The 72,089-nt window shown below is 37.6% G+C and overlaps 5 protein-coding genes across 7 annotated transcripts; 3 read left to right on the top strand and 2 right to left on the bottom strand.

The window, feature by feature from the left end:
• Window positions 1-42,127: 42,127 nt before the first annotated feature.
• On the bottom strand, window positions 42,128-48,651 carry LOC126371202 (MMS19 nucleotide excision repair protein homolog). Of its 2 annotated transcripts, XM_050016453.1 has the most exons (7): window positions 48,384-48,651; window positions 47,772-48,155; window positions 46,597-46,946; window positions 44,987-46,444; window positions 44,161-44,427; window positions 43,292-43,459; window positions 42,128-42,794 (listed from the first exon to the last, which is right to left on the bottom strand). In XM_050016453.1, the coding sequence occupies exons 1-7, from the start codon at window positions 48,469-48,471 to the stop codon at window positions 42,591-42,593; spliced, it is 2,919 nt and encodes a 972-aa protein (XP_049872410.1). In that variant the 5' UTR covers window positions 48,472-48,651; the 3' UTR covers window positions 42,128-42,590. The 2 variants fall into 2 exon arrangements, with proteins under 2 accessions (XP_049872410.1, XP_049872411.1); XM_050016454.1 differs by lacking the exon at window positions 48,384-48,651 and having other exon boundaries at window positions 48,008-48,149.
• Window positions 48,652-48,916: 265 nt separating this feature from the next.
• Window positions 48,917-49,672, top strand: LOC126371352 (DNL-type zinc finger protein-like). The gene has a single exon (XM_050016660.1). It carries the CDS (start codon window positions 49,039-49,041, stop codon window positions 49,576-49,578), a length of 540 nt encoding a protein of 179 aa, XP_049872617.1. The 5' UTR covers window positions 48,917-49,038; the 3' UTR covers window positions 49,579-49,672.
• A 111-nt stretch (window positions 49,673-49,783) lies between these two features.
• LOC126371237 (fibroblast growth factor receptor substrate 2) lies at window positions 49,784-52,467 on the bottom strand. The gene is made up of 2 exons (XM_050016511.1): window positions 52,191-52,467; window positions 49,784-51,918 (listed from the first exon to the last, which is right to left on the bottom strand). Exons 1-2 carry the CDS (start codon window positions 52,272-52,274, stop codon window positions 50,296-50,298), a joined length of 1,707 nt encoding a protein of 568 aa, XP_049872468.1. The 5' UTR covers window positions 52,275-52,467; the 3' UTR covers window positions 49,784-50,295.
• Window positions 52,468-53,090: 623 nt separating this feature from the next.
• Window positions 53,091-54,731, top strand: LOC126371365 (U6 snRNA-associated Sm-like protein LSm1). Its single transcript, XM_050016673.1, has 4 exons — window positions 53,091-53,114; window positions 53,539-53,670; window positions 53,748-53,932; window positions 54,469-54,731. The coding sequence occupies exons 2-4, from the start codon at window positions 53,610-53,612 to the stop codon at window positions 54,640-54,642; spliced, it is 420 nt and encodes a 139-aa protein (XP_049872630.1). The 5' UTR covers window positions 53,091-53,114; window positions 53,539-53,609; the 3' UTR covers window positions 54,643-54,731.
• Window positions 54,732-57,822: 3,091 nt separating this feature from the next.
• Window positions 57,823-68,329, top strand: LOC126371207 (rho GTPase-activating protein 19). Of its 2 annotated transcripts, XM_050016461.1 has the most exons (10): window positions 57,823-58,127; window positions 58,226-58,413; window positions 58,557-58,766; window positions 60,214-60,422; window positions 60,905-61,089; window positions 61,751-61,923; window positions 63,672-63,817; window positions 65,105-65,713; window positions 66,379-66,572; window positions 67,440-68,329. In XM_050016461.1, the coding sequence occupies exons 1-10, from the start codon at window positions 58,015-58,017 to the stop codon at window positions 68,035-68,037; spliced, it is 2,625 nt and encodes an 874-aa protein (XP_049872418.1). In that variant the 5' UTR covers window positions 57,823-58,014; the 3' UTR covers window positions 68,038-68,329. The 2 variants fall into 2 exon arrangements, with proteins under 2 accessions (XP_049872418.1, XP_049872419.1); XM_050016462.1 differs by lacking the exon at window positions 65,105-65,713.
• The last annotated feature ends 3,760 nt before the right edge of the window (window positions 68,330-72,089 follow it).

Genomic DNA, 72,089 nt, shown 5'->3' with positions numbered 1-72,089 from the left:
TTGTTTATAAATAAAAGCAGTGTAGATAGCGATGTACAAATTTTCCTTCGATTAATCTTCTTTCATGGATAACAGACGTATGCATCTTTTATGGTTGTTTTTGGGTATAAATGATGACCCGTTTTATTACTTCCAGGCACAATTACATTTTCTACCATTATTATTATGATCAAAATAAAGAGAAGCAATATATATAGCAACATAATTCTATACATAACAATATCATTTTTTACCCCTAGCTGTACGACGGAACATCGCTGACATTTGTTATTTAATGAACGTCGCTAGAGGTAGGATTGACAGCCCTGAATTACTCAATAAGCTTAGAATTCGCACTAACCAGCTACGCTTTCGTCAGAGACCACTCCTAATATTGCAGCCTGCAACTACAAACTACTGTAGTAACACTTTTATAATTAGAGCATGTAATAGTTTCAACAAGGCGTCTACTGATCTTGACATTGACCTTTTCTGCACTAGCATTGCATCCGTAAAGAGATTGTTAACCCAGAGCCATTTTAATAGGTTAGGCTTATAGTGTTTGATAGAATTAGTTGAACTGTTTTACTTCAGATGTTATTGTATCTTAAACTGTACTTACACGTTTATTATTTCGTTTCTTCTATTTATTTATTAATGCTGCTGTTATCGGACTTGTCCCGTTAACAAACGGTTTACGTTTTTTAGTATGTAGTTAACTGTTTAGACTCATATATGTGGATTTTTTTTGTTGGCATGTAGCTTCTAAGAGTTGTGTATATTTTGTGTAATTCTGCTGTAAATTTCCCTAAAAATAAATAAATAAATAAATAATGTGATGCAAATATCAAGCAACAATTTTTATTCATACATATATGCTTCTGCGATTATATTATGTACTCGAGTAACGAGACAATAGGTAATTAATTATCACGTTAAAGCTGTTATACAACGCCATCTATATTGCTTTTGGTGAACGTAGCCTGGAGTATGCTCCATACCCCCTCCGGTTGATAGAGGGGAGGCCATTCTTGCACCACCAGCGGAAAATTATTCAAGATTTTGGTGGCGGCTACTTTGTTGCTCATTCTGTGTGAGGAACCCTGTACACACAGTGAGATAGGACCCTTTGAAAGAAGATAATAGACTAGCCTTTGAAGGTGGTACATTATAGCAATGGCTATTTGTTAATTTGTAATAAACCGAGTACCTTTATCTACGGATCAGAAAGCTCTTAACTCAATGACTAGTCTCAAGAAGACATTATACTCAACTTAGCTCAGCTTTCCTTGAACTTATACGGGGTGTAAGTGACATCGTAACGAATACTGAGAGGGATGATTCAGCCCATTATTCTGAGTTAATATTGAGTGGAATCATGGTTTGAATCATCCCCCTTATTATTCGTTACAATGTCACTAACCTGTATATTGTTGTAAGAATTTGCTGGGTACGCTAGTGTGAACAAATGCATATCTTTAAAAAGTCATTAAGTCATAATTCATTGCAGTCTAGAGGTATCTTCGAACCTATCATTCATTATTAATTATCCGGGAGATAATGTCCGGAATCTTGTTTATTACGTCAATATTAAATTAATGACGTGAATACCTACTTCTGTTCTTATTTGATAACAAAATGCAATTCATTGGTCATTGGTAAAACATAAACAGGGTGTTAGTGACATCATAACGAATACTGAGGGGGATGATTCAGACCATGATTCTGAGTTAATATCAAGTGGAATTCTCCGTCGCAAAATTCATGATTTTTTAATTTTTTAATTTATTTTCAATTCTATAGTTTTGCGATGGAAAATTCCACTTGATATCAACTCAGAACCATGGTTTGAATCATCCCACAAAGTTTTCGTTACGATGTCACTAACACCCTGTATTTAACCTACTTACCTCAACTTCGTCTGAAGTACATTGTCTAATGTACCTTTATTTTTCTTCATATATCTTCAGACTATATATCTTTAAGACTGATTTGTTCCGCGGCTTTGCGTGTTATCGTTGTTTTTTTTTTCTGTGGAAGTAGGGATAATCCTAAAGCCTTGGTACGTTAATTATTTATTTGCGAGGTTTCCACTTTAATAATACGATTGTTTGTGGTGATATATGAGGTAGTTGGGGAAAAAAATAGTGTAATTAAGAGGTGTGTGAGATATTATACGGTCACGAGGAAATGATACATTTAGCATAGTATTGTAGGTAAGGTTAGCAACGAGTTATTAATTTATCTTAAGTGCAGTTTTCACTAATACAGGCGACACGGATCACTACCTATCGTGTTAGTCTAACAGAAAGCTCAGTGAGGTGTGGGTACTTACTTAGTTCGTGGATGGCTATGGATGTACCTCGGACTGCGATGAATGTAGTTGTAGTGTATATGTACTTAGTATATGTATAAGTTATAAGGTATATACAGAACAATGATGCGTATGATGGTTCTATTAATAAATAGTCTTGAGATGATACATAGACCTTTTATGACGACTCTGTCAGTATCTGGCATCAGCCGCTCGCGACGCGACTAATATTACAATAAAAAGTATAATATATGTTATATGTGTAGGTACATAAAGTGCTTCTATTACCTAAATGTCCCTCGGTAATCGTCGTTTTCCAAATATGAAAGGAATGCTAATTTCCATGTTCAACAAATTTTAAATGTATCGTGATGTAGGTATCATAATTTGAATTCAGAACTAAATACTTAAGTTAATTGTTCTTTTGTTTTCTAGCGTGTCCAACACAACAACAAAGTATTTATTCAGTTCTGAATTCAAATTCTGATACATTGATAAATATGAATAAGAATAAGAATAAAATAAATTTATTGCCAGTAACAATTTGCATTTGCTATATAAACTAAGTACTTAATTATGAATATTGCGAATACGGGCAAAAGGAAATATGATACTTGATGAACATGAAAATTCGCAATCGTTTTTTTACAAGAAAAGAGATGTAACTACTGTACATAGAGTTTGTTTAATTTTCTTTTAGTCTTTCGCCGTCCAGCAGAAAATCAATTTAAAATAATATCATATATTAAAAAAAAAAGACAAAGCAAGTATTGACAGCGTATATAACTGGCGTAAGTTACAAGAACTTATGATTATGCCTGAGGGGTCGCGAATGGTATTTTTAATAAAATTCACTCCTGTCGCTTGCCAGGAATATGACAATGGGAAAATATCCCTGTTACGCTAGGCATCGCTTTTGTTTGTTCAACATAGTCGGTATGTATTCCAATATTATCTTGAAAATATATAAATGATTGAATTTATGAATAAACTTTATTATTCTCATATTCTTCTACTTCTATCGTGTGGGTTGTGAGGTGGATTACCAACCCCATCAACCCTGGTGTCGGGGTTATTATTGAGTCGCCAAAGGCCCCTGAAATAGCTCATGTAACGACTACTAACTTACATCAGTAAGTAGTAACCGGAACTAACGGCTTAACGTGCCTTCCGAAGCACGGATCATCTTACTTTTGGACACTCAGGTGATCAGCCTATAACCAAACTAGGGATCACAAAGCGATTTGCCGTGATTTGTCCCCACCTGGATTTGAACCCGGGACCTCAGGATTGCGAGCCCACTGGACCACGAAGGCCGTTGTGATCTGCCGGTAGGCGTAAAATAAAATTTGGTGAGACGAGAAGTTAAAGTGTTTTAAAGTTTATTTTTCGATTTCAATTTTCCCCTTATGAGTTTCCCTAAGCTCTAGTAAGTGCTATAAAAACAAAAATCATTTAAAAGGAACATATAACATAAGAATACAAATCAAATAGACGTACAAAATGCGGCCTTGTTGTTAAGGTAACAATTTCATTCAGGCTACCTTTGGGTGATGTGATATAATTAGTCAAATAACAATAGCTAGGCAGACAGTGCAAAATAATAGAATAGAATAGGTATACATTTAGTTAGTGCATTTTGCAAGAACACAATGGGTGGAGAACAGAATGATAGACTAAAAACAAATATAATTTCACACATTTAGCTTTTAACAGAAAGCTCGGTGAGATTTGGGTAGTGAGTTCATATAATGTAGCGATGGATATACCTTTGACTACCCCAATTGGGATATGACTATATCCCAATTGCGCGCACGCAAAATTCACTGGTCAAAGACTGGTGGCCCTCAGCGCTCCCCAATTGTCCGGCCAAGTAATGCCACTTGCGGCAAATCTACTATAAGTAACGTTCAAAAAACATGCAATATTTACGTTGGAAGTATGTTCTCTATTGAGACCTGAAATCATGGAATGAATATGACTTCATTCCAAACAATGCACAATATACAAAGCTAGGACACTCTTCTTTTATTCTGTTTAAAGTCACCGAACACGTGTATAATTTCTCCACCCCATCTCCACTCACAAAACTCACTGAAGAATATAGCAAGCAAAAAACCGTTTGAAAAAGTTTTCACAAAAAAAACAACTGAGTGATGACTCAAGAGTTTGCAATAACAATTCGTGGAAGCAATCTTGAGTTGCTAAAGTAGTGGTTCCCAACATTTTTCTACCAAGACCCATTTTGTTCAGTGCCACCAAAAGGTTTGAAATGAAAACTCCAAGTATTTGAAAATCGACTTTAATCGTTCACTTACTTTTAGTTCATTAAAAGCGAATATATTTGCAAGTACCTAATTTTCGAGTTCCACCATTGTGCAGCCATTTACACAGAAGACCAGACGCGGCAAGGGTTCATACAAACTTTTCCTTCACGCTCTGGGACCCTTATGATACTACCTCCGCCTGTATGCACTGAGCTTTAGCTCTGACGTAAAGTATTAAGTGCAGTTTTCACTGCGACAGTTGTTTCGACCTTTATAGACGGCGATACGGCTCACCACCTATCACGTGGGTCTAACAGAAAGTTCGATGAGGTGTGAGTACTTGATTTACCATACGATGGATGTACAGTCATGAGTCATGAGCAATATTATGTACCCACTTTAGAACCCTATCACACCATCATATATGACATTTAATGAGTCTTACGGTTTAATTTGTCAAAAAAGTTAATGTGACATGGATTCAAAGTGTATACATATATTAGTAATCGTGACCGTAGCTCTGACTACTCCATTGGGATATAGTCGTGACCTTGCGTTATGTGTGGCATTTAAATTAGCTACTTAAGCAAATAAATTGACAGCGCTGAGGGCTATCACCCGATACACAATTTAAGACGAGCCTGAGGGTGCCCAGGTGGGCAAAGCTCGTCCAATGGTCCGCGGACTACAGATTGGGAACCCCTGTACTAAACTGTTAACAGTAGAAGTTCCCGAATTGTGACGACGGCTGACAATTCCTAACGACTTTTAGAATCGTCTGATGCTTGACATCTATGGATTTTGTTTGGCCTAGTTCCTTAGTGGTTAAGTTTTTAATACCCGCTTTTAAGAAGGCTACAGCGGTCCTCTTAGCCACTTTGCTAAGCTAATAATACTGTTAAAAGTAAACTTGGAAAGTGGCCGCAGTGTTACGGATACTTATAAAGATATAAAAAAAATGTAAATGGAACGAGAAATAAGTAAAAGATATCGCGGGCTGTAGGTAGAAGGTGGATAGGCTTTTTGGTATACACCATCATCATCAACCAGGCCAGCCCAGTTTCTGTTTAATTTAAGCTGCAACTGAAAATCAGCGCCATAATCTAGCTACACAGCTAGGCTGTGCCATTTGCTGAGCTGCTGTCGTTTCGGCATTATTTATAATTCTATTGTTAATTACTAAATAAATATTTTCTTTCTTTCTTTATCATCAACAATCAACCCGCATCATGCTGCTGCTGGGTATATATATAAGCCTCCATTTTGCACCATCCTTTCCGGTAAAGATAAAAAGATAAAGATTTTTATTGTGTATAAATTAAGGTAAAGTCATGAGCAATATACTTAATGTACACACACACACAGACACACATACACAAACACACACACACACTATAAGAATTAAGGATTAATCTATGTATCATTTCTGTCTGCCTGTCTTCAACGACTTAAAATTAAATTTAAGCTTCTCATTTGTTTTTAAATTTAGTGTCTACAATTGTATAAATGCAAGGTACAACAACGCTGTGTCATCCGGGGGGGCCCCGATGACCTATAATACAGGTTTCCACCTAGTATAGGCATCGGCCCTCCACAAAGAGATGCTGTACTCTTAACTATAAGTCAATTGTTACTGTATTTGTCTTTTTGTGGATTCTAATAATAAACTTTACTTTAACTTTAACTTTACCCACTTTAGGACGCTGTCGCACTAACATATTTGACATTTAGTGAGACTTACAGTTCAATTTGTCAAAAAAGTTAATGTGACATGGTACCACAGTGTATACATATTAATGCTCGTGACCGTACAGTCATAAATAATAGTTGCAGCTTTAGTTGCAAATTACGTCTCACCAATTTTTCCTTTGCAGGCATATACACATCTCACACAGGCAATGAAATAACATAAAATGTACAAGTAACATAACAATATTTTTTTACGATCAACAACAATGAAAGTAAAATTAAGAATTTATTATAAGATCATGTTAGTGAAGAAATAGAGAAAACAATAAAAAACAAAAAGCTATGAAATAATAATATGTACAATGGATTTAATAAGTAGGTCTATAAAATAATAATTAATTTTCATTCAAAAATTCTTTAACGTCATAAAAACATTTTTGTGCAAGTCATGTTCTTAAGAGCGGTTCTGAATTAGTTCATATTCAATAATCATAATTGTAAATGAGAAACGATGACCTCAAGAACATGTATTGTTTTGACGTCATTGCGACTGACGTCATGTCATCAGTATGGATGTACAGTATGTGTGTCTTAAAAGCTTTAGATATTGAGTCTACAAAAATAAAGCTAAAAAATCCGTTTCAACAAAGCATCTCGTCACACAATAAAACCGACAACGAACAACAATCACTCATAAATCCATATCCCGAACAACTATCTATCTCCATTCTCGATTTCCGTTCGGATACGTTGTCGAAAGTCCAATAAAAGTGTATATTTTTCATAGAAACAGGCGTGGTAGTAATGTTGCCGGCCTCTCCATACACCGCGCGTCGGGAAATATAAATAACGGGGATACTGACCCGGGTGGGGTTGCTGTCACACCAAACTTCGCAGGCGAACAACATAACATAACTGTTGGCAACATCAAAGTCTTAATTATAAAAGAGATTGGGACCTTTCTGACCTGGTTTGCGAAATTCATCAAACACGAATGAAACTTATGCTAGTTTTTAGATAACCTTACATATTTTATAACTGTGTAATTTTCTTTTAAATAAAGTAATGGTAATGGTGAGATATTGACATAAATATGTACTATTGTTTTCACGTTTTAATACTCAATAAACTCAAAAATAACATCGGACATTGCAAGCTGATCACTCGTTTGTCCGAAAAAGTAAGATGATCATGATGACATGGTAAGCCATTGGTTTCCGAGCTACTAGCTAGCTAAAACCCTCCACCAGCCCGCGTTGGAGCAACATTGTAGACTATGCTCCATACCCTCTCCGGTTGATTGACAGGAGGTCTACTCAGCATTGGGACGTATATAGGCTATCTATATGATGATGATGTATTGATGTATTGAAAACCCGTTCACCAGCGGCAATCAGTTATACTTATTTAAATGATGCGCTCATATGCTCACAATGTGTAAGGATCTTTCCCAACAAGATTGGTTGAGAAAACAAATCTTTATTGGTAACGTAAGCTACATGACATGTCATTGGTGTCAAGTACAAGTATATTAATTAAAAAATCAATTAATATACACACACAATTTGCAGTATCACTTAAGATACGACCTGATTTTTTCTCTACTGGCCACGCACGGAAGGATCGTGATGTATAAGCTAAGAGCAATTCCTGAATACGTTTTTGAATTTATCGATAAGTAAGTAGATCTTTTATCGTCAATTGGTACAAACCCAATGTGACGTGTCACACCTTCCCGCCCAGCGAAAAGTGGCAGAAAATTTTGTATTGATAACTAACGTCATGGCTACTTCCCTCCGGTTCGCGGAGGTCCGTATTGCTTTATGTATAATATGTATAAGCTACATGCGAGCACGTGAACGTCGGAGTTGAAGCAGTCGCCGTAGCCGAAATCGACTGGATGATCATCGTGTATGTAAGTTTATAGAATCTTTATTTCTTATTTAAGACAATAGTCACTTACATAAGAAAAAGCTTATTCAATAACAAAGTGCAAACATTTTATGATGCTATACAGAAACAGAAGTACGTACCTTATCAATTATTGCTAAATTTCAACATTCTGCATTGTATAATCGGCATGTTTGACCTTAAATGATCGATCTGAGCTAATCTTTTTTATTTGAGACGGTAGGTGGTTATAAAGGTTGTGCTCCCTCAAAAGTAAACATTCGACTACCATAGTTCGTACGAGTCTTTGGGAGCACAATATAACTAGCGCGGCGTGTTACGCGTTTCATCATCATCAGCCGTACGACGCCCACTGCTGGGTATAGGCCTCCCCCAAGGATCTCCACACACGATCGGTCCTGCGCTGCCCGCATCCAGTTCCCGCTGTCGGTCCACCTTGTTGCGGGCCTACCTACTGAGCGTCGTCCGACACGTGGTCACCATTCTAGAACCTTTCCGCCCCAGCGGCCATCGATTCTCCTCGCTATGTGTCACACGTACACGTTTACTAATGTGCATGTAGTTTTATTAAAGTTCGCACAACAAATACGGTATGACGTGCGCCCAGTTGGCGACCATACGGCATACAGGCAGTCAATAGTGAATACATCCCTAAACTTTCAGTTTTACTCGTGCATAGCCGGAATTGCACCCGCTACTTATCAGGAGAGTGCAGCGTTCAATTTACGACATTTTCTTTTTTCTCTTTTAGGGGGACGTTGACAATAAATAGAACGGCCTTTGAACAAGTTTGTTTTTTCTATCGTCTGCCGAATGAACAGGTACATACTATGTTCATATTTGCACGACATATATTGCTTTGGAATGGTAAAAGCTTTTAGTATAATATGTAAAGAATAATTTTCACTTTGTATTTTAAGTACTAGGTGAGTACTCAGATGGTAGGTATTTTTATTACAGTCGTTGTTATGTTATGTGTGTGCGTTGTAAAATTAGGTAACACGTGCGTTGAATGAAATAGGCAATCATGAAAACATTTCTGAAACATTGTAGAATTTACTTGTGTGTTTTTATAGGGTAATCATCGTAAAAAGCTTTTTCTGCCTTTCGGGTCAGAGCACACAGCGCTTATCATTTGTCCTGCCAAATAGTGAGTTTAGTTATTTGAGGTACTTTCCAAAGACAGATTGTGTGCAATAATGAATAAAGAATACTCGAGATAGCATGTAAATAAATTATTCTAATCATCTCAGATAGTATATACTCGTAGCAAATACGTTCAAAAACTAAAACCGGACTACGGAGAAATCGCGCTCAAAAAAGTATGAAACAAGAAAATATTTCCCCAAAATAAGAATTTCGGAGAAATATTTTCTTGTTTGTAGGTTCTTACCTACATAAAACATAATGTACATCTAATAAGTAGACAACTTGTTTATTTTATACAGGGCGTTAGTGACAACGTAACGAAAACTTTAAGGGATGATTCAGACCATGACTCTGAGTTGATATCAACTGAAATTTCCGTCGCAAAAACATAAAATTGAAAATAGGTAATTTAAAAAACACATGAATTTTGCGACGCAATATTGCACTTGATATTAACTCAGTATCGTGGTCTGAATCGGAATCATCCACTGACACCCTGTATATCTACATAACATAAGCTCACGACTGTATCCCAATTGGGGAAGTCAGGGGTAGGTACATACATCGCAAGACGAACTAAGTACCTACACCTCACCGAGCTTTCTTTTAGACCAACGTGATAGGTGGTGGTGTGTTTAATGGTGGTAGTGAAAACTGCACTTAAGATAAATTAATAACACATTGGTGAAAGGATACCGGGGTACGAACCGGTATTGCCCGTGCTAGAACCGAGCTGGTGAACATCAAGACCACAGTGACTATTTCGTACCTACCTAGTAAGTAGATACGTTCAGAAGATAGCCGTGGTCGAATGTCGTAGAAAGCGAACTTTTAGGACAGATTGGCACCCTCTTTCCCAATAGTGGGGTTATAATGAAGTCATCAAGTCCTAATACGAACGTTTCCCTTGCCAAAAAGCAGCCAAACTTGGCGAGTTAGCAACAGTCCCCGACGAAGTAAAAATGGCTTTAATATCCCTAACATCACAAAGGAGATTAGGAGGAAGGCACTTAAGCGTTTTCATTAAAAAAAATCATGTCTCCCTCTTCTCGTCGTTCATATATTTCGTTACAACAACAAATAAGAGGCTTACGGAGCCTTTCATATTCTTTTGCTTCTTTAATGAGTAGTATGCCCACGTGTATTCGTGAAATGAGACTTGATATTCAATGTTTTTGTTTTTTTAGAACTCACCCGTGCTTTAGAAAACTTACGTAGAGAAATTTTTATCAAAAGAAAGTTTGTCTTGAGCGGGATTTGAACCCGGGACAGGATTTGAAGGGTAAAATCCTGCCCGAATCAGAATTTTCTCTTTAATATTACATGTACCTATGGAGAATTTTCACATACCACATCTCCTATCATAATGATTTTGGGTACAATTCGTGAAATGTTAGTTGGTCAAAATTTATTGTTCTTTCTCGCTAGCGTTATTCTGTTCGGGGTCCAAGGTCCTGTTTTTTACAGAATCAACTGCCTGTCTGCTCCCAAAAATCATTTATTCGCTTCAGATAGGTAGGTATAGAGCCACAATATGGTATAAGTCAGTATCACAGTATCTCCATCCTGCTAATTATTATTAGCATGGAAATATCAAAAGTTTAAAAATTCACTAATGCTATAAAAACTATTATTCTGCTGGAAATGATTTGTTTTTAGTTAAATATTATCAAAAAACTTTTAGCTTATAATATTCATAATATAAAATATATTTAAAAATGAGCTTTATATCGAGGCTTAGTGATATTGTTTATATTGACAACATAAACTAGCAGACGGCTCAATGTCAGCAAGCTTCCCGCCAATAAACTGCTGGGTAGTTAACCGCCAGCAGTCGTTTTAATTTAGTGCTTTTTTTTTGACGTGACTTGTTGTAGATTTGCCGCAGATGGCATTAACTACCTGGCCGGACAAATGGGGAGTGCTGAAGGCTCTCACCCGGTACAACGTTTAAGACAACAGGCCTGAGGGTGCCCAGTTGGGCGTTTAATTTAGTGCCGTGTTGTAGAAAAGTCGTGTAAGTGGACAGTAAGTACATTATTTTTGAAATTGTCCACAATATTTAAGACGTGATAGCCACCACACCGATACTTACCCAGCTATGCAGCCAGTCGGGTCTAATTCTTTTACGCGTGCAGAGGAGAATGAACCGCAAAAAGTTAGCAACTCCAAAGCGTTATTAAAGTTTCCCTCCGAGCCCTCGCTTAAATGTTCCAGCACTTTTGATACTTTCTTGTGTGGATGTTGATTACTGCAGTGTTTCACTGGATAGGTAGGCATCGAAATCAGAATTATTTATTCTGAAAAAAAAAAGTTCACGTGGTCCCATCAGTCGGACAAAGCAGTCGGACCACGTGTGCAGAGGGCAATTATCATAGATATTTTAAAAGTAAATTTAACATTTTTAAATCTACATTATTTCGCAAGGTGTTACCTACGGCATTAAGAAGAAGTAGATACTATGGAATTCCATTTGCTTCGATCCTGGCATATTTCTGTTGCTTTCTCCACATCAATCGTTTCATACACGCACGCCGATTCAGAGTAGATCTTACTGAACCTTTTCTAAGGACGTCTCCAATTTAGTCGATATATTAAATCTTAATACTAAATATACATCACAGAAGAATAATGTATATCAAGAATGATTCTTGCTGATGCCAGGACACAAGGTATCGTTTAAGTACTTTGTAATTTACTCTTTGGTTTGAATCGGATGTTCTCAGGCAAACTGTTTAGTATGTAGCGTAATCTTTTTTCTGTTATTTTTATCTGCACAACAGCCTCTGTGGTCTAGTGGTTAGAGCGTTAGGCTCACGATCTGGAGGGTTCGATTTCCGATGGGGACATTGTCGAAATCACTTTGTGAGACTGTCCTTTGTTTGGTAAGGACTTTTCAGGCTTAAGTCACCTGATAGTCCGAAAAAAAAAAGATGATTCCGTGCTTCGGAGGGTACGTTAAGGCGTTGGTCCCGGCTATTAGCCGTAAAAACACCTCCACCAACCCGCAGTGGAGCAGCGTGGCGGAGTATGCTCCATACCTACCCCCTCCGGTTGATTGAGGGGTGGCCTGTGCCCAGCAGTGGGACGTATACAGGGTGTTAGTGGCATCGTAACGAATACTCAGGGGGATGATTCAGGCCATGATTCTGAGTTAATATCAAGTGGAATTTTTCGTCGCAAAAGGGTATAGCGAGGTAAGGAAGACGAAATGGCCCCCATGGCCCATGACGGAATTATCATTTGTACTGGTATTGGCACTCTAAAAGAATACGAAATGTAAGGTCGTTGACCCCTGACCTTGACCTGTCTTTGAGATATTCGAGAAAGTTCGTACGCGCGCCGAGTTTTTTCAAAATTTTTTTTCCGAAAAACTATAAAAGCTAGAAGGATGGGACCAATTGCGTATAATTAGGGATACTTTGAAAAATATTCTGAATTTTTTTCAGAGTTCTGGTGAAATGACAACTGTGCAAAATAATTAAACAAAATATAAATATATTTTTTTAGTACTGTTCTATTATGTTTACCGCGCCAAAAAAAATATATAATACTCTTTGATTTATATACTTACACCACACAAAAACTGATTAAAATCAAAGAGGCGCTTCTTGAGTAATTATGAATTTACTTAGTGTGCGTACGGCTGGTAGGAACTAATTAAAGAGGTCGTTTTTAGATTAATTATTATAATTACATGTTAAACATAATTTTAATCATCATCATCACTGTTTTCATTTATTACAACATTGACTGCATCATTTGAAAATATTTTCGACAGAATTTCAGCAGGACGTAAAATGCGAGATAGATATCTCGCATGAGCTAAGTAATATAATTATTACACTTGCGGCATATGAAAATCGACTTGCGAAAATCGTATTTTGGGCAAAAGAAAACCCATTTATGCAAACCGTTTACAATTTGTACTACGAACTAGAGTTTTAAGTTTAGCATCCTGTAGCACTTTCTTCATAATAGTGGCATCATTTTCCGTACCATAAATTGGCCCAGCAAAATCAACTATAAACCCGTTCGTAGTACAGATTGTAAACAGTTTGCATAAATGGGTTTTCTTTTGCCCAAAATACGATTTTCGCAAGTCGATTTTCATATATCGCAAGTGTAATAATTATATTATTTAGCTCATGCGAGATATCTATCTCGCATTTTACGTCCTGCTGAAATTCTGTCGAAAATATTTTCAAATGATGCAGTCAATGTTGTAATAAATGAAAACAGTGATGATGATGATTAAAATTATGTTTAACATGTAATTATAATAATTAATCTAAAAACGACCTCTTTAATTAGTTCCTACCAGCCGTACGCACACTAAGTAAATTCATAATTACTCAAGAAGCGCCTCTTTGATTTTGATCAGTTTTTGTGTGGTGTAAGTATATAAATCAAAGAGTATTATATATTTTTTTTGGCGCGGTAAACATAATAGAACAGTACTAAAAAAATATATTTATATTTTGTTTAATTATTTTGCACAGTTGTCATTTCACCAGAACTCTGAAAAAAATACAGAATATTTTTCAAAGTATCCCTAATTATACGCAATTGGTCCCATCCTTCTAGCTTTTATAGTTTTTCGGAAAAAAAATTTTGAAAAAACTCGGCGCGCGTACGAACTTTCTCGAATATCTCAAAGACAGGTCAAGGTCAGGGGTCAACGACCTTACATTTCGTATTCTTTTAGAGTGCCAATACCAATACAAATGATAATTCCGTCATGGGCCATGGGGGCCATTTCGTCTTCCTTACCTCGCTATACCCTTTATATTTTTTTTTAGTTTTTTTTAATTATTTTCAATTTTATACTTTTGCGATGAAAAATTCCACTTGATATTAACTCAGAATAATCAGCTGAATCATCCCCCTCAGTATTCGTTACGATGTCACTTACACCCCACACAAGTACATACGGTAGCCATACAAGTACGTATGGGTGTTAGTGACACCGTAACGAATACTGAGGGGGATGGTTCAGACCATGATTCTGAGTTGATATCAAGTGGAATTTTCAGTCTGAATATTCCTGAATTTTTTTGTGTTTTTTTTTAATTATTTTCAATTCCATACTTTTGCGACGGAAAATTCCACTTGATATCATCTCAGAATCATGACCTCAATCACCCCTCAAAGTTTTCGTTACGATGTCACTAACACTCTGTATAGGCTATTTATGTGTTATGTTACGTTTATCTGCAAGTTTTAGTAGAAGTAAAACAATCAAGGTCACTATCTTCCATATTTTTATTGCCCAAGACAGTAACAAGTAACAACAGCATTTAGCGATCTTGCTTTATGTTCAACAAAATACAATAAAATGTCCTTGGAAAACCCTAGTTTCCATCTTTCGACATCTGACAAAGACGACAAGGACAAAGACGCCCGGAAAATTAAACGAAGTTAAGAAGTTTGATTATTTTGCGATTTCGCCCGTAAAGGCATTCGCGAGGCTGTAACCTTATTACGGGACGAGCCGTCAACACCAAGACTGGAATTAATAAGAGTGACACTTCCTTCTTCAAGAGGGAAATTGTAGCGGGCGTGAGGAGTAAACGGCCGTTTTCCTTCTTGAACTTTTACTTAATAAGGCACAGAAAAGAAAACTACACAGCGACACAAAGTTAGCTTAGCACACAGTTCGACTTAAAACGTACAAATACACATTTAACACCTATACGGTCAAAGTTCCCGAGCCCACTGGCCGGACGTAGAAGGGCGCGCGCGGGGCGCGAGGGAGGCGTAACTTGTAATAATAATATGCGTATAACTCCCGGCAAACTTCTTGAGCATCGAGTGTCGTAGTGGGGGAAAGTTCGCGCACGTACACTTTCGTGCAAAAAAAATGAACTTTTGATTATTTTCTTAACTTCATTCAAAAAAATAATTATTATATTATTTAATTATGTAAATAAAACTAAACTTATATTATTATAGTTTACTAAAACTTAAATAATATTATTATATTTAATAAAAAACTAATCGTCACGTAAGTATGATATTCCTTCCATGAGGTTGAAACCAGCAATACCAGAGCTAGTGCTAGGTTTTGGATCTGTAGACATAGACCTCGTGCTAGTAACTAATTCTTAAACTTAAAAAAATGAGCAATAACAAAAAAAATCTAATAAAAGAGCAATAACAAAAACGTGACAGTTTCACTGCACGCAAAGGGAGTCAAAGGGACGAAGACAGAGTGCGCGGGGGAAGTATCGACTGATCTACCAATAGCCGGTCGATGCGGGACTCACCCGCCCCCGCGCCCCGTACCGCACCACCAAAGAGATCTAAAATTCGGTTGTGCGCAGTCAAGGTCGATGCTCAAGAAGTTTGCCGGAACCTATACCTCGTGAGCCAACCCCCGCTCGCCCGACGTGCGCCATCTATCGCACTTATAAAATTATAGTGAGAAACGCCTAGGCGGGTTGCCGCGGTTCCTCCGTAGAGGGCGCTCATTAGGGAGGTCACACGCTACAAAATGTTTTTTAAGGTTCTGAACCTCAATAGGACAAATTCAAATTCAAAAATATCTTTATTCAGTAGGTAACATAGTTACACTTTGAATCGTCAATTTTACATAACGAACGTCTCATCCGCCTAAAACTACTGCAGCTTCTCACAACCTGTATAGCCGGGGAAAAGAAGCTACAAGAAAAACTTCGGCACAGGGCCCTAGACGTTCTTTAAAAAAATAAAAATAAACATAAAACATAAAATATTGGTATACAATTGAGTAATTTAGCTGCCTAATATCCGTTCTCAGACAGTTAGTTAATCCCATGCATTCATATCTTCTAAATAATCACTAACTTTATAATAACCTTTTTTGTAAAGTTTTTGTTTAACTACTGTCTTAAAACAGTTGAAAGGCAAATTCTGAATGTCAATGGGAATCTTATTGTAAAAACGTATACATTGCCCCTTAAAAGATTTAGTAATCTTATGTAATCGACTGACTTGTAAAGCAAGTCAAACGGAACCCTTATAGTAGTTTGTTGTCTGTCCGTCCCATAGACCTAGAATCGTGAAATTTTTGCTCACACGTTGTTCAATGAACATACATACATACATAAACTCACGCCTATTTCCCACCGGGGTAAGCAGAGACTATAGAATTCCATTTGCTTCGATCGTGACACACTTCTCTTGCTTCTTCCACATTCATCAATCGCTTCATTCACGCACACCGGTTCAGAGTAGATCGTATTAAACGCTAAGGACATCTCCAATTTGGTCAATGTAAGTCCTTCTTGGTCTTCCTCTGCCAGCCCTACCATCCACTTTCGCTTTACATACCGCTTTTGCAATTCTATTATATTGTTCAAATGAAAACGCCGATGTTTTTTTAAGTAATTCATCATCATCGTTGGCAATTGCACAGGGTCTGCTTACCTAATAGGTATAATGACTTGACAGGTCCGGATTTCTACAGAAGCGACTACCTGTCTGACCTTTCAATCCGTAGGGGAAAAAAAATAGTTAGCCCTGTTCAGAGTTGCCTTCGTTTAGGCTTCTTATTTCATGGATAACAGACATATCCATCTCTTATCTTTGTTTTTGGGTATAAATGATTATCATTGTTATTACATCCAGCCATCTTCCACCCATTATAATTCTGATCAAAATAAAGAGAAGCAATACAGGTAGCAATATAATTATATACCATATCTGATCCAAATATCAAGCAACAATTATTTTTATATGTGCCTCTGCTATTACATAATCATTTTAAATATTTAATAAAAAAACCTGAGCAATGAGAGAATATCTAATTATCATATTAACCCTTTCACGGACAAAGATCATGGGCCATTGATGGTTCATAATAGGTAATATGACACCTTGGAATCGGAACGTCATTAGAAGTTCTGTCCTTGAAAGTGTTAAATTTGTACCACCCCATCTATATTGTTTTTGGGGTACGAAGCCTGGAAATCCTTCATTATAGGTCAGGTCACATACATCCGGAAACACGTTTCTCGGGTTAGGTTTTTTTTAATATCTAAGATTAAAACAAAACAAAATGTTTGTAAAAAGACAAAAATAATAATAGACATCGCCTTTTTTATATTCGTTGGTACTTGGTACATATTAGATCCTTTAGCGTGAGGTCTGTAAGCCCCAAGACAGTTTACCCTCCGGAAACCACTGAGTAGGCCGTACTATTTCAATTCGAATATTATTAGTGATGATTCCAACGGTGAAGGAAAACTTTGTGAGGAAACCGACTTTTCATAAAATGTGCTTCGGTGGTAGGTATGACACCTAACCTGTATTGGGCTCGTTTTCTTTTCGCGAGTTGGAATGTCAGACAGGCAGTTGCTTCTGCTAAAACCGGACTTGTCAAATATTTAGGTTAGATAAGTAAATCCTGTGAAAACGGGATTACGAAAGATGAAGAATGGGTGATAAGCAGTTGGCTGACAGCAATCTATGCTTTTTGCTTATTACGCTTAGTAAGGACTCTAGCAAACAGTTTTGTACGTAACGGAGAAAGTAGCCTAGAAAGTTCTTCATTACTTTTATTTTAAACTTCCTTCGAGTTTTCCCCTAAAGACAAGTAGTAAGGGCTACGTCAAAAACAGAAGAGGGCTAATTGTGCGGCTAAAAAAGAGTACATAATACTTACATACGGGCGGAACTGTACTACCAACTACGGCGCAGAACTTCTTTTGATGTGGGGATCGCGGGGCTACGCCTTTATAAGCTGTCTCCTCTTTTTTCCATTCATAAACATATTATTCCTTTTTCAAAAGACACTGGCAACTTTAAGTTTTTGAAAAAAGAAAAGAAGCTTCAGAAAAACGAAAACGTTCTTAAAAACGCCATGCGTTATTTATTATATTTTAGTTTTAAAAAGAGATTGGATTACGTCTTGACTGGTGTAGTTTAGGTAGGTACTTACTTAGTCTACCGCTATTTTGAAATAAAAGCTTTATAAGTAGTGAAATAAAAACTTCGTAAACGACTTTTTTTAAAAAAATCGCATTGCACATGCTAGTTTTTATGCAGGTAAAAATTTGAACTCCTCGCCAGCTATGTTTAAGTCCCATGTAATAGGGGGCAAGCCTATTCCATTAACCTGGCAAAAATCCAGGAATACACGTAATGTTAATTATCCAAACATGAATTCAAACTCTTATGTAACGAAAATCGTACTTATAACCTCCGATTTTATACTTTTCCAATGCACCCTTTCTGTCAATTCAAAATTTGTCACCAAAATCCGTACGCATAATATTATTTATACTCCCTCGCCTGAATAAAACTGAGCAAATTGAAAGCGTAACCGCGCAAACAAATTGCCCGTTGCACCAAATCCTAGACATCCACCTTTATCTCAAAGATATTGGCCCCTTCTTGAGCTTCCGTAAGCTGCCTTAAGCAGAGATATCAGAGACCAGTGTAACCTGACCCGCCCTTAAATGGCCAGAGACAAGCCTACAGATGGTTACAATTTTGGCTTTTGTTTTTAGAAGGTTTGCCTACCTGCATTTTGAGTGTGGGATCATCCTTTCGTTTTCTTTAAGTGTGATTGGGGTGGTTGTGTTTATTTATTTATTGACTTGATATATCTATTCACACACGCATCTATGTACGGTATTCTTCAACTACTGAAGTAATATATAGGTACCTAACTATTAGGGCCCTGTGTCACTAAGACAGGACGGTGGCGCAACAGTGGTTGCCACAATGCTAAAGAAAAACATACAAAATGTTTAAAAGTTGTAAAAAGTAGGTAAGTACCTCACTTGGTGTCTTGTTGGTGGCACAGCCGTCACCACCATGACGGCACCATGGTACACCACCAGGACACCAGTCCTAGAGATATGTCCTTTACACTTCTAGTGTTCCGAATGAGATAGAGAAAACAATACGTTTTACAAAAAAACGTGCAAAAATACATTTACATTGTTTATTTGTAACTTGTAATACTCGACTTCTGTAAGGCGTCCAAAAAGTGTCTTTGGACTTTGAAATTGTTTTGATTTGGACCACTGACATCCTATAAGCAAATAGACTCACATTCACTAAGAACCGTGTTTTAAATACGTAAACATTAAGTTATGTAGATAGTGTAAGTTTGTTCCCTCAAATGAAGATGTTATGACTGATCAAATAAAGTGCAATATCGGTTGTACAGTGTCGTTACACGCTGTAGCTTAAAACAAGATGCGCCACAGACACTTGTTTATAAAAATTGGTTGTCTATTTGTTGTACGAGGTCTATGATTTGGACATAGCATTCGGTGTACAACATGTGTTAGTTAACGAGCATTAAATTGTACACATGTACACTTTAGTACCACGTCACATTAACTTTTCTGCCAAACGCAACTCTTTGTCTTACTAGGTAAATGTCAAATATGTTAGTGCGATAGGATTCTAAAATGTGTACATTGTTGCTCATGACTGTATCTACCATTAAATGTATAATATATCACTATAGATAACTACATATCTGACGAATACGAAAAACAAAAGAAAATGCGTTTTCCTTGCATTTACTGAAACTGTTTCGTGCGACTCGAGAAAGAACTCGAAAGAAAACATACAATAAGAAAAAGAACTTGTAAATCCTGGACGTGAGACAAACTACACTTACCTCTCCAACGTGTTATACCAACATTATCTCCTCTACAAAACATCCTAATTTTCTTCCCCACAGTAACTTCAAAAAGGAAGAGAGGTCTTTCTTATTTGGTCGGTTAGCATCTTTGCATCCCCTTCCTACCCAAACGCACACCCACACATAAAACATTAATTGTTTGTCGGCAGCAAGCACATTATATTTGTATTTGTGGATCAAAGACATGTCAGATGGGCTTACCTAGGGGTAGAATATTATTGTATTATCTTTTCCTTTATTTTTTTATTTTTAGGGTTCCGAAGCTCAAGAGGAAAAACGGAAACGTTAAGCCGTTGGTCCCAGTTCTTACTTCTTTTTCTTATTGTGTGGGTTGTGAAGTGGAATACCAACCTCATCAATCTGGTGTCAGGGTTATTACTAAGCCGCCAAAGGCCCCTGAAATGGCTCATGTAACGACTACATCAGTAAGTAGTAACCGGGACCAACGGCTTAACGTGCCTAACTACTAACTGATACGTGGCTTCACTACTTACTGATGTAAGCAAGTAATCGTTATATGAGTCATGTCAGGGGCCGTCGTCGGCTTAATAATATCCCCGACACCAGGGTTGATGAGGTTGGTAATTCACCTCACAACCCACATGACAGAAGAAGAAGACGGAAACATTATAGAATCACTTTGCTGTCCGTCCGTCAAGACCGTTTTTCTCGGGAACGCGTGGAAGTATCAAGTTGATATTAACATCTAATTACGTACTTATGTCTACGCTTTCTAATAGCTGTAAAAAATAAGCTCCGAAATCAACGCAGTGCATAGATTTTCATACGTTTCGTAGGAACTAATCGTAACATTATTTATTTTTTAATTAATATGGGTTTGCTCTTGATTTCATTCTTCCACGAGGAGAAGAAGAAATCGACGGTGGAACGAGCTTACCCAGAATGACACTGGCTCACACACGCGATGGAACGCAGCAAGCTACATGGCGCCGGACTTTAGTGAGAGGGTGGTCGCAAGCCAGGCGGTCCCTTACGGGCCCTACCACTCTGCAGATGGGATCAATCAGCCGTCATCACTGACTGGGAAGTCAGGTAATGCCGTTGGCCAGGGTGGACCACTACGAGGTAGATCCCCTTTCCATTCAACAATAAAACACCAGATAATATTTTCCATTTGTCAGAGAATAAATTTAAAGCTCACGTGAAGCTTACTTTATGTAAAAAAGCTTATTATAAGATTAATGATTACCTAAATGATAAAAATATCTGGTATTGAATGTGTTCCTCTAGTTATTAAATAACTTGTAATGTTCCCTCATTGATTTAAAAGATGTGTTGCTGTTGCAGTTTCTTGTCATTTCTTCTCCTCAGCCATAACACCTTGCGAAATGACGTAAATTCAAAAATGTTACATTGACCTTCAACAAGTTATCCATGATAATTACGTTGAATAAATGATTCTGATTTCAGATTCGCAACCAATTTTTATTATTTATTTATTTATTATTTATTTATTTATCATAGATACAATAAATTTAATGCTACATTTTAAATAGTAATACCTACCTACTTACTTAATTCTTGATTTTTATAATTGTAAAAGGGTAAATAACTTAGCCACTATTAGGTGGAGACTTGTAATTAGCCTTTAGTTATTGTCTGGTTATTATGTTAGCAAATGTATATGGCCGTAAGTCTTCCTCAAAATAAATAAATAAATAAATAAATAAATAGTTAACATCGGAAAACCCTAAAAGGGTTTGTCCCGACATTAATCCCACATATTATTATACTAGTACATCTTATACTAAAGACAAGTGCAATCAATGTACGGATGTATGAAGACTATAGTTTTACAACGGCAAAGTTAAAGCCTCAGAGCCCATTATACGCGAGTCAGAGTCGCACTTGACTAGTTTTTTCTTCCTTTGAAGCTAAATGCACTCTATCCGCTCGCACGCTATTTCTCTTTTAAAGTTAATCTCTATAAATGTTTAAAGAGAAAAGTTTGTTCTGACCGGGATATGGTAATGGCGAACGCTCATCTGTGTTCTCCATTCGAAGTGCAGTTAATTCTTTTATCGTTAATCTTTTAAAATGCTTTCTGAAACACGTAACTTTAATTTTATTGGATGTAAATGCAAATGGTACACTACAAAACGTTAGGAACTTCACGCTTATTCTCTCAGCTTAAGATCTACTTTGGATTAGTGCGTCGATGGTGTTTATGGTAAAAGCTATTGGTATTTGGATTATTTATAGTCATATATTTGTGCCGCATGTGCATCCGGAACGATGGGCAAAGATCATCACGCACTGGGTACCACAGGACGGACACCGTAGACGTGGTAGACCCCGGAAACGATGGCGCGATGATCTCGACGGTTATCGAAAAGACTGGATAGAGCTCGCACAGAACCGGGATACTTGGAAAAATATGGGGGAGGCCTTTGCTCAGCAGTGGGATCATATAGGCTAATAATAATAATAATAGTCATATATTTATATAACTGTACTACATGTATATGTCGTGGCCAGATCGTAAAATTGATAATTTCGTGATGTGCCCATATCGTTGAAACGTCAACGTTTAATGATAATATATATTAATCAACGTTTAACCATATCGTCCATGTTAAGTGGTGTAATAAAAATGCGAATAGTCGATTAATTTCTTAAGTTCAAAATTATGTACCTATTCGATACGATATGGAAAATCAAACAATAACATTGATTCATCGATTATAATATCAATCAAGTTGTAAATGTGGATAATGTTACTAATTTTACGATATGATTGCCAACGTTTGGCCATATCATGAAGTAATCATGCATTTAGTTGCTCATATCGTTAAACGTTATGTGTTCATTGATCTGGCCAAACTACATCATGATGTGGCCAAGGAATGATATTCTATGTCATCACATATGACCATTTCATGAAATGATGGAGCACATCATGAAATGATCAATTCTATGTGGCCACGACATATACATAAGATTATGCCTTCCTCCTCTCTCATTAAAGACTTCATGCATGCTCGCCGGTTTAGAGTACTCTTGACCTAGCCTTTCTTTAAAACATCCTGGATCTGACCGCGGTATGTGGCTAATAGTAGCAGTGGTTAATAACCATCAATCCGCACTGGGCCCGCGTGATAGTTTAACGTCCGATCTCCCTATCCATCCATAGGGAAGGCCCGTGCCCCAGCAGTGGGGACGTTAATGGCCTGATGATGATGATGACGTTATAATTTTACTACTATGAAAGGCTAGCTCGCCGGTGTATTAAAAGTGTTTGCTGACAACAACTGTTCAGAACCTCCGCAATACAGGGTTTCCTTAGCCGGGGTCCGCCAGTAATGTACTTATATAATGTTTGTTTGTTAAATAAAAATAAATAAATAAACATTTATTCTCCACCCGCGTGGTTCAGCACTTGCACACAGTTACGCGATTCAACTCCGACACTGTCACTTCGCATTTAAAGCGACACTTGAACACTAAAGAACACTGCACTAATAAATCATTAAGGAACTGCAAAACCATTAAAAGAGCACCTAAACAGCTGAGTCTTTAAATTCAATCTTGCACGACAAAGCTTCTTAACTGAGTTACGCTTGCAACCACCAATAGCATAGCGTACTCAAACGTGGCTGTCTTTGACTTTGTTCCATCTTTATTCATTCGCTTATAAAACTTTTATTGGGCATTCAAACTATGCAAATGTTAGCTGAAGAAGCGGCCGCAGTCGCGGCCAAGTTTCAGCGAAGCGCGCGGGGTTGCAGGCCCGGAGTTCGGGGGAGATTCATTTTATCATAGGCTTATGCTTGGCTTTTTAGGCCAGGGTTGATGGGGTTGGTAATTCACCTCACAATCCACACGATAGAAGAAGATAGGCTTAACTATACAAGTTTATTTCTAAAGAACACTGTTCATAAAGAACCCATAAAGTTAATGTTAATCGTTCAACTTTAAATAGTAAAAAATCGGTATAATTCGGTATCGGTATGTATTATTTATGAATTTTAATAAAGAAGAACGTAATAATAAGTCCGACACTTAATCACGTCACAGTGTGCATTTTCATACAAATTCCATATTAATTTCGTGTTTTGACGTTTAGTAAAACGTAACTGATTTGATTAGTTGGAATCTAGCCTATTGTATTTTATATTCCATGTTCCCGAACTTAAAAGAAACAGTCCAAGGGTCCACGAACACTGAATCCGACACTGACTTCCTGAAGCAAATGCAAGTGGGATGCACATTTGTAGGAACAGGCTTGCATATTGCGGCGAGCTGGTTGCATACTAATGTGGTGTGTTTTGTTGCATTGATAGGGGGTATCTGAACACATGGAAGATAATGCAGACAGTGCGATATGATCCTACTTACACTGGCGTCGGTTCGTAGAGGGTAGTTCCTACTCTGTATTTACATATCTACCAAAGGGGATATAATTCACTTGATGTCTAAGAGAGATGGGATATGAGTGTTATGTTTGAACCAAGTCTATATGTCCTTACATACAGGTTGTTACTGACATCGTAACGAATACTGAGGGGGATGATACAGGCCATGATTCTGAGTTAATATGAAGTGAAATATTCCGTCGCAAAATTCTTGTATTTTTTGTTTGTTTTTTTATTATTTTCAATTCTATACTTTTGCGATGGATAATTCCAATTGATATTAACTCAAAATAATGAGCTGAATCATCCCCCTTAGTATTCGTTACGATGTTACTAACACCCTGTATTTATGTAAAAATTGTCGATAAAAAGTGTAACTATTTTACCTAATGAATAAAGATACTTTTGTGTTTGACTTTAACTCACACACGCGCGTGTAAAAACGCAAGTCGAGTATATTATATGGAGTGTCCACTGTGTGCGAATGAGTTACCCTGAGTTACTACCTATTACTTTGGCTCATTGACTTCAAACTTCCTCACTTCCATCTATATCTCCATACATTATCGGTAACGGATACTGCACATTCTGATCGACTCCACCAAACTCCACCAACTTACTCCACCAAAGATGGAGTTCCGAACCTCAGAGCAAGTTCGTACATAAATTAGCTCGATCCTATACTAGTTCCCACTCAGCGTATTTCACATGTTAAAGTTTGCTTTATAAGTACATTCGTTTTCTAACACGAAGGGTCTGTAGCACTTGTAAATAATTTGTCTGTTTGTCAGCCAAATCATGCTATCGGGATTCGAACCCTAGACCTCCAGATCGTGACCCCAACACTCAGCCACTGCAACATGGAAGCAGTTAACGTGACGCAATGAGAACGCACGTCAAAATAATACCAGACTGCTAAAACGAAATAATACTTACTCATTAAATGCACGCCCATTTACAAACACCATACTCAACATTCCGCTATCACGTTTCTGCATTTCACATATCACGTTGCATAGTTCCAAACAACAATGAAAACAACTCTGACAAAATCCTACGCTACCTGACGCCAACAAAATGGCTTTTGTTTTCTGAATAAATTCCACTTTACTTGTTCAATGTTCCAACTTGCAGTGTAAATTTCAACGTAGGTACAGATTAAATATTTCCGCCGGAAAGTTTTAAACATACTGTCACACGTTGGAGTTTTATCGAGGGTTTGTAAATACGCTGCCTTTGAGTGTTCGCTTTGATATTTTGCATGTTACGTGAAGTCTGATATTCAATGGTGGTGCATAACCATATACATACATAAATGCACGCGCGTATCCGATATCGACAAGTTTATCTTTGATTAATAACGTGGATAAATCATAAGCTTTTTTTTTTTTGACGTGACTTATTGTAGATTTGCCGCAGATGGCATTAACTACTTGGCCGGACAAAGATAAATCATAAGCAGTTAGTTCAAAGTTGAGAACGATACAAAATGAGCCTGCTGATATTCGTCCTAAGATCAACAAGATGAAGTTAATAAAGGACTTTCCAGGCTATGATCCCCAAAAAAGTAAAGATGGCGCTGTACAGAGGTGCCTTTGTTTAACCGTCTAATTTCATGGATAACAGATATAATATGGTCATTATTATTTCGTCATATGAGAAATATCAGGGGACGTTTTGGTTTTAATAGTAGTAAACCTAAGGGTCGAGGGTTGACGTTGAGAGTTTTAAGTCGGTCATTGATCCCACAACCCACACAAGATAAGAAGTCTACAAGCAAAGTCTACGCGGTCAAAGTCGCGAGCAGCGCCTAGTACAATGTAAATGTAACGTTCAGAATTTTTTGTTATGCAAAATGCTTTTGTGTAACTGCGCGGAAGTAGTTTACTAAGGAGATATTCAATTGTTTCCTTCTTGAGTTCAACTTACCTTTGCAGCAAAAATTTGACTCGACTCACCTACTTAAAGAATTCTTTGAATATTTCAAGTAACTTCTACCTTTGCTGAATTTATTCCGAACAAGATTTTGAATTCCAAGGAAATTGTTGGTGTTATGGATTGAATTTTTTATTGAATCATTAACACATAACATAACATCACACCAGTAGCCTCGCAGGGGTAGAATTCTTTACATAGTGGTGCATAGTATAGGTATACAACCACTCCACGTCTGCTATGTTTAAGTCTCATATAATAAGGGGCGAGCCTGTTGCCATCAACCAGGCACAAATGCTGGAAACCACATGATATCAATTATATTATGATTATGTGATCTAGACGTGAATTCAATCTCATAAATTCGAATTCTGTAAGTATTGACCGCCTATTATACTCTTCTATTTATCTTTTGTTTGTAATTTTATATTCCCTATACTTACATAAACATAATATTATACAGCCTATATACGTCGCTCTGCTGGGCACAGGCCTCCCCTCAATCCACCACCTGATGATCATTTCGACAAACATCCGCCTTGCTTTTTTGTAATTGTTTAGTGAAAATTTGATATGATGTTATTGTCTTTTTTTTGTGTGTGGCGCCCTTTTTATAATAAACTACTTCTATTCTATTCTATTCAATCATCCGTATGGGGTATGGAGCATACTCCTCCACGCTGCTCCAGTGCGGGGATATTCCCTATATGTGTTATAAAATATTTGCTATGTTATGTATGTAAGTATAAAAACATGTCCATGTCTTTCTGGAGGTCCACCTCCAGGCCTGGAGTCCTAAAATACAGGGTATCCTATTTCAGGCTCCACCCTCTACAAATATTACCATGTACTTTTGTAGAGGAATAAAAAAAAATACTTATTCAATTATAAAAAAAATATTTCTACCATAAAAAAACCATGATACGTAAATTATATCTTATGAGATCTCTTATTCAGAGGCTCGTTCCTAAAAATGAAAAAGAATACAGTCTTAAAGCGGTACCTATAGTCACACATACATAAGATTAAACCTATTTCCCATTGAGGAAAATACAGTCAGTTTTCATTGTCTATAATACTAAAGCCTTTAGTAATTGGTATACCAGTGTAGTAATAGAATCGGTTTGCAAGAAAACCTATTAAATAAAATGTCTAGTTCCAGTTACATGGGAACCTCGACTTAGATGGTCTATAAAACTTAATGCTGTTTTACTGTTCCTATTAAGTTACTACAGTGATCCTGTGTATTTGGCTTGGCTTGGCTTGCTTCTTAAACAGGGAGCACCGGTTCAAACAAGACTTTTACCAATGAGTTATTAATTTATGTAAATGCCGTGACCAGATCTTAGAATTGATCATTTCATGACGTGTTCGACCATTTCATGATGTGTTCGACCATTTCATGATGGGTTCGACCATTTCATGAAATGGTCATATTTCATGTAATAGCCAACCTAAGTTGACCATATCGTTGAAACGTCAACGTTTAATGATATTTCAATTCAATGTTTGGCCATATCATTAATGTTCAATAAAAACGTGAATAGACGATTAACTTCTTAGATTCAAAATTATTTACCTAATCAATACTATCGATATGGAAAATTGCACTATTGATTCATCGGGTTTTTAATATAATCGACGCCAGCGCCACTACCAGTGGATAATGTTACCAATTTTACGATATACTTAATTTCCAACGTTTGGCCATATCATGAAGTTTTCATGCACTTAGTTGCTCATGTCGTTAAACGTTTTGTGTTCATTGATCTGGCAAAACTACGTCATGATGTGACCAACGACTGCTATTCTATTTCATGAAATATGACCATTTCATGAAATGGTCGAGCACATCATGAAATGATCAATTCTAAGATCTGGCCATGACATAAACACAATTTCACTAACGCAGACCATTATAGATGGCGATATGGCTGACTACCTAACGCAATGGTCTAACAGAATCTCTACTAAAGCAAATAAACGAACTTCCTTTAAAAAACAAACAAAGTATACGAAACCTAATTCAGTTTCTTTTAAAGACATCCTGAGACATCTTAGACAAAACACAGATCATATCTCATTAGAGAGATTCTGCCCGCTCTCCCCACCCCCCTGAGGGGTCTATCGCCGACCCGAGGGGTCTTCTTTTGTTTGCTCGATGAGTGCAATTTAGTTTCCAGTGTCCGTATAATTCTTTGCATTTGCACCGATTTTGTTCCAGTAATCATTTTGGGTGTTAAAGTTTTCCGTACTTTTTGCGAGCGTTTTTCTTTCTTTTCAAAGGTAAAGGGATAATTGGCTTGAACCTGTATCTACCTCTTTGTTTTGCAATACACTGTACAATTCAGTACTGTAAAATATAGTGTAGTGTGCTTGTGTGCACTACTGTACAGTGTATTGCAAACTGACGACAGACACTGAGTTTAATTTTTGATTGTTAATACAAGCATGACACTTTTATACTTACTATTTCAAGATACTACCAACTCCCTCGAACATCTATAAAGAGAAAAAATAATGATGACCTTTACTGATATGAATACATATTTCCAATAACATCACACATGTTATTATCCACATCTTTATACAGGGTGTTAGTGAAACCGCAACAAACACTTTGGGGGATGATTCAGACCATTATTCTGAGTTGATATCAAGTGGAATTTTTCTTTCTTTGATGGGAAATCCACTTGATTTTAACTCAGAATCATGAGCTGAATCTTCCCTCAGTATTCAGTACGGTGTTACTAGCACCCTGTATACTATTAGGTACTGTATTACCGTCTTGTATTTCAGTGTATATCAATTCCTTTCACCCTAAGATTGCCTGGAAGAAATTGCTGCTTAATAACAACGCCGCCGATTGTACTTCTGCTGTCATTTTGTAATTGTTCTTTATGTAGAATACATAGGTTTGAGTTGAATGAAGATACTTAACACTTTCAAGGACAGAACGTCTAATGACGTTCCGAGTCCAAGGTGTCATGCTATCTATTATGAACCATCAATGTACCATGGTCTCTGCCCGTGAAAAGGTTAAGGAATCCCAACAGACTGTACAGCATTGTCTACAAATAACATCAAATTACCAAATTGAATATCTCCCCTTGACGAAATACCACAGAGCAACAATAGGACGGGCACACAATGGGAACAAGTCGTTAATCGCAAGAATCGTGGACTTATTGCAACGACGTGCCATAAGTTACGATGCCCTCCCCTGCCCGCAACATGTGTGCTGTGATAAAACGTTTCAGTGTTGCCAGTGAGTGAATTATCTATGTGGTCAATCCGTGCTGTCGATATTTCCGAAGTTGTTCAGAAAACCTTATTGATTTAGCTTAGCCAAGTTGCGAACGATGACAAAAAAATCTTCGTCTGAGAGATAGAGAAAATAAAGAGTTGTTAAACAAAACATCATTTCCCTAAACTATAAAACACAATGCCGTTGGTCTCGGCTATTAGCCGTAAAAACACCAACACGCGGTGGAACAGCGTGGTGGAGTATGCTCCATACCCCCTCCAGTTGATTGAGGGGAGGCCTGTGCCCAGCAGTAGGACGTATATAGGCTGTTTATGTTTGTGTTATGTATAAAACACAATAATAATATAAGAAAACAATATAATTAAACAAATAAATGTACTTTACTAAAACCAACATAAGCTCTATTTTTGTAAGTTTTTTCAATTGTTAAGTGTATTACATATTACGCAAATTAACATTATTATGCGGTATATAGGTACTTACCTAAAAAAGTAGCATGGAGAATATTACACCGACGAAAGCTTGGCTCTTAAATTAGTAATATTTATAAAAATGAAAATGTTTATTAGTATAGGCCGTCTCGAAAGACATTACCCTCCTTCTGGTTCAGTCGGGTGAAAACGGATTGACAAAATTCTTAGATTAGATTCTCTATACTATTTAGTCGCGCATAATTCAGGCTTCGCTAAGACGACTAGCATAACCTCTAATCTCTATACAATCTAGTCGCGCATAATCCAAGCTAGTAGTAGATCTTGAAATGAACGTGTTTGCCGGTGTGGTGTCATCTGCACGTGCAGCTCTTTATTAGCGCAGTTTCAACAAATACCGAGTTTGCTAGTCGACACCAGTCCACTACGCTACTATTGATACTAGAATAACAGTCATTTGTACTAAAACCTTAGAGGAGCTCGGTGGCGCAGCGGTAAACGCGCTCGGTCTGCGATTATTGAAGTTAAGCAACTTTCGCAAACACCGGTCATAGGATGGGTGACCCCAAAAAATAAGTTTTCATCTCGAGTTCCTCCTGCATTAGCAGTCGTTAATAAGCATCAATCCGCACTGGGCCCTGGGTGATGGTTTAAGGCCCGATCTCCCTATCCATCCATAGGGAAGGCCCGTGCCGCAGCAGTGGGGACGTTAATGGGCTGATGATGATGATGACGTACTAATACCGTAAAAAACATGATTTTAAAAACTAAAACCCGACTACGAGAAAAATTGCACTTCAAAAAGCATGAAACAAGATAATATTTCATAAGCTCACGACTATCCCATGGAGTCAGAGTAACATCCAAGATACTAAGTAACTACACTTCACCTAGCTTTCTGTTAGACCAACTTAATATGTAGTGAGCCGTATCGCCGACTATAATGGTCGAGCAAACTGTGTTAGTGAAAACTGCACTTAAATAAATTAATAACTCATTGGTACAAGTACGGTACTGGGGTTCGAACCGACACTCCCCAGTTTGAGAAGCTAGGTAGAACACAGGACCACAGCGACTCCTGTGAAATTAGTAAAACTTTATGTGCGGAGCTGGAGTTATTTAAATGTGTAGCGCGCCGATCTTTAAATTCCCCTCCGCCGCACACTTCACCCCCTCAGGTCGCACCCTCCAATCGCGTCGCGTCTAAATCGCCGCTACCGCAACGCGCACGCGCGCCGGCCGCGCGGCCCGCGTCCGGCACGCTGATTGGACGGCGCGAGATTCGGCTCCCCGCAAGATTCCGTGTTTGAGCGTACTTGAAATGGTTCACGCTATTCTGATATTATAATTTTCTAATTATCCGTAATTCTTAATCTTATGTGAGAGACTGTGTTAAATAATAATTTGTTGTTCCTACATAAGAATCACTAGTGTTACTGTGAAGTGTACCTCTCGTTTTGATAATAAACGCGGACCTTTCGTATCACCACCTGGACTGTTTCATTCTGCCACCCTGGAGAGACCGTGAGGAACTTCATGCACCGAACCCCGAACTCTACCGACACAGAGCACCGTGTCACAAATGAAAATTGCACTAAAAGTTAAATTTGGACTGTATTTAATAATATTATTGTTACATGTTAAAAGGTTGGAAGTAAAGAGAGTGTTAGAATCGCAATCTTGTGGTTGAATTAAAAACTTAAAAACTAGTGTTGCCACATTATTTTATGTGATGATTCGAACACTTTATACATACATAAACTCACGCCTATTTCCCGCCGGGGTATTATAATGGAATTCCATTTGCTTCGATCCTGACACACTTCTCTTGCTTCCTCCACATTCATCAATTGTTTCATACACGCACGCCGGAAAACTTTAAAACAGCCACAAAAATCAAAAGTCAGCGATAACATATTTCAATCGATTTCAAAGCGAGTTAATAATGAGTTTATCTAATAGTAACGCAAGCCGAATTGTGATGTGCAATCCTCTGCCGGTGTGGATGAGCCTTTGTTCGGATGCTTTTAATGAAGATTTCATTAAATTTAACTCCTCACATTCTTGTTCGCTGACTTTTGTTGGTCTTGTGCGGAGCTACATAAATTCACGCCGATTCTCACCTGGGTCAGAGAGACTGTGGAATTATGAATAGCGGAATAATGAAAGATATGCTAATAATAAAAAGCAGACTATATAATCTGTAACACATCTTCTTTTTTATCCCCTTTTTTCTAGGGTCCGCTTACCTAACCTGAAGATTTGACAGGTTCGGTTTTTTACAGAAGCGACTGCCTGTCTGACCTTCCAACCCGCGAAGGGAAAACCAGCCCAATACAGATTAGATCAAATACCTCCGAAAATGCATTTCTCGGGAATGTGGGTTTCCTCGCGATGTTTTTCTTCATTTATAGTAGAGCTACAAGACCTTATAATTCTACTTTAAAAAAAATATATATTATAGACTCGCGTTTGACCACAATCTCACCTGATGGTAAGTGACGATGGGGTCTAAGGTGGATCACGCTTACCTAGCAAATGTCTATTCACTCTAGCCTTGAAGGCTCTCAGATTATAACGAGTTGGAAAAACAGACGACGGCAGACAGTTCCAGTCCTTTGCTGTTCGCATCAAAAAGGAAGAGGCAAAATGTTTAGTGCGGATTGGTGGTATATCCACAACATAAGGATGAAATGCCTGCCGACGTCTAGTTTCCCGTAGATGGAATGGCGTGGGTGGAATTAACTTGTGAAGTTCCTGCGCACACTCACCGAAGTGTATTCTATAAATAACCGACAGACAAGGCTACCCTTCGTCTGAGTTCTAGACTTTGGAGACGAGTCTTCACTAACGAGTTATTGTCACTGTTCACTAGTTCTTCTATACTACTGGTAAGTACCTAGTCATATCGCTATTTAGCTTTTATATAAGTATACAGCACCACCGAACTGTCTTAAAAATACCAACAAAACGAAGAATCTACTAAAGTGGTCACCCCACACAGCGCACATACTTTGAACCTTGTTAATGCGGCATCAAAAACATGGAGCCTCAAATACCCGTCATTCCCCAGACAAAGGAGGGTCATTCTCTCATCCCTACCCCTGTGGAATGCAACAGAATCACCCGTGGCTGATGACAAACACACACTCGAGTTGGAACATGGTTTATGTTTAACATTGTTTATGTTTCAACTAGAATGATTTAATTATATATAAACATGTTTATGTTTCTGTGAAATCCTTGATAATTCTCCTCGGAGCACGCTTGACTCACATCGTAGTACGACGGGTTTGAATCCCGGCTAGGGCTCTAAATTTTGAATGCATATCTGGATCTTAGTTAATTGATATTAAATAGCCCTAGTCGGGATTCAAACTTTGTGCCCGGTTATTAGCAACAAACTCGTCCCCCATTACATAGGACTAAAACATAGTTTGGATGAAGTATATCTATAGTACTTTACACCTCTGCCTGCCTCTTCGGGGATGTTATGTTTATATTTAAGTTGCCTCATGTCATTTAAGACTACCTGTGAATCAATTTCAAAATATACATAAAAATATCATACAGGCGAATGTAAAATTGTAATTCTATTTCAATTAAATTATTTATGTTTTTATGTATATTAATCGATTTCTCCGCCAATCATGGAACGATTTTAAATTATTATTATTTTGCAAGTTAAAAAATCAATAATTGGATAATCTATTACTAGGTATATAAAATAAATATTTATATGAAAATTTATTAACTAAATTATAAAAAATTAATAAAACATTCAAAATGTACCTTACATATTATTATATTAGTGACAGTGAATTAATGCATAAATCAATATTTATTTTAATTAAGAAATGTTAAATTATACATATTCCATAAAATTTTCCATATTAGTTTTGCTACAATTTTAAGTAAGTAAATAAACGCGTACCTAATCTTAATTATGTTAGCATTTCTAAAGTAAATTGTAGAGTTATGTCAATAGATACTTCTAATTGATTTTCAAATTCATAATTAAAACTTGTTGGTTCTTAATTAGAACCTGTTGGTTGTGAACTTGGTATTCTTTTTCTTCTATCGTTGGGTTGTGAGGTGGATAACCAACCTCATCAAGCCTGGTGTCAGGAAGTCAGCCCTGACTTATTATTGAGTCTCCAAATGCCCATGGCATCGCTCAAGTGACGACTAAGTACAATTTAAGAGCCACGCTCTTGTCGGTGTAGCATTCTCCATTCTTCTCTATCAAGGTAAGTTCTTCTTGGTCTTCCCCTAACTCTCTTTCCTTGTAGGTTAGCTTCTATGATGTTTTTAATAAATTCGTCGTGTCTTATTAAGTATCCAACCATCTTTCCTCTTCTGTCCTCCATAACTCTCAATATTTGTCTGTTTTCCCTTAGTCTTACTAGCACTTCCTCATTAGTAACTCTTTAAGTCGAATTTATTCTTACACGACTAAGTACATACATCACTAAAAGAAAATTGTTTAAGGTAAATTGGTGCAAATCTAGTACTGAGTAAATTAACAACTATCGTCAAAATACTGGTATAAATATAAACTTATCAATTGAATGACTTGAAAAAAAATTGGTCAGATCAAGCGAAACCAGGGCGAGTCACTAGTACAAAGTAAACGTATATAAAATATAACATAACACTCGCGTTTATACGTCGCAGTAGTTTGTACAAAATAACACTTTAAACTTAAAACCCAGCTGTGGAATTCTGAAAATGCTACGATTTCCTTCTTCGTAGCATAGTGACGTAGCGGCGTAACGCTCGTAGTCTTCGTAGCAAACCTCTACACGTTCTTGCTTACTGCGAAGAAAATTCAACTGTATAACATTTTGTAACTTAAACCCAACTTTTCTAGGAACGCGTTTGTAAGATAAGAACTATTTTAGGTATATTTTAGCTTGCATTATTTTGATACATATTTTACATACAAAATTATAATAGTTGTAAGTAATTTCCTTTTTCAAGGAAAATCATCTTTCCTCAAGTACGAAACTATTCTATCATAAATAGGTATTTACACACATAACACTATAAGCTCACAACTTTATCCCATTTGGGGTAGTCAGAGGTACATCCATCGCAAGATGAACTAAGTACCCACACGTCACCGAGCTTTCTGTTAGACCGACGTGATAGGTTGTGCGCCGTATCGCCGTCTATAATGGTAACAGTGTTACTGACAACTGCACTTAAGATAAATTAATAACTCATTGGTTGACAAGAACAAGTCCGGTACCGGAGTTCGAACCGGCGCTTCCCTTTTGTAAAATAACCCAGTGTACCACAGTACCACAGTGTATATTATTATTACTTATAGAAACAGAATGTTTTTAACATGAGCATTGAGGTGTATAATAAGCTCCGGCAAAATATTCAAAACCGCTCTAACAAAATGGATAAGTAATTTAGGGTTCTATAGTGTAGGAGAGTTTTTAGACTATAAAGATAAATAATTGCCTATATTGTTATTAACTTATTATTAGTTATTAACCGCTGACTTTTCTTTTTTAAATTTTAATTTTGACCTGTTATAACATGACACGATATTTTGGAAATGTAAATTGTAATGTTGTTGATTTTAGAAAGTTTTATGTTTTGAGTGTATGCCAATTGTTTCAAGCTAAATTTGTATTATACTTTTTATTGTAAATTAATATTTGCACGCCTGCAAGCAGGCTGAATACACTAAGGACATACACATTACTTATTAAGACCATTGTACTGTGTTCATGCAAATAAACGATCTATCTATCTATCTATCTTTTACACTTTATTTGTTATCATACAATTCATCGTATTCATCTGAGGTCTTCGTATTAAAAGTGGCTGCAACTGGTCCTCCGATTACTTGTGGCTCTGCCCACCCCCTTGGGGATAACGAGCGTGAATTTATGTATTGCTTCTATGCTGTTCTGGAAGTAAATAAAAAACATAGAACACGTTCAGCTGCTTGTCTTCCCGGGCATGTCGTAAAAACCGACAGTATCCTCTTATATCCTCTAATATCCTCTTGTATCCTCTAACATGATGGACTAATGTTATGGGCGATAGGTCATATCCAGCTTAGGACGTCGTATCAACAGTGGTTGCAAGTTGTCTTTGATTACTTGTGGCTCTGCCTACCCCGTTGGGGATAACGAGCGTGAATTTATGTACGTGCATGGAAATAGATACATTTGCACAAGCTTAACGGTTGATATTGATAAGTTAATTAATCTAGCAACTAGCACAGTGTTTGAACTATGGTTTCGAATTATTGGAACTCAGTTAGGTATTAGTGACGGTATGACGTCACAGCAACTGGAAATGACGTCATACTTACTGCACGACTGTAAATACATTGTGAATGTGTTACGTGTTTCCAATTTATCCAAAGGACAGTGGCAAAATCAACTTTAAATGCCTTGTTTGAATTCATGTTCGGATCATAAATAATTGATATCACGTGATTTCCGGGCTATCGCCTTATTTTACTTGGGACTTAACATAACTAACAAAGAGTGGCTGTATGCACTATACACCTCTGCGTTCCCTTCGATGCTTCGATTGATGTTAGTAAAAGGCATAGTAACCTTTTTTCCAAATATAAATAAACACTAGTTTCCTAACAAGAGTTTTATTACAGTCGATGTTCCAAACAAGGTCATAGCTCACTGGCAACAGCAACACCAGTTATAAAGGTCCGTGCGCACTAACAAGCCGTTCAATGGCGGTCCGGGCGCACCGTAATAAAGAAAATCCTCTTTTCATTGTTCTTTATGCGTCTGCCGACACGCAATATCGTTAATGCTCAGTTCGTTTACTCGGTTCGTGTCTTCGATGTGTTTAAATTTGGAAATGTATCGTGAAGTTGTTGCCCTCGTTTGGCAGCACATATTGACATTTAAACACACCCGCAATCTCGATGGGGTGAGCACATAATAAACTGTGGTAAATGAAGCCACAAGTAATATAAGAAGAGATAGACCGAGGTGTATAGTAATATCCACCCATCCCTCGCCAGTTATGTTTAAGTTACAAGTAATGTGGAGGAAAAATAGAGTCTTGAAGTCTGAAGATGGATATGTTGAACCGCAGTGTTTCATATATAAAACTGTAAACTAAATAAAAAAAAATAATTAAATAAAAAAGTTTTTACATCTTGTAATTTGTAAAGCGTTACATGACAAAGAGTTTGGTAGTAAACGCCAATAGTTCTGAACTTTCCTCTTACTTTAAAGAATATTTTAAATTATTTATTTCTCGAAACCAGTAACCTGAGAAAGTGGTACAATGATAATGTGAAATTGACGGTAACGTTGCGCGTGCACCTCGCTATGTCTATTCTACACCCAGGATATTTCTATAAGTCTACAAATGAAACCACTCAAACAAAACTGGAACTGGAACCGTCAAAACCTGGTTTAGACACTGTGCCGGAATTCGAAGCAGGGATGGTTCCAATACCGGCCCCATACCGAGGTTTTCCTTGCAGCTACTTTTCCTCGGCTGTACAGGTTGTGAGAAGCTGCACTAGTTTCGACAAAAAATATACTTATTTAATTAAAAATTGACAACCATTGATTTTTGTTCAACTGATTATTTTTCTGCGTTTGAGTTTGACACTACACATTCATGTCAGTCACGCATTCTCCGGATCACGGATTTAACACGATAAAAACATGTAAGTATTATTATTATAATGTTATGTTAGCGACTGTCCTTTGTTTTCGGACATTGCAGGCTTGAATCACCTGAATGTCCGAAAAAGTAAGATGATTCCGTGCTTAGGGCATGTTTAGCTGTTGGTCCCGGCTGTTATCCTTGTAAGACAACTCTACGCAATCCCGCAGCGGAGCAGCACGATGTAGCATGCTCTGTAACCTCTGTAGCGTAACGCTCGTAGTGTTCGTAGCAACCAAGAAGAAAATTCAATTGTGAAAAAAACATTTACTTAAAATATTTTTTTGGAAATTCATTTTGTAAGTTAAACGTAACTTTTCTAGTATCGAGAAAAAATAAAAGTGGCTGCAAATTATCCTAAGATTACTTGTAGCTCTGCTCACCCCGTGTGAAGCAGCATGGTGGAATGCTCTGTAACCTCTCCGTGTGATTGAGGGGAGGTCTGTCCCCAGCAGCAGGACGTATATAGGCAGTTTATATATATTAGTGAAGAAGAATTGAGGCGCGTGCCTGTAATGTATACCTCAAATTCGTTTGGGATCATATTTTACGCCATCCAGACTAGAGTTATCTCCAGAGAGAAAAAAAAGAGAAAGAGCGAGAGATGATAAACAAACCAACTGACGCGCAGGGAGTTACTGTACCTTGTAATTTTGTTAGTTTACCCTTTGCTCGGTGACTCAGCAAAAATGAGCGCAATCCATGTAACTATAGTTCAGGTTAACCCGGTAGGGAGAGTTAACCTAACTATTCAGTGGGTTGGCAAAAGTAGGGCTCTGGGTAAATGCCTAAAGGCAGTGTGTGTGAGCTTATTATAGCTAGGTAGGTGCTTATAATTAGATAGGTAGGTAAGTATGAAAAGTTTGAACCGCATCTCGGAAAAAATTGATGATATTTTTTTGTATTGTTAGAGACCTTTTTACAAGAGACAACACATGAGTCTAAACTCCACGAGTATCATGCACTAAGTCAACCTACCTTAAAATCTATTGGAAAACTGCATTATTATTATACCCACTTAGCATTCTGTTATCCTCTCAGTCGATGTTTTTTTTTTTTAAAGAACGTCTAGGGCTCTGTGGCGAGGTTTTTCTTGCAGCTTCTTTTCCCCGGCTATACAGGTTGTGAGAAGCTGCAGCAGTTTTAGGCGGATGAGACGTTCGTTATGTAAAAATTGACGATTCGAAGTGTAACTATGTTACCAACTGAATAAAGATATTTTTGAATTTGAATTTGATGCCTATAGCCAAGGTTCGTGCCCGACCGGGGTCCCTCAGGCTTGTTGTCTTAAATTTTGTACTAGATGAGTCCCCACAGCGTTCCCCATTTCTCCGGCCAAGTAGTTAATGCCATCTTATCTACAATAAGTCACGTCAAAAAATTAACAAAAAAGATTCCAGTACCATGCATTGCTGAGGGCTCACACGTGGTACAAAATATAAGACAACAGGCCTAGGGGTCAGACCCAGTTTGGCGCACATTCGGCTCAGGGCGTCGTCTCAGAGGTTTATATTTTGAATTAATCGACTCTGGTGGAATCCCTAGGTCAATATTTAATCATCCCAATAATCTAGGTAAGTAGATACTTTTAAAACTTAAATTAGCCTAAGTCTTAATTGCCGATATAATGGTGAAATCTACAGACTAATGAGCGAATGAAAACTCGATACGATAGAAATGCGAATTCGAAGACGTTCAGCGAAGGTTGTCTGGTAATGGTGAAAGCTTCAGCCAAGTTGGACCCTCGTCCTGTTAGATAGAAAAGAATCGATTGACTTAATCTCGACTGGTACATCACTATGCTTACGTACTTTGACAGACTCATTCTTACCGCACATTGAGAATATTGCAAAATGTTATCTTTATTCTTCTTCTTCTAGTGAGATGGATTACCAACCTCAGCAACACTGGTGTCAGGGCTATTATTAAGTCGCCAAAGGCCCCTGACATGGCTCATGTAACGATTACTCACTTACATCAATAAGTAGTAACCGGGACCTACGGCTTAACGTGCCTTCCGAAGCACGGATCATCTTACTTTCGGTCAATCAGGTGATTAGCCTGTAATGTCGTAATCAAACTAGGGATCACAAAGTGATTTTTGTAATATGTCCCCACAGGGATTCGAACCCGGGACCCCCGAATCGTGAGCCCAACGATTACAGAGGCCGTTATCTTTATTGAAATATACTTAATCACTAATTGTACTGAAGTAGTTGTTATGTTTAATAGTACTTAGGTGTCAACCGTACAAGATTAGCTGCAACTGCAGTTCCGAATGCATCAAACGCTCATCATATATCTATTAGTCTGCACGTTATTACAGCACAGCTTATTGGGCGATAGTAATTAAGTACCTACATCAATCAATAGTAGATAAATTGCTTAGTTATGGCATGACCCAGACACAAAACATTTTGTTTTCCTAGCACTTACCCGCCTCCGTGGTCTAGTGGTTAGAGCGTTAGGCTCACGATCTGGAGGTCCGTGTTCGATTCCCGATGCGGACATTGTCGAAATCACTTTGTGAGACTGTCCTTTGTTTGGTAAGGACTTTTCAGGCTTGAATCACCTGATTGTCCGAAAAAGTAAGATGATTCCGTACTTTGGAGGGCACGTTGAGCCGTTGGTCCCGTCCGGCTATTAGCCGTAAAAACACCTCCGCCAACTCGCAGTGGAGCAGCGTGGTGGAGTATGCTCCATACCCCCTCCGGTTGATTGAGGGGAGGCCTGTGCCCGTCCCACTGGACGTATATAGGCTATGTATGTTATGTTATGTGTAGCACTTACCCGTGCATAGGGGAAACTCACATGGTTTCTGCGGGTTCTAATCCCGGTTCGGGCTTTAAACCACTGAATTCTACTTTGAATTTCAAATCACGTGGTTTTCTATTTTATTCGCCCGCGTTATTCATTCATTTTAAAATTAACAGTTGTCAATCATCCGTCCCTCTCATTTTCGGCGGATAAGAAAATGACAGATATAACTTAAAATAAAATTAGAAGGTGTACGCTGGAATCAGGGCCATTTACCTACTACAGCACTTAATTATAGCTGGTGAGTATTGGGTGTATATAATATTATAATTATACTTCTGCCTACCCCTTCGGGAATATAGGTGTTATGTTGTCTATGGCTATTTAGAAGTTTTTAAAATGGAATATGTGGACAATTACATAAAGATACCTACCTAAGTATTTTTTATTGGCTTGAAACCTTGGATAAGGACGTAATATACGATCCTGATGACCCGATTAGGTACTCTAGCCATAGAGGTAGCCAATCAGCTCGCGACACCAAACACTTCAGGACCCCGATACCGACCCCGCCGGCGTGGTCGACTACTTCACTTAATCAGCGCTTATCGCTAATGCCGCCTGCGGCAAATCTACAATAAGTCACGTCAAAAAAAACCTTGGATTAAGACTAAGAAGATAATAAAATGAAGATAGATTTAACGATAAAAAGGAAAACGCGTGGCTCATAAACGCTATAACACTGCAGTGTCCTCCATCCCGACCAACAGGGCCTGAAAACGGCCATTTATATCTCATTCTCAAGTACGGTTTCGGAGCTTTCAAATGTAAAATTAAGATTTATTAGCCTCCTATCTTATCCCTCCATTCATCCTGTTCCCAGCCCAAAAAACCAGGGTCCTTCATTACCATTTAAAGTGGGCAAACGCGCAATTGTGATAAGCGATTATGCAAATCAAATCAAATTGTTAGTGGGCCCGGATTTGTCTCGCTAATCCGCAGCGGTATAGGCAAAGGTATCAATGTCAAACGTCTTGAAATGATGGTGTTTAAGGAAAAGATTTGAATATTGTTAAGAATAGCGTTCTGTTTGAATGCGCAATAAATTGTTGTTTTTTTTTTGTATTGTTTTTTTATTTCTTTTTCAGCGTTTGTAACCGGCATCCATGGTCCAGTGGTTGAGCGTGGACCTGAGTTCAATATCCAGTGGGGACATATCACAAAACTCAGTTTGTGAGCCAAGTTTGGTTGGGACATCGCAGGTTGATCACCCGATTGTCCGAAAGTAAGATGGCCCGTGCTTCGAAAGGCACGTTCGTTGGACCCGGTTACTTACTGATATAAGTACGTGTTCGTTACATGAACCACGTCAGAATCGGATCCTGCCGCACTATCATATTTTGACATTTAATAAGACTTACGGTTCAATTTGTCAAAAAAGTTAATGTGACATGGTATCAAAGTGTATACATATTAGTACTCGTGACCGTGCTACACACTTCTTACTCCTTCGGGAATACAAGCGTGATGAAAACATTTCCTCTTTACAATAATCAGGTGCTTTGGAGACGGTTTACTGATATCAATGTTCTGCGTGTCGGGCTAATCCTAAGAACCACTACATGCATTTTCATGAAGTTTTTACTGTCATCGTCTGCATTTCAAGGCCAAAAATTGTACTAAGCGAGGCTGAGACAAGCTGCTAGTTCTTCAATAAAACAGATTAAATACAAATATACAATTTATTACGTCGATATTTATTTTTATATTTTATTAAAAACAAGCATTCAGTAACAAGTTTATGATACGATTTTTCTGTAAATTGTATATTGTCAGATCATACAATCATAAAATTAATGGAAATATTGTTTTTATCGTACATACTTGAACATGCGATTAGCTGCTTATTAATTTTAAAAACTAAAACAACCAACTTATATTTTTAGATAACAATTTATATTTAGAATTTTACTAAACAATAGCCATGGTAAATTAAAACAAAGCTTTTCGTTAAGTATATATGTTCGTTTAAAGTGAAAGGAACGTTGAAGTATTTTGATAGAATAAAATAAAAACAGAAATTAAAGACGAAAGAAGAGGCAGAAAAAACCTTGTTTCAATTTATCACGAGAAATTAAAAACAAAAATAGTGTTCTATTTTTTGAATGCTGCTACAATCCTATTGGTCAGTTAGGCTTCGCCTCGCCCGGCGCGCCAATCAAGAACCAGCGGGTTCGCGCGCGAACCGCCATATTGCGCACTAAGCGTTTCTTGTCATCCAACGAAGGCGACAGGTCGACCAATATGTCGGGCTTGTACGGGAGCAGTAGAGCGGTGCGGTATGCGTTGGCTATGTCGTAGAGACATTGCAGGCTTTTTATTCTGACGTCCTGAAAGTGTAAATAATGAATGCTGTCTTTATATTGGCGATATTGTCATGTTCGTAAACAAAGTAAGAAATAGACTTTTCTCACTCTCTCATTCAAAGTGAGATCGCATTATGCGAAGACCGATAGTAAAAGGGAAATCCCTCATATTTTTTTATAGGTACCTGCCTATGTTTTTTTGCTAGTCACCCCACGATAGTTTTTTGTTTTGGTGTCAGAACTGTCAGACAACGTCCAGCATTATTGGATTGTTAAAATCTCTCCATACGCGCACTTCCTTAGTCCTTAGCGAATTACGGCCATTTTAAACTACAGTAAGGGTGGTATTAATAAACTAATGTCAGCTGAGGCTACCCTCAAGATCATGCTCTTTATATGAGAACTGTCACATTGACATGATTTTGAGGGCAGACTCGAAGCTGAGATTAGTTTATTAATACCACCCTAAGACCCAAAGTGGGAGCTCGGCGTCCGGTACCAATTGGTAACGCAATACTCACCATAGACTTAACATATCTAGATAAGTTGACCAGTCTGGGCAGGATGGTTTGAAGACTATCCGAGACGACAACATGGGCTGACTGCACGAAGTGGCATAGCACATCCAGCATGACGAGAAGGAGATCCTTGTTGTCGTACTCTAGCGAGTCTATTACTAGAGGCGCGATCTAAAATAATAGACAATCGTAACTTTAATACATTATGTATCCTGTCAATATATTTTAGCAAATGGTTAGGCAAAAATATTACAAATAATTTGCGTTGAAAGAGTTTCAGAACGCGTACAGTAAAAGTAGGTATTTTATTAGATTCTATTTTTAATAAGTAAACAGACGTAAATTCACCACGCCAGTAATTTCGTAATATGTATACGACAACTTGCAACCACTATTCGATGCAATATCCAATATGAAGCCAAAATATCGATGCGGGTCTGGCAGCCCATCGCGTAATGGTACATCATCATTATGTTACATAACATAATCTCACGACTATATCTCAATTGGGGCAGTCAGAGGTACATCCACCGCCAGATGTACTAAGTACCGACACTTCTCCGAGCTTTCTGTTAGACAAACGTAATAAATAGGTGGTGAGCCGTGACGCCGTCTATAATGGTCGAGCCAACTGTGTTAGTGCAAAGTGCACTTTTAATTGGTCACTTATTAATAACTCATTGGTGCAAGTCCGGTACCGGGTTTCGAACCGACGCTCCCCGTTTGAGAAGGAAGCCAGGGCACCACAGGACCACAGTGACTCATGTGTGCAAGAAAAAATCCCTCTGTCAGTTTTTAAAGGAAGACAAGCAGCTGAATGTGTTCAATGATTTTGTTTTAAACAGTAGTGTTACAGTCAGGCCAATACGTACCTTATTAACTTCACTATTAAGTACACTTTTAGGCGCTCGTCCGATCACATACGCCCAACTAAGCAGGTAGTGTTCTTTGGTCTCTGCGGTCACATTGCCAACTTTCTCAGCGAGTCCGGCGAAGGCTACGAACATTCTCTGCTTGTATAGGAGACTTAGCCTGCAGTGATGGCGAGTGGTGAAGTAAGATGGCTGACTAGACATAACCAGTTTTATAGACTCCGCGGCATCTTTCGCGTAATCTGGACTTAATAGTACTGTTGTTATCTGAAAAAGAGATATTTAAATATATTGTCAAATGCATCAGGGGAGTTGGCCAAGTCGCAAACGATTATGACAATCGACAGTGACAGTGATACAAATGTATGGAATTGACATAATGTGACATGTCAATCCCATACAGTCAGTAATCTGTTGTCAAATACATCAGGGGCTGGGCAATCAATCGACAGTGACAGTGCCAAAATGTATGGGATCAACAAAATGTGACATGTCAATCCCATATAGTCACTAATCTGTTGTCAAATACATCAGGGGCCGGGCAAGTCGCAAATGATTGTGATAATTAACAGTGACAGTGACAAAAATGTATGGTATTGACATAATGTGACATGTCAACCCCATACCGTCACTAATCTGTTGTCAAATACATCAAAGGCCCAAGTTGCAAACAATTATGCCAATTGACAGTGTCTGTGATAAAAATGTATGAGGTTGACATAAGGTGACATGTCAATCCCATACACAGTCACAGCCACTGTCGCTTGTCATAATTGTTTGCAACTTGGCTAAAATTTACAATGCCAAATACAAAACTAAGCCTCACCTTTTGCAACCAAAACATGAACATATCGCTACCTCTCATGACCAACGCTTTAGCAATCCAACCATACAACATTATCAGTCTTGGGCACACCGCGTTGTCCATACCGCTACATGACGACAGATAATTCTTCAAATATTCATACAGCAGCTCAAAATTAGGTCCATAGTCAGCCTTATTCAGAAAATGTGCCGTTAACGCACACGCTTTCGTCCTAATCATCTCATTATCACACGTCAAACTCAATTTCAAAGACAAAGCCAGAATATCTGGAAACTTGTCATTGTAAACACTCTGATGCACAGAATTGTACAAGCTCTCCAGAATAAGGAAGTAAACTTCATGCATCTTGCACTTGTCTAGTATTATCTGTGTGTGCTGTTCTAATATGTTTATTTGCTTTGCTGCAGGAAGACTACCCATAGTGTTCGATATCAAAGTATAACCGTGAGCGAGCACTTCTTGAGAGGTAGACTCTATTTCGATGAACAACCACGCCACTACAGAATTTATAAGATTATGATCACTCTCAATCTGAGTCACTTTCTTGTCTGAATACAAATTTGTATTAGACATCGTCTCACTCAACGCTTCTATTACTTTAGGCGCTTCTTTATCATTCTCAACTATCAATTTCAACATTTCCTCAATAATCACTTTGGTAAAATCATCTATGCTAAGCAAATTCGATAGCAAGTTCAATCGTTCGCGTAAAGCGTTTAGGTCTGCTGTTAAATTCCCTAAATCACATTTTCCTTTGACTACCAAACTCATGATCAATTCAGGATATTTTTGGGCGATATGATGTACCGTTTCGACGCTAGTAGATAACAAGTCAGTCTCGTGAGAATACTGTACGTTGTGAATTAACACTTCGACAAATGGTACCACCAGGTCCGTTTCTAACACATCTATCACTTTAATCAGAGTCTTGAATCCTGCTATTTGATATTCCTTTGATGTCTCACTGACAGCGGTCAAACAATGCTGGGGTATTTCTTTGATCTGTACCTGAACCCGATCTAAAACTTCCCAATGTTTCGCTAGATCGTAAAGTTCACCTAAAAAGTCCAAGCTACATATTTGTAGCTTTTTAGAAGTCTTAAAACTGTAGAAAGCTATAGTTGCTGGTATCATGCTCCCACATATGATTACGCATGATTCTTTTGAAGCATTTGCTGTTGTCAGTAACACTTTGGTTGCGTGAACGAATTGAATTACTGTAGTAGCTTCGGCGATAGCACTTTGCATTGAAATAAGTATTCCCTCAACAAAGGTTTCGAAAGCTTGATCAGTGTTGGCAGTGCTGGACAATTTAGTGACTAAAGCAGACAATGCTTCGTGTGCAGCCATTTTAAGAGCCTCATCAGTTTTGTGTGATATCTCTCGGCGAATAGAACCCCATAACGCCTTTAAAAATGGCCCATAGCACTCTGGGCCAAAGGTTTTACAAGTTTCGGTCTGAAAGTGGATAGAAAAATTTAAGTTAGTTAAATTGAAAATGTTTGTGGATATTTCTGAATCAAATACAATTACTGTTCTATCGGAATATAAACCAGAAATTAAATTGATTTTTAAACATTATTAAAGTAAATAGATAACCCAACACTTACCAATAACTTCAAAGAATCTAATTTAGCCACTTGTAAATTCGAATCTAATTTTTCAATAAGTAATATTAAGCATTGCTCTCCAAAGGCGGGAATGGCACAGAGACAAGGAGCTAAAGCATTAGCTAGATCCTGTCTGGTGACTGCTGCAGGGTCCCCAGGAGACGGATGGAAGTCAATAGGGTAGTAACAGGACACCACATCAAACATCTCCTCAGTCAAATGGCCTAGAGGTACTTGTGATATGAATCTGGGTAGAAATGAGAATAGGAATAAGAGATTTCTCGGGTCCCGTTCCCCGTCCATTGCTGATATTACTCCATATACGAAATCTGGACCGAGATTCTTCATATCTGGAATGAAAAGAAAGTTTAGGTCAGATGAAGGTCAAGATTTGCTGGAAATTATCATTATTAATCAAATTAGGTTTATTGTTATTATTATTTAGAAAGCATAAGCAGCATTTACTTGTGTCCATGTTTGTCAATAAACAAAGAATAGGTATACATTAATATTACTAAAAGATTCTGTGGAATTTCTGTAGAACTATTACTGATGAAATATTCTTATCTAATACAATATACCAAATAACTTCTATAGTCATTATGTCAACAAAAGGTTATCATTTCATCATTCTCAGATTAAATTAGTATTTACTGTAAAACATTATAAATTAAGTAATGGCAAAGATAGAAAACTATACAGACTTACTTGTAAACATATTTTTTAACCTATTTTCATATTATAAACAATGCCTTATTACAATTCGAAGACTAAAGATAAACTAGGTTTAAAATGATAATCCTCTCCACGAAAGAAGTTGAGGAATTTAATGAAACTAATTGACAAGTCATAATAATTCTATGCAAAATCTGCGACAGTAACGCCACAGCTGCAGGACTTTGGACACAGACTATATTTTACTTGTTCATCTTTTGTTCATTGTTTTGGTATCACACTGTAAGAATCCAATAAAATTTCTTGCACTTATTTTTTTTCCCTCTCTAACTTGCGATTGGTTTTCCAACCATAAGCATTTTTGGCTAAGCAGTATTGGCGTGTAAGGCATGCCCGCCCATTGTTGGGATGCCTGCATGTAGATTACTGTAGATTGCTACAGGTTATCCCAAGTGTAGGAGTCTTGCACTTATATAAAAATAAAGAAAAACAAAACTCACATTCAATATTCTTGTCCAACAACTTCTGTATGATTAAATAGATGTTATACCTGTCTTGTCTCACTTGAGACTGGCAGGCGACTTCCCTAAACAAAACTAGGAAGAATTCGCCACTGAATTGTATATCATAATTCTTCATATCAATAAGTGCTAAATATCCTTCTAGTACAGGCGGAACCACCCTATGGTTATCCTTCAACCGATCAACGTAAAATTTGGATATAAATTTCACTTGCATATCATTTAGGTAATGCTTTGGGAGCTCCCGGAGAATTTTTGTGAAGAATCGCATTCCACGTTCACGGTTCTCTGCATCTTTGTCTGTCAGAACCCCTGCCATGTTTTCTACAAGGAGGGTAATGTCCAATCGGTTGGACAGAATATCTGAAAATGATAAGAAATATGAGGTCAGTATAAAGTTGCAGGTATACTAGTAAAAACTTACTATTTTTTTTATTGCCTTGATGATACTACAAAATCTTAGAAGCAACAATTATAGCAGAAAAATAGACAGGTTCTTCTAGTTTAGAACAGAAGCATAATTATTTTTATCAAATTCCGAATTCAGAAGTATAGATAAAATAGGTTATAAAATTAACTATTACGACTTACCAGTAACAATACTTTGTGTGTGATCAAAAATCTCAGTGTTTTTCATAATTTCGTCAGCTAAGCTGGGTTTAAACCACACAGATTCCATTTTTAAGAATTTGGTACTTCAGACTAAATTATTCGGAGTATTTAATTATTATATAGACATGCCAGGCATTTTCATTTACTGATAGTTTATTTAATTACTGAATTATACTTCTAATTACGTACAATTTAGATAAGAAGCACAAAACAAAAAAAAGTTTCCACAACAATTTTGAGGTTATTATTAAATATTTTAATTTACATCTGTCAAAAAGAACGAAGGACATTTGTTTATACATCCACGTCTTGTCCAACAAGCCGATATGTTGGAAGCTGCAGTAGCGTGTATTCAATTTTTTGACGTTTGTGACTTGTTTGTGACATTTACATTAATCGGCCAAATAAAAAGCTACTGTTATGAATATTGCTGTTGCAGTTGTTCGCATGAAACTATATATACTTTTTTCTCTTTCTAAATAGGTTTCCGAAGCCTACAATATTCTAACAAATAATATAAAATGTCATTTTTACGAGTAAGTGGAAAAGTCTGACGAAATTGTGCAATAATTTAAAATTTAGTCCCAGTGCGTATATAACAGTGCTACAACGACAGTACTTACACAAAATAAAAATGTCGCATAGAAGTTTAATGGATTTTATAGTGAAATATCACAAGCCACGTTTACTAAATAACCTAGTGTTTTTCCCAAGTCATGGAAATTCGTACTTTGGAAGACGCTTGATGATTCCTATAGCTCCGCTATCCACATCAACACCTTTGTCGACACCTAAGATTCAGTCTCCTAGAAACTTCAGTACTACAATATCAAGGTTCAGTGAAGCACTTCCTAGTGAGCCGAAGTCAAAATACGAAGGCAAATTCCAATTAATGTTCACATGTAAAAAATGCACCACAAGAAATACAAAATTCATCACCAAATTAGCATACTATAAGGGGGTCGTAATAGTGATTTGTGATGGCTGCGAGAACAAGCATCTAATAGCTGACAACCTGAATTGGTTCTCAGATATGAATGGGAAGAAAAACATTGAAGATATAATGGCAGAAAAAGGTGAAACGGTACAAAAGATAATGTCTGAAGACCTAGAATTCATTGCAATGGGAATGGTCCAAGAGAAGCCAGATGAAAAACCTGTACAAATTGGTTGAATAACATAGCCTCAATTCGTTACAATTTTTGTAATAGTTTATTTATATATGATTTGTAATTTAAATAGGAGTTTATTTTTAAGTATGTATAATAACAAGATCCACCTAGGTTTTTAAACCATTCCGAATAAGAAAGTAAATCTGTGAACCAAATGCTTATTTTGTTTTTCTTATTAAAATGTATGTATTATAAATGAAACATTGCTTGCGAATATATGATTTATTTATCGACGACATAGTGAGATTATAATCACAAAAATATGGCCAACTTAATACTTACAAAATGGTGTACATGCTTACAAAATATAAACTTTAAGTAGAGAGTTTACTAAAATATATCCACTTTTACCTAAAATTAACCATTTTCAAATTGGCACAAGCTGGTTAACATTAATATTCGATGCATATTCGAAATACTACTCTAAATATAAGGCACAGTATAATCACATTTTATCATTTACATAATCTCTTATGAATAAAATACTTGTGCATTTTAAAACATGTACATACATACTAGTATACACTGGTCCACTCAATATCAAATTATATAAAAAATGGGAATGCAAAATACAGTCTCAAGAGTTTAGCCACCATGGAACATTGCTTAACTACACAAAAATCCAATTCACTTTGCCTAAAAATATTGTTAAAACTTTTGAGTGATTAGATCGATCAAGATTCAGTCTTTAAAAAGTGTCATCTCCAAACTCAACAAGCTTAAACTCTTTTCGGACGGCTCACAATGGCATAATCAGTGCCGTTACAATTGTTGTGGTTTACTTCTTCCAGTCCCACCGTATTTTGTAAAACTTGAGCCTGAGCCGCAGTTGGCACTTGAGGTCCAGGAGTGTTTGGTTTCCTAATCATACCATAACCCAGATGAGAATCATCAGCCAATCTTGCAGTTTGCATAACATTCTCAACTTCATCATAATCATTCCAAGTATCCTTGCTTTTGGGCTCTCCTAGTGCTAAAGTACTTGGCCTTGCCTCAATCTTTTTGTAACGTGATGACTTATTGAGTTTACTTGTGGAACCAAAGTATTGTAACCTATCATAGTTTTCATCCTCAGGGTCTACTGCTGGACTTGGCAAAAGTATGATCCTAGATGCTTCAGGCCCATGACAGTTCAAGTTGTCTTGAGATCTTGATATAAGTTTCAAACAATTGGGATTATCAGATAAATTGGGAGTGTATTCAGTGTGGTCAGGGTCATCAATACCTAGAGTTTTCCAAGCATCACTCCGTACTTCAACTTTATCATATGGCACAGAGGGAGGACTTTCCCTTTTTACCTGGTCAATAGGCTCATAGTTATCAAGCTTTTTATATCTCCCAAAGTCTATACTTTCATCCGTTGAACTTGGCAAATCCTTGTAACCTTCAAGTTTTTTGAATCTGCCAAAATCTATACTGTCATCAGTAGAAGATTGCAGATCTTTGCTACTTGATTTATGGAGATTAATGACCTTACGAGGCGGTTTTTGTGGCTTAGGTTTCAGAGCAGGTTTAGGCATCAAAAGTGGAGCAGTATCCCTTTCAGATACTGAGCTCTGTTGACTTGAAACTGAAGCTGTTTTAAATGAAAGAGAACTCAAGTTCAGATCATCAGGTCTTGCAGCAACCAATGGACTTCTTGACCCTGGGAACATATTTGCTGATGATTGAATATTAAATTCACTGTGTTCGGGGCTGTTCAGATTGTCACTGCCAATCATCTGCTTCATAGTTTTCATCTTCAAGGAAAGGCATTTGAAAATCTCAGACTGGTTTGGATGTTCCAAATGAAATATCCCTTCTCCTGTATCACATTTCCTACCGGCCTCAAAAGTGAATTTACCCTGTCTGTAGCCATACCTTCTTATGTATCTATATGGCCATGTTGCATACAGCTTATTGTCATTAATGTCCCTTAACTCTATAGCTGTGGCAGTAAGCAATAGTAAATACCTCACTGGTTCAAAACCACATCTAGTTGACGCTTCTGATGGGCACATCTTTACAGAGAATACTCCTTCCCCAGAAGAACAATATAAGTCATTGTCTTCATCACAGCTGATTGGATTTGAATCTCTGCTCCTGAAAGCCACAGATTGCAGTGCTGTCACCCATTCTAAAGTCTCGGCTTCTGACTGAGCACTAACTTGTTGTGTGACAGACTTTGTCAAGATAGTGATCATGTTTGGACTAGAGTGTGTTATTTTTATACAATTTTCAAGTGTAATAATCTTGGGAATAGCACCAGATGTGACTTCTTCTTTCTGGTCGTAAATTTCAAGTCGTTCAATTCCTTGTTTACTTGCATTGAAGAGTATACAATACTTATGTTGCCAGTTTTTCTGAAAAATCATAAAGTAGGCACATTAATCGCAATGCAATTAATAAAGTAAGGAAAACGATTACACATTCAAGCATTGGGGCACTCAAGTTTACCGCTGATAAACTTAAAAGTAAAAGGTAATCAGCACGAAAACAACTTTGCATCAATGTACCTGTGACTCATTCAAAAACCGTAATGTCGTAACCGCGTGTTACGTGAAATAGCTTGTGTCAGCACATGAATATTGTATCGAGACTGAATTCTAATATCTTACAATATATTAATAAATACCTTTTTTGGAAATTTACTGAACATATTCCCTCCGGCGGGTGGGAATAATAAACAACCGGACTTTATTTCGTCGTCCTGTTCCATCTTAATTATTTGCCTCTCCTTTAGGGATTTCTGTGGAATAGTAGCAGGTAACAAAGTAGACCATCTCAGTCACATCCAACGCTAAACTTTTATTGATATTTAGGCACAAAACAATATTCTCTACGAAATAAAAATATGTGACAGCGATTCGCCCCATTGGCCCCAAATCGTAGCCGCCATTTTTATTATATTACTTTTTAATTTTTATGTTCGGATACACAACACACACTTTTTGTAAAATCTGTTGGCATTTGCTTGTTGGGTACTTTGTCGTCTGACTAACTATTCTTTTCTATGTCTATGGACTAACTGGATCGGAGGGACTTTCCCTCTTAAAGTATTAAACGTCTGTGAACTTTCCAGGTATGGCAGATGAAAAGGTGTCTGTTCAACGTAAAACAATATTTAATTCGGAGAGAGAAAATTTATGGTATGACACTCAAAAGATATATAGATGGCGTTCGTTGTACAAAGTTGCCTTCTGTTAACTTCAATTAACTTTCTAATTTCATGAACGTATACATCAAAGTACATCTTATATGTTTGTTTTTGCCTTTTGGCCATATAAACATATAAATGATGTCCCTTATATTACACCCAGGCACAACACATAAATATATTATTATTTCGTTAAATCTGTTCCACGACATCTAATTGTTTTTGGAGAACGTAGCCTGCAGTCCCTCAGTGGTCTTTGTCCCTCAGCGTAAACGTAATGAAGACTAGGCAGTATGATCTCGTGAGCTTAGCCTATCTCATGGGCTAAAGGAAAAAATATACTGACAGTTGGTTGACACTTGACAATGTTGACATTTTGTTAGTGGAATTTAGATTTACATAGGGCTTTTTGGCGGGAGGCGGGAACGGGACAGTTGCTTTCTTCATTGAATAATCTAAATAATTAATACGAAGTGGTGTTTTGTGGTTAATGATCGCATTAAGTTAGTCGGAAGACATTCGCGAGTGTTATTATATTGGAGTATTCAATAAACAAAGTGTATCTGCCTATTTTCGCTTCGTGTCAGGAAGCCGCTCATAACTCAAAAGTTTATGCGGACTTTTGAGTTAATTCGTTTGGGGTTCGGAGTAGGAGTCTACTCCGAGGGTGGGGGCTTAGGTTTCATCATCATCACCTTTCATCATTTCATTAATCATCAAGAAAAAAAATACGTCAGACATGGCTGTATGGGCATAGTTCCCTTTGCCTTACCCTTCGGGGAAAACCAAACCAAAAAAAAAAAAAAAAAAAAATTAGATTTACATATTTTGCAGAAATAACACAATTTATAAATTTAATTCTTTACAGTTGCGAATTGATTCTACAATTGCGCTAAAATGATGTCAAGCAACGTAAATCCTTTAGCTGGAACGGCGCATTTACTTGACGAGTTGGACAGTACGTGTGCACATTTAACCAACGTATATATCTTCGTTTCTAACTTGATTTTTATTTAAATTGGTTCTTGTTCCAAGAAAAACTGATGGTGCTGCTTCGGGATGGGAGAACCCTAATTGGGTATCTTCGCTGCGTTGACCAGTTCGCCAATTTAGTCCTACATAAAACCATAGAAAGAATTCATGTGGGGAAAGAGTATGGAGACATACCGAGAGGAATCTTTATCGTAAGAGGCGAAAATGTCGTTTTGTTAGGCGAAATTGTAAGTATTCCACAAAATATAACTATCTTGTTGTCTGCAAAAAACTGTCCCCAATATATAAACAACCTTTATATGTCGCACTGCTAGGCACAAGCTATACTCCATCATGGGCGAATAGCATCAACCAATGGCTTAATGTGCCTGCTGAATGTGCCATGGAATGATCTTACTTTTTCAAATCTAAAAAGTCTTTACCACAGTGATTTTGACAATGTTCCCATCCTCCAGATTGTGAGCCTAACACTCGACCATTACACCATGGAGGTCCCAATAATGGACACTAATAATATTCAAACCACATGTGAATTACCTAATAAAAAAAACCTTTCTAAAGGGTTCCAACTAGCACCTAACTTGCATAAGAAATAATTATTTCTAATTATTACCTATTTATATTATAATTTCTAAGAACAATCTACAATGATATTTAAAAAAAACTAAGTTTATATGTACTTATTGTTGTTCACTTTCTCTAAGGCAGAAACAAATTGTGTATGGTAAAGTACCTATTATTATTTTTTTATTTTGCTTTTCAGGACAAAGACAAAGAAGAGAGTCTACCTCTTACAGAAGTATCAGTGGATGATATACTGGATGCTCAAAGGAGAGAACAGGATGCTAAAATTGAACAGCAGAAGTTACTCTCAAAAGCTTTGAAAGAGAGAGGGTTGAATCTTCTTGCAGATTTGGGACATGATGACATGTTTTAGATCTCAATCAATTCCTTCCTGTGATTGTATAATTTTTCTGTATTTAAGACTGTAATTATAATTAAAATAATTATAAAGATACTCATTGATTGGTCTGTTTTATTCTTATTTCACTTAGCTGTTAGTACATTTGCACATAAACAGCCCATGTTATGTGTATGTTATTATTTATTCTGTGGTTGTCATTTTTATTTATTTATTTTAAATTTTGGTTCAATGCAGCTTAAAACACAATATGGGACAGAAAAAAAATTAAAAAAAAAATGTTAGTTTTCATGAATTTTGCAACAGGAAATTGCATTTGATATCAACTCAGAATCATGGTCTGAAACATCCCTCAAAGTTTTCGTTGCAATGTCACCTACATCCTGTATAGTCTACATACATCCCATTGCTGGGCATAGACTTCTTATCTTTCTGGAGGGGTAGGTAATATAATATGTAATATGTTGTGAGCCAATAGTTAAATTGCGTCTGGCCAAATATTTGCGTGTTGCCTACGTTGTTGCCTTGTCCGGCTTTTGTTAGAGTGGCGAGCGATACTACGACGACGGGCTGGCTGGGCACAGGCGAATGAACTGCATGTGACTACACATACATTTTTTCATCATTCTGTAAAAACAGTGTTTGTATTTTAAGGCTTAGCAACCCTAGCCTGAGCAAATGATGTGCCAAAATTAAACCATAGCATATAAAAATATATTGAATTAATAATTATAATAATATTAAGTTACTTAATTGTAAGCCTATACCTATACAGGGTGTTAGTGACACCGTAACGAAAAATATTTTAGAATGTACTTGATTTAAATAATTATTATTTGGTGTTTTTTTTTGTAAGAAATGGGCTATGTTGTGCTGCAGTTGGTAGACAGACACCCTACCTACCTTTACACTGTTAGGCACTAGGTACCTATGTTACATGTGATACAATGTTGATACCTAGATAAATATATTAGGGGCATTTTATTCTTCTTTTACATTTTCTATTACACACAGACAGAATACAGGCTAGTGCATGAACAGGACAGGCTATTATATGTTGACAAAAATAAATAAAATGAAAAGTCTTAATTTACTGTCAATCTTAGTATTCTTAGTTTATTCTATATTTACATAGGCCTCCTCCAATTAACAATATGAATTGTTAATTTGATAAGATTTTTTTAATCTAACCTAACCTTAATTGGTGGCTCTTCGGATTAAATATGGTACAAAGTATCCTCCTCCAAAGCTTTCGCACAGTTGTGCACGACGAAGTGTTTCTGCGTGGAGGCGCGGCATAAGCGTCGGATCTTCAACAATGTCCTTCCTGAGATCTTTGAACACATCACGTATGCGACGTCGCATATCCACCGCGGTATCACACGCACTCACAAACACCCGCTCTTTAACATGTGCCCACAAAAAGAAGTCCATAGGCGTCAAGTCCGGAGAGCGACGTGGCCAAGACTGAGGTCCAAACCTACCGATCCATCGGCGTGGGAACATCTTATCTAAGTATTTACGCACACCACTCTCAATATGAGACGGAGCTCCGTCATGCTGGAACCAGATGGTAGGCAATTGGGCCAGCGGCAAATCCTCCAGCTCCGGCGCCAGCCACTCTTGGTATAGCTCTTCCTTCAAGCTGTCTAATGTATCTCGGAATTCCCCGTGCAAAAATTCCAACCGAAACTTCAAATAATGCGGTCCCTTCATATTTTCGGGCAGGAAAATGGGTCCTATGATTTGGTTGTTGTAAATTCCTGCCCAAACATTTACAGACCAATGCATTTGGCGGCCCGTTTCCTGAGTACAAAACGGATTGCTGAATGAATTACGCCGGTTCCACATTCCGTTCCTAGTAAAACTGGACTCATCGGTCCATATGACTCGTGATATGAAATTCGGGTTCTGTTGCTGCTGAGCCACCAACCACCTGCAGAAAGTAGCCCGGCGACCCTGGTCATTCGGCACCAAAGCTTGCTCCTTGTGGATGTGCGCACGCCGCCGATCGCCATGCAGAACTTTCCACACACCCCAGTGGGATACTTTGTACTTCTCCGTACGGTTCAATAGCTGGGCCACAGACCGCGTACTTAGGTGTGGATTCCGGCGCACTACTGCCAAGATTTTGTTTGTTGTTTGGGAACTTATAGAATTGTCAGTAGCTTCCTTCACTGGCACTACTGGCTTGTTATCTAGTATTCGTTGATACACTCGAGTTATAACACGAGCGTCTACTGGATGGCGGTCGTCAGGATATCGCTCAGCATAAATTCGAATTGCAGCAGAAGAGTTTCCACCAGCTTCTCCATAACACATCATCATTCTTGCATACTCTTGCGCAGTGAACGGTGTAGATTCCATGATCACAGACGACGACACTATTTAAAAAAGTAAAAAATCAAAACCAAAGAGATCTAAACAAACCAAACTTTGAATCACACACTACTTGTACTACGACTTGAGCTGAGCACAGAGCACAGACCAAAGAGTAATACTACGTCCATTAATAAGTAATAAGATAATACTACGAATTTGACTATATAAAGCCGTTGTCTACGTATAAAGTTTAAAGCCAAAAGCACCATGCACTTGACAAACCAAACACAAACACAATCGCAAATTAGTGTTGCGTGTTGCCGCTCGATAGCGCCCTATCGATAGTTTTCGATCGAACTATCGATAGTTTACCAAAAAACGATAATATCGATAATTAATCGATAGTATCGATTGCTATTTTTTAGCGATACTATTGATAAGTAACGATACTATCGTTAGTATCGATAGTTGAGAAATGAAAAACTACCGATACTCGATATCGAAGAGCGATACTATCGATACTATCGTTGCTTATCAATAGTATAGTAAACATTATCGATAGTAAAACAATCGATTTTTCGGCAACACTATCGCAAAGTAAACGTTCTGAATATGAATGATTATCCGTATCCAAACCTTATCTATTACATTTGTGGAAGGCTTATTTATTCGGGAGTTAAAATATTTTTATTTAATTTTATTAATAAAATCCAATTGTATCTTCAATCAAGGAATAATTCTGTTAAAAGTTTATTATGCGTTATCTAAAATCTATCTTGAAATAAATATATTACTTACTTACTTACTTATCTATACTACTTCAGAACTTCAGAACGATCCGAATTCGGCCGTTGTGACAAAATGACGTTTGAAAACAATGCTTCGTACTTCTACTTGAATATTTTAAATATAACTATTATAGTTTTTGTTGAGTATTGTGTAGTATTAGAATTTAATTATTAACTTTGTTTGCCGAAGACTTTTTTTAAATATTAAATGTGGCTTTGGGGGATGTTGTGAACTAAAATTTTAATTTCTGTGTCGGGCTTTTTTTGATGACCAAAGATGAGTTCTCCGGACTTTTTACTGATAGAAAGACTTCGAAAAGAAAACGTGGACCAATTTTTTACTTTAGTGCGCATGCATTTATCTTTTGTTGTAGACATAAATACTGACGAGTAAGTAAAAAATCCAAGTTTAATGTCTGTTGCTTTTGGGCAATTTAGATACCCTGTTGCTTAGTGATATACCTGTCGTGTTGTTATTTGTTTTTCAGTGTTGATAGTTCAACAGACAAACCAAAGCAATTCCGATGGAATTTTCACAAGAAAGCAAAGAATTCCTGTTCAAATTCTAGTCAAAATAATGTTAATAATACAAAGAACAATGCAGAAACAAATTCTATAAATGAAGATGGAATTCTGCGGCTTAACGAACTTATAGATTTTCTATCACAGCCTGAGAGTGAGTATTAATTTGATTACTGAGATAATTTATTTAATTAACATGAACCACAAGCAGCATACAAAGTATTGAATACAGGTATCTGTATTAAAGAATCAACTACTGATTTTAAGGACAATAAACCATTTATTTCCTAATTCCAGATGTAACTCAAGAAGGCATTTTCCGTCGCACGGGTTCTCTATCCCGGCAACAAGAGCTCAGGCAACTCCTCCTGATGGGCTCCAACCTTGGTTTGGAAGACAGCCGTTTCTCGGTCCACGACTGTGCTTCGGTTCTGAAAGGTTTCCTGGCTGAGCTACCTCAACCATTGCTTATGGACCAATATTACCAGACCTACTGTACTTTAGCTGGTTAGTTCCAGTGAGATATAAAACTATTTGAATCTAATTAAATCATAGGTATTTTTTCTAGTGCCAAGACAAGCAAAGCAAAGCCCAAGGGCTGGGCACTAGCCCCATATTTTACCGAATGTGTAGAGTTTGTAAACTTACGGTTTGTGTAGTTAACCTGTGTAGTGTTAGAAGCTTGGCTCTACATGAGCTCCTATTACTTTTTGATATTGCGATAAATATGATCCTTTCTTGGCAAAATTTTACATGAAAATATTTTTGTTGGGATAAGGATATTTTAGGCGGAAGGCAAGAGGGAAACCACTGCCCTATTTTTTCTCTAAAAAGTAGCATGGAGAGTATTTTAAATGCTACACCGACAAGAGTGTTGACTCTTAAATTGATGATGATGATGAAGGACATTTTAAAAGTGAAATACTTTTTTTTTAATGTTTTTTTATTCTTTGCTTAATTTTTTATGTGAAGATTGAAATTGTTATTTCACTATTGAATTGGATATTTGACTGGATTAAAGATAAGTTATAATGCTTATCTAGAAATAGAAGCCAGTCTAAGATGATCAAAAATGTATTATATAATTTTTCTTTATGACTTTTTTTAATTTAAAATAAAAATTAAGTAACAATGTCGAAGTTTGATCGCTTTTATTGATACTATGGAGTACATAATCATTACAATTACCATTTAGCCTTTTGATTAATGAGCCGTTTTTATGTTTCGTAAAAAGTTGCCTAATTACTAAGTATGTCTATCAAACAATAATTTCACGGAATCCTGGCGACTTCTACAGAACCTCCACGTTTCGCGAAACCCACTTTAGGAATCGCTGCGTTAATCTCGCAAGGTCGAGATTTCCATACAAAATAGGTAAACAATGAGTTATGGATTTTAAAAGGACATTCGCTCATACAACTCATCATCATCAGCCCATTAACGTCCCCACTGCTGGGGCACTTGCCTTTCCTATGGATGGATAGGGAGATCGGGCCTTAAACCACCACGCGGGCGGATTGACGGTTATTAACGACTGCTAATGCAGCCGGGACCAACAGCTTAACGTGCCTTCCGAAGCACGGAGGAGCTCGAGATGAAAACTTTTTTTTGTGGTCACCCATCCTATGACCGGCCTTTGCGAAAGTTGCTTAACTTCAACAATCGCAGACCGAGCGCGTTTACCGCTGCGCCACCGAGCTCATACAACTATAATGTATTTTACTGTGTTGATTTATAAATCTAAACCACACCCCAGGCACTCCATGCAAAACACCTTGTTTTACACAGACACTTTATATTGAGTTTAACGTACACGCGCATCTGTGTATCTGACGCCCCTACGAGAGGGGGTGAGGTAAACCTAGCTCAGCCACTGGTGGGGAGCGGACAGTTGCCGTTCTATGCGTAGTATCGTAGTATTCCTTATTCTATGTCTAAACTGTAAATTTTCCAGCCCAATACCCACCGAACGCAGAATCGTCAGAGACCAAACTGCTGACAGCTCTTCAACTTCTATTACTGCTGCTAACACCTTCACACCGGAGTTTCTTACAACGGTTGCTGACGTTACTGCGACTGGTGGCGGACAATGAGGCCTCTAACCGGATGTCGCCTGACACGCTTGCTACTATGTTCACTCCGCATCTGTTGTGCCCGAGGAAGGTAAGGTTGAGTTAGATTTTATCCAATTTTTCAAAACTTGTACGTATTACTCCCGTCTCCACGTTGCTGGTGTTACTGCGGCTGGTGGCGGAAGACGAGGCCTCCAACTGCTTGTAACCTTTCTATACGGCTTCTCTGGTCCAGTGGTTGAGCGTTGGGCTCACGATCCAGAGGTCCCGGGTTCGAATCCCGGTGTGAAAATTACTTTGTGATCCCCGGTTTGGTTAGAACATTACAGGCTGATCACCTGTTTGTCCGAAAGTAAGAAGATCCGTGCTTCGGAAGGCACGTTAAGCCGTTGGTCCCGGTTACTACTTACTGGTGTAAGTAATTGTATGGGTTGTGAGGTCAATTATGGTGATTGATAATTAACAAACATAACATAAACAGCCTATATAAGTCCCGCTGCTGCACAGGCCTCAATCAACCGGAGAACCGGATTTATAATTATTAATATGTAAATTGTTTTTTTTTCTCACCAGTTATCACCAGAAGCGTTCCACACGGAGTCGGTAGCCCTGGCCCCGGTGATCAGCTTCATGATCAAGCAGTCGGCGCGAGTGTTCGCGGCGCCTTCGCAACTAGCCACCGACGCGGCCGCGTACTTCACACAGAGGGACCGCAAACGCTGCCAGTCGCCTGACCCCGACGAGAGTATCACTGACAAGTACGTTTATTAACCCGTCGTCTGAAGGCATAGAAAAAAGAATAAAAATAAAAATAAACTTGCTTTTTACAAGTCAGTCGATTACATAAGATTACTAAATCTTTTAAGGGGCAATGTATACGTTTTTACAATAAGATTCCCATTGACATTCAGAATTTACCTTTCAACTGTTTTAAGACAGTAGTTAAACAAAAACTTTACAAAAAGGTTATTATAAAGCTAGTGATTATTTAGAAGATATGAATGCATGGGATTATCTGTGTGAGAACTGATATTAGGCAGCTAAATTACTCAATTGTATGCCAATATTTTATGTTTATTTTTATTTTTTTAAAGAACGTCTAGGGCCCTGTGCCGAGGATTTTCTTGCAGCTTCTTTTCCGCGGCTATACAGGTTGTGAGAAGCTGCAGTAGTTTTAGGCGGATGAGGCGTTCGTTATGTAAAAATTGACGATTCAAAGTGTAACTATGTTACCTACTGAATAAAGATATTTTTGAATTTGAATAATACTACGTATAGAACGGCAACTCCCCGCCCCGCACCAATTCGTATTGGGCGCCGGCCTCACCCCCTCTGGCTCTTGCTTTAGTCTTAAATAGCCGTAAAGCGCATATAAAAGGAAGTGCGCAAACTTTTTAACCCCCCTGTTTTACGTTTCAGGACCGCAGCGAACACAGTATACACATTCGTGGACCGGCACCGCACGCGGGCCGAGAACGAGAGCAACCCAACGGACACGGCGCTTGCGCAGCTCTACGCGCACATACAGGCGCTGCCTGACTCGCAGCACAAGCGACGACTCATCAAGCATTTCAACAGGCAGAATGGATACGGTAAGTTAAAAGGACCTTTGCCATATTTTGTTGGAATGTGCCCGGAATTTAGATGTGAGAAGAAAGGTTTTTCGCTCTCAGGGTGTGATTTCTCTTGGCGACGGAGAAGTCAATTGCTGGTTGGCAGAGCCACTATCAAGTAAGGCTTTTAGTTTACCTATCCCTTGCCTAAGGGATAGGTACACGAAAGCACCTATGAGGCTGGCATGAAAACTCAGGGTGTTCAAAGCCTCGTTAAAAATAAGAAAAAAAAAAGTTATAAGGACATACATAAACATATATCTCACTCTCTTTATTCCCAATGGGGTGGGCTACAAGTAATCAGTGATTGAACCGTTCCCGGCATTGAAAAGGCAAAAAAGGTTAGTTTCCAACTAGTCAAATCAGTTACTTTTTACTAAACATCAAAACACAAAACGACTATGGAATTTGTACGAAATAATACACTGTGACGTCATAGAAAAACGTGATAAAATGTCGGACTTATTATTACGTTTTTCTTGATTAAAATTCATAAATTAGTTATTAAATAGAAAAAAGAAAATATTTTTCGTTAATTATAAACTAAATTATAGATCTGTCTTTATTTAGTAATCTGAATTTCATAATTTATCTTGAACCTATTGCACGATTCAATTGTGTGTAAAAAGAGCTTTATTACTTAGCCAATGGGCATATGTGATCAGAGTACAAGAAAGAACAACATGAAAAAAGCAGCCAGTGTCCTTACTATTAAAAAGTTTTTACAACTGGAATATTCCCGGGAACAGCACATCACTGTAGACAGCATTTTATGTACATTATAGTCCTAAGATGAATAGAAATAGAAATGTTTTATTGCGACCCTGTGTTCGTACAAATTGTGGTGTTATAAAAATACAGAAGTAAGTATAGTATCAACATGGACCCGGTAAGGGCACTTTAAACGTTGTACCGGGTGAGAGCCTTCAGCGCTCCCCATTTGTCCGGCCAAGTAGTTAATGCCATCTGCGGCAAATCTACAATAAGTCACGACAAAAAAAAAAGGTAAGGGCAACTGGTAGAGAAAAAGAAGTAAAGAATATGATGCACTAACACCCATAAAGAAGTGAGAAGTGTGTGTGACCGAAGCAAATATAATTCCATAGTCTCTGCTTATTCCGGTGTAAAATAGGCGTGACTGTATGTATGTAACACCCATATATAATAGTCCAAAATTTTAGAACAGTCACAATGCCGCAGATAGGACATTGCTTACAAAAATCATATCCTTACCTTGTGACGGCTATCGCGTAAGTGCGAGCGAGATACAGTCCGCGCGCTTTCCCCTTTACTCCTTAGCGGCTTACGGTCATTTAGACTAAGACCCAGAGGGGATGAGGTCGGCGCCCGGGGGAGAGTTGCCGTTCTATACGTAGGATTATTCTTTATTCTATGACAATGTCTCTGTCTGATCCCGGTAAGGTAGATGAACGCGTTGTATGTTTTGTTTACTCCCAAGTCCAATATTTGAAGGAAAATATTAATTTATCTTTAGTTCAAAGCGTGACTTAGATCATGTTGCGATGTACGTACTTTTGACTATCTGACTATCTCAGTTGGGTTACTCGTTCGTCGCATCTGTGTGTGTGACGCATGACGTCCGTACGATTGAAGACTAAAGTAAGAGCGGGGGTGAGGTAAACCTAGCTCAGCTGTTGGTGGGGAGCGGAGAGTTGCCGTTCTGTACGTAGTTTCTTATTCTATACCGTTCAAATTCTATATTACAGGAACCCCAATACAAATCCAAAGGACGGGTAAGGTGGCCGGGTCGCGTAGTTTCGGAGACTCCATAAAGAGGCATATTTTCAACAAAGGTTTACTCAATAAAACACCAAAGAAGGGATCTGGATCCAATATAAATACTGTCGAGGAGGTACGAATTATTTGTTTTATCTGCTTTAAAAATAAACGTTGTTTCATGTGTTTCGGTCTGTAATACTTTTTATAACACTAATTAAAGCCCAAACGTCTCTCACCATACGACTATCTGCGACATAAGTACCCGTTATGGCAACTAACATACCATACCATACATAAACTGGGCAGAGTCGGGAGTATTCAAGAGAGAACTTGTAGCAGTTTTTGATACAAATTCTATCTAAGATCATTAAACATTCGTTGGTCTACTAAACTCCGCGACTTAGATGTATACTTCTATTTTAATTTGTTAGTTTTTTATATGCAACAAATACTACTGAGGACTATGTTAGTCAGACGAGACACAAATGAAACCCTTAAGGGTTTCCTGTCTACTAGTATGTTATATTCCGTGACGAAATTTTATTTTACACATCTGTTTATTTGTCGTATCTATTATGTATACTTTAACCCCTTGGCATACTATCTACCTTTGACTAATACTTTCATATTTTTCGTAATCCCTTAATTCATATATTTTCTTCATAATTATATTTGCTTATTTTCTTATTTATTGTAAGTAAATCCCGACACACTTTTTGTTGGCACGATAGTTCAAAGTATTTATAAGCGTAACTTAGGTACTGGCAGAATATCAGTGTTGCTAAGAGTGGTATTTCTACTATTCTTCGCAACAACATGCTGAGTCAGTCCCTTTTCCCTGGCAGTGTATTTTTGATTTGTATACTTATCTTTATCTTCTCTACTATTGTACTGCACTGTTTTGGGAATAAAGTTATTCTATTCTATTCTATTCTAAATTAATAAATAAATAAACATACATTGTAATTTAGCCACTTATTTAACGTAATTTCAGACCAAAACATTAATAAAACACAAACAACGCGAAAACTTTCCGTAAAAATACAGCGATTAAAAGATCATTCTTATCAAGTCATTTTTATCTAGATTTTTTATTGCGAAGAATATTTTTGGCATTTGCTATCCTTTGCGATATTTTCGCATTATTTATAAATTTTATTCAGGTATTTTCGCGTAGTCTGTTCCTTACTATTAAATTCAAATAGCCGTAACATGGAGCCTCATATAGTTCACTGCTGGATTATATAATTCTATTGGTTCAAATGTCGCGTCGCGGGTTCCATGTTACAGCTACTGATGAAGAAAATAGCATGTAAATGCATAAACGTGACTAACCCATGCATTGTGTTCCATCCCTTGTCTCTTTCTCATTCTCTGTGTCTCTATCTAACTTTCCTCACGTCCTAACGCATGTTTCCAGAAATCAACCAAAGGAAAGTTACAATTCTCTGATAGCAAAGTTGACGTGTCCCATAAGAACATAGTATTGAAAAATTTGGCGAACAAAATAGCTAGTTCCGAATCCTTGGGCGATAATGACGATTACGAGTCAGATGCTAGCAATGAGAGTACTTTATCTGAAGGAGCATTGAACAAGTCAAGGAAATTGAGTCCTAAGTTCGTTTCGGAACCGAATTTGAGCGTACTTGAAGCCGAAGAGACTCCTAAGAACACGAAGAAACGGACAAGGTTGTTTCGTTCCAAAATTATGTCTGCTCAGAATGTCAATAAGAAATACCAGAAGAGATCAGGAGTTATACGTGGGACGCCTACTTCGTGCGTATCGTGTTTCGACGAGCCTGATACGGGGTCTGACCTGTCTATCCCGTGTGATGATAAGCCTTTAGGTGATACTCCGAGGAAGGCTAGAGACCAAGAGATAGAGTTCAAAATGCAGTATTTAACGAGCACGCCAGGAATGTCGGAGGTGTTCGATGAAGAATGTTCCACGCCTTATACGATGACGTTCAAAAGAGCCTCTATGTCGCCCATAACTAAATCTACGCAGAAACTATCGAAAGCCATGCAGGTTTGTCTATGCGCTTTGCATGATGTGTTTCCATATTCATACGTCATACGTCTTTGCTTCGATTTTTGTTCGTGTTTTTGTTAAACGTTTGTGCATAAAAGCCCGAATTAACTGTATGATTATCTAGTAACCTATATTGTACATATACAGAGTGTTAGTGACATCGTAACGAAAACTTTAAGGGATGAGTTCATTATTCTGAGTTAATATCAAGTGGAATTTTCCATCGTAAATGTATAGAAATGAAATTAAAAAAAATAGGTAGTGAAAAATTAATAGTATGATAAAGTAACAAAAAATATTTTTAACATTGTCATCATCATCAATTTAAGAGCCACGCTCTTGTCGGTGTAGCATTTTCCATTCCAGTCTATCAAAGGCCAATTCCTTGACTTCCCTATAAGACACGACGTTAACCTTTTCTTTAATCTGTTCCATGTAAGCTCTTCTTGGTCTTCCCCTTCCTCTCTTTCCTTCTAGCTTTCCTTCTATGATGTTTTTAATGAATTCGTCGTGTCTTATTAACATTGTATTCAACATAATATATTATTTTGTTTTTATTTGACAGATTTTGAAGTTGCTTTATTTTTTTTAATTACTTTATTATTTTAGTGTAGGGGACAGGAGCGGGGCTAAACAGATTTTTAAAATTAAGTTGTTTCCAGGAATCAATTATGACTCCGCGCTCACGTAAACCGCTTATCATCACATCGGAACAACGCGACAGTCTGCCGGAGACAAAAGACAAGTCACCGGTTGAAAGTGAGGACATCTACCAGTCACTGTCACCGAGGAACGACAGTGACTTTGTGTCGTCTGACGACGACTTGATGTCGCGATCCACGTTCTCCTGTGAAAGGTGAGTTATATAAGTGATAGGGGATAATTTATAATGTGTTGCCGGCCAGTGTTGTTGAAGAGCTCGGTGGCGCAGCGGTAACCGCGCTCGGTCTGCGATTGTTGAAGTTAAGCAACTTTCGCAAAGGCCGGTCACAGGATGGGTGACCACAAAAAAAAGTTTTCATCTCGAGCTCCTCTGTGCTTCGGAAGGCACGTTAAGCCGCTGGTCCCGGCTGCATTAGCAGTCGTTAATAACCACCAATCCGCACTGGGCCTGCGTGGTGGTTTAAGGCCCGATCTCCCTATCTATCCATATGGAAGGCCCGTGAAGGCTGGTGATGATGATGATGATGTGTTGCCGGCCTAACATGCGCAAATTGATATTCTTTTTTTTTAATTTTGTCACGGTCATTTTATCGATTCTGACGACATAATGTCGTTTTGTCGATTGGTGCCAACATGGCCAACGAAAAAGACATGTCGTTCTGTCAAAATACCACAACGCGATAAATTGACAATACTAACATATTTATGAATTTTAATAAAGAAAAATGCTATAAATGTCATAGGCCGCTTTTTCATACAAATTTCATTATAATGGTGCCAACCAATGTGACAAAATGTCGCACTTATCACATTTTTCTTTATTAAAATTCATAAATAAGTTAAATAGAAAAACATTTTTTTTTGTCACCTTTAGATCTCTCTTTTTTAGTAATCTGAATTTCATAATTTATCTTTGACCTAAGAAACTACCCAATTCAATTAGGCATGCTAATATATACTACGACTCTTTAGAGGATAACTTTTAGCCGTATCTGATACGGTTTTCGCAGTTCAATATAGAAGTGTATTTAGTTTAAAAGAACTTTTTCAATGTTTTCAGATCAAATCTCTCAGCGAACACCTCACTACCTCGTACGAAAGCCGCTTACGACGCCCGTTCTATCTCCAACGCTGACGTCAGCCCTCTACGGTCTACGAACACGCGCTTCGTAACCAGCCACGAAAGACCCCTTATCGAGGACCTAAACACGACTTTATGCGGCACCGAACTGATACCAAAATTCAAAATATCCCACGAAGTCACGGACCCCAAAACTCGATCTCTGTCGGAGCCGTTTAGAGAGTATTTATTGAGTCGATCAGTTTTGACTGCTACGCCCATAGACCTCTCCATATTGAATAAATCCGGGGATACCGAAGAAAAATTGACCGATTCTCTAATGTACTGTTTGGATGGAAACGTGCCATCAGATCTCACTTCTTCAATAGGTAATCTAGCCGTCGATAAAGACCCGGATATATCTAAACGTTCACCTTTGAAAAGTATAAGTAATTATGTAAATATAGAAAGTAGTCCCAATAGGAAACGTTGCGCATCACTCTCAAAAGATGCTTCAGTGACGGAAAACAAAAAGTTGTTGGTCGAGAAGGAAAATTCGGATGAAGCCGTATTTGAAATACGAGAAACTGATCTCTAGAACGTTAGTGATAATCCCTTCGGTAACTTCCGTTCTATGGAAGTGTGACCTCATGGAACTGTTAAAACTTTTTGCCCTAGTATTTATAGAAATATATTTTTTTTTTACAAAAGGTTACGCACAATTTTCAGGAAATAATAAAACAAATAAAAATGATCGTCGTAATTATAACGTCGTCGTCGCGCCTTATTGTAAAATTTCCATATTTAAGAAAAACCTCGCAACAGGTGAAAAATAAAAGGGCCTAACTCAGCCCAAGCAGAGGTATTCTGTGGACCTTGAAATTCGATTTTCATTACAAGAAAGATTTAACATTTCTATGACGTCACAGTTCCATAGAACTAGTCGCCGATCCCTTTTGCATAATTAGAATGGTCCAAATATTAGTTGTATTGTACAACAGACACTGCCTTCTGTAAGTCATTCAGCCCCCGCGATACGTTGCACGTTATCTACTTAAACGCGACAATTATCGCTTGCTTCACCAGAGCGTTTATCTACGTAGATACGATTAGTATGCGTTGAGTGTTCCGTGTGATGGTGGCAGCCCGTGTTATCCATAGTTTTATTTTGATGTGACTTATTGGAGATTTGCCGCAAATCTACTTGGCTGGACAAATAGGGACCGCTGAGGGCTCTCACCCGGTACAACATTTAAGATAACAGGCCTGAGGGTGCCCAGTTGAGCGCGAACCTCGGCGTCTAAGAGGATAATATTTGAAAGAATTATCCATAGCAACGACATAGATGCAACATATATCAGGGGTTGATTTCCTAGGTCGTATTATATTGGTAATACGGATTGAACTACTCTGTCACTTTATAAGCACGTAATAGTATGCTGGTACATTTTGGTTGTGAGAATTCAGTATAGAGTACTTTTTTTGGCAAATTAATATAAGAGATATTTTACTCAACTCTGACCGTCTGTCTGTCATATTCTTTATTATATAAGGACTGAACCATAGTAGATTGCACCGGTTGTTTTTTAGAGCAATAGTTAAAGCTCTTTATTTGGAAAAAAAAAAATGCGAACATTGCGGCAAAATTTTGTTAAAATGTTCGTATTACAAATAATAATTAGCGAAATGATGTGAATACATTTTCGTTAACCATTGCGTGGCCGATTTCTGTTCTAAATACAAAAAGCAACTTTGTTATTTTTCAGTAAATCAAGAGAAGTAAAGAAACTCAACAAAAACTATGTTGCATCACAAAATAAGGTATTATGGCTTTTTAGTCCTTCAAGTGCCTGTATATTATGTTATTTATATAAATGTGATATTAATTCCTGTGTTAACTGAAAATGCATGATAAAAAAGTACGAAAGTCACCTTACAGTGAAAACCACGTGACCGCTTTTTGAAAAATTATATTCGGATGCGATTTTCTTCAACAATACCTCGATATCTTTCAATATCTTTCAACCCGGGTAAAAATTGAGACCACAAACATTTACCTGGATTGAAACTGCTCAACCAACAGTCTCCGAGGTCTGGTGCTTAAAGCGTAAGGCTCACAATCTGGAGGTCCGGGTTCGATTCCCGATGGGGACATTGTCGAAAACACTTTGTGAGACTGTCCTGTGTTTGTTAAGGACAACAAAAGTAAGATGATTACGTGCTTCGGAAGACCGGGTCAACCGGGTAAACCGGGCTACTAGCCCAAACACCACCAACCCGCAGTGGAGCAGCGTGGTAGAGAATGCTCCATACCCCCTCCGGTTGATTGAGGGGAGACCTGTGCCCAGCAGTGGGACGTATATAGGCTGTTTATGTTATGTATGTGTGAAACTAGATTGTCTATTGTGAGCTTTTGTTAACAGAAATCACATCCGAATGTGGTTTTTTAAAAAGGCGCTTGCGAGGTTGTCATCCTAAGCGACGATAGTTTTCAAAGTTTTAAATTAGACATCGTCACTGGAAAGCATTGATTTACCACTACCGTAGATACAGCGCTTGATACAATAATGCGGCGAAAACTTGGCGCTTGTTTAACTATACATTCGTACACCGCGGTATATATACGTACATTCAATAAAATCGTGTCAAATCAAGAATGTACGCATCGTCTTATTACGTATATTAGCGCGTGGTGCTTCGTAACGCGGTCTGGTTATACTGCGACTCGGATTGACCGGGAGTACTTGTTTTAGTGTATTTTAAACTAAAATAATAATTTTGGTGGGTTTTACTGCGAAAATTAAAATGTTTATACTATGATAACATGCACAATGTCATTAGAACTATGATGTTACATCCTTCTTTTTTCGCTTTGAGCTTCTATTTTTGCAAGTTTTTACCACGCACTTCTCCGTGTTGCCAGTTCGGCGCCTAATCGCGCTCTGAGGTAAAGTACTGTCAACGTCGCTGTATTAACAGTAACTTTGCATCCCACTTTTTGAGCGCTGATTTTCAATCTACGGTAGTAGTGAATCTATACTGGAAAGGCAAAATTACATAAGCGCCAAAATATCCTAAAATAACAGTCCATGTTATAATATGTATTAATATACATCTAAGACAATGAAAAAACAATGTAATGTTGACGTCATCTAATTTGGATAAATGGCTAAAAAGTTATTATAAAAACATGAAAAAGGTACTTTAAACGCTTGTGTAATTTTGCCTTTTCAGTGACGATATTATTAGTATGTTAGTTGATCTTATTGAAATACAAATTATGTTTGTATCTTTCGTATTGTAATATTATTTAATTATTACACAAATATTATGATTATAGATTATTTCGATTATTGATTTTTGTTGTATCATTAATTCATTTTCTATTTTTTAATATCCATAAGTGCTCTTCAATAGGCTAAATGACTGGGTTAAACTTATAATATATTTAATCTAGGAGTAGAAGCCAGCCTAAAATGTTTATCAATCGATTTCTTCGTTTTGACTGATTCACGGATTTGAATTCAGAATTACATAGCCAAGCGTACGACGTTTGACCACGTTTATTGATGACGGTGTACGGTAGAGTTTGCCGCTCTAGGATTGGCTTGCACAGCCATGAAAGAAAGTGCATTTCTTCGAGGCAACGACGTCATAAATCGTCTGAAACAGACTTATAAGGCCAATGAATGAATGAGGCCATACGTATATATTTCTACTTGATTAAAGTTGTAGCTGTGGTATTGAAAAGGGACATAATCCCTTAATCCATACAGTGTAATAGGTAAGGTATGACACAACCTTAATTTTATTATAGTTTCACAGTTCTAGACCCGCCTCTCTTTCTTGTACTTATCGTAAGTGAAAGACGGCACTACATTTAAAACTGTCAAACTATTCAAAAATGAAAATTGTAGTCCAGTGTTGTCCAGAATCCGCATAGGTACTTATTTATATATGTCGCCGAATGATTGATGAAAGGTCTAACTGGATATTTTCAAAAAGACAAAAAGGATAGTTTTGCTTTCACGGTAATGAGATTGATCATCGATGTTCAAAGAGCTTTTGACAGACAAGCAACATTAAAAACCTTAATTTTATTAGTTACACAGTTCTAGAACCTGCTGTCTCTTTCTTGCACTTATCGTTAGTGAAGGACGGCACTACATTTGAAATTGTCAAACTATTTTTAAAAAGTTTCGTAGCCCAGAATGTGCACCAATGTGTAGTTAACAACTAAGTACTTAATAAGAAAAACTTTCTAAATATCCTAAGTTATGACTGTTGCACATTTATTTAATGTTCAAATGATGAATATTATTACTAAACCTATTATTATGACTACCGAGAGACAACAGTAGATTTCGCAACAGCTTTTATAAAAGCAATTGACGAATTTTTCGTCGAGAGACCGGCGCGGCCTGAAAACAAATAGAATGAATAAACACTTCCTCATTGACAGGACGATTACAAAGAACATACGATTATATCCCAATGGGGTAGTCAGATATTCCTTATTCTATGGTCAGAGGCACATCCATCGTAAGACGAACTAAGTACAGGTACTTCACCGAGGTTTTTGTTAGACCAATGAGCCGTATCGCCGTCTACAATGGTCGAGCCGACCAGTAAAAACTGCATTTAAGGTAC

Source organism: Pectinophora gossypiella, chromosome 12 (genome assembly GCF_024362695.1).
Source record: "Pectinophora gossypiella chromosome 12, ilPecGoss1.1, whole genome shotgun sequence".
Taxonomy (NCBI): domain Eukaryota; kingdom Metazoa; phylum Arthropoda; class Insecta; order Lepidoptera; family Gelechiidae; genus Pectinophora; species Pectinophora gossypiella.
This window is presented reverse-complemented; position numbering and strand designations above follow the sequence as displayed.

Bases quoted from the DNA above. Each gene is read 5' to 3' on its own strand.
- LOC126371202 (XM_050016453.1), bottom strand. From the start codon at position 48,471: ATGGAATCTGTGTGGTTTAAACCCAGCTTAGCTGACGAAATTATGAAA. The intron at 48,156-48,383 runs GTAAGTCGTAAT...TATCATTTTCAG, and splicing joins CACACAAAGTATTGTTACTG to ATATTCTGTCCAACCGATTG. The intron at 44,428-44,986 runs GTGAGGCTTAGT...TCTCTTTTTCAG, and splicing joins TCATGTTTTGGTTGCAAAAG to ATAACAACAGTACTATTAAG.
- LOC126371352 (XM_050016660.1), top strand. From the start codon at position 49,039: ATGTCGCATAGAAGTTTAATGGATTTTATAGTGAAATATCACAAGCCA.
- LOC126371237 (XM_050016511.1), bottom strand. From the start codon at position 52,274: ATGGAACAGGACGACGAAATAAAGTCCGGTTGTTTATTATTCCCACCC. The intron at 51,919-52,190 runs GTATTTATTAAT...ATGATTTTTCAG, and splicing joins TCAGTAAATTTCCAAAAAAG to AAAAACTGGCAACATAAGTA.
- LOC126371365 (XM_050016673.1), top strand. From the start codon at position 53,610: ATGATGTCAAGCAACGTAAATCCTTTAGCTGGAACGGCGCATTTACTT. The intron at 53,671-53,747 runs GTACGTGTGCAC...TCTTGTTCCAAG, and splicing joins TTTACTTGACGAGTTGGACA to AAAAACTGATGGTGCTGCTT. The intron at 53,933-54,468 runs GTAAGTATTCCA...TTTGCTTTTCAG, and splicing joins TCGTTTTGTTAGGCGAAATT to GACAAAGACAAAGAAGAGAG.
- LOC126371207 (XM_050016461.1), top strand. From the start codon at position 58,015: ATGAGTTCTCCGGACTTTTTACTGATAGAAAGACTTCGAAAAGAAAAC. The intron at 61,090-61,750 runs GTACGTTTATTA...TTTACGTTTCAG, and splicing joins GACGAGAGTATCACTGACAA to GACCGCAGCGAACACAGTAT. The intron at 63,818-65,104 runs GTACGAATTATT...GCATGTTTCCAG, and splicing joins ATATAAATACTGTCGAGGAG to AAATCAACCAAAGGAAAGTT.